The 72,089-nt window shown below is 32.9% G+C and overlaps 1 protein-coding gene across 3 annotated transcripts; it reads left to right on the forward strand.

Annotated features, from left to right (window-relative positions):
- Nucleotides 1-26,597: 26,597 nt before the first annotated feature.
- LOC143237443 (divergent protein kinase domain 2B-like) lies at nucleotides 26,598-48,343 on the forward strand. Of its 3 annotated transcripts, none has more exons than XM_076476708.1 (7): nucleotides 26,598-26,827; nucleotides 32,544-33,195; nucleotides 34,245-34,386; nucleotides 34,728-34,898; nucleotides 36,710-36,842; nucleotides 39,376-39,615; nucleotides 46,345-48,343. In XM_076476708.1, exons 2-7 carry the CDS (start codon nucleotides 32,609-32,611, stop codon nucleotides 46,554-46,556), a joined length of 1,485 nt encoding a protein of 494 aa, XP_076332823.1. In that variant the 5' UTR covers nucleotides 26,598-26,827; nucleotides 32,544-32,608; the 3' UTR covers nucleotides 46,557-48,343. The 3 variants fall into 3 exon arrangements, with proteins under 3 accessions (XP_076332823.1, XP_076332813.1, XP_076332805.1); XM_076476698.1 differs by having other exon boundaries at nucleotides 26,599-26,827; nucleotides 39,379-39,615; XM_076476690.1 differs by having other exon boundaries at nucleotides 26,599-26,767.
- Nucleotides 48,344-72,089: the final 23,746 nt, after the last annotated feature.

Here is a 72,089-nt window from a genome sequence, read left to right on the forward strand (position 1 = left end):
TGAAAGGGTCAGCATGTTTGGTGCGACGGGGATTCGAACCCGCAACCCTTGGATTACGACTCGAACGCCGTAACCCACCTGGCAATGCCGGGCCTTTTTTCGAACAAAGTGTTCCTGACCAATCAAAACTTTAGACTCGTTTGACATTTTCTTACCGATTGAATAAAAATGAATCACAGCGTAAACTGTACCAATATATAACTATTATCTTCAGTGATTCTCTTTCACAGTTTAAAGGGTTGCATTTCTGTAGTATTTGTCATTTATAACCTTTAAAACTCAATGTCTCTATACTTACTTCCAACACTATATCTTGAGTAAGTAGTTGAACGTACATCACCATTTCTTAGAATTTAATAATTTATTAGTAAACCTCTAACGTGTATGCGTATGTTTAACAAAAGTGATTAGAATTTCTATAAGTACATTTAAATACGTTTTTATAATAGCAGCAAAGACAGTTGAAATGGAAATTATTGTAAATAATATAATGGCGCTGATGTAATGCATGGTAAATAAATATATAAAAGTATAAAACTCTATCCAAACGCACCCTATCGGGAATTAGGTGAAAAAAAACACTTGGACCTAATAAAGTTAATTTAATTTTAGTGAAAGTTCGTTCTTTCTAAAGGTAATTATACACTTTTCAGACAACATAATATCTGATAAAGGGTTTCTTTATACATCAGACATTCTGAAATATAACATCCGGTCCATCAGATGCCCAGTAACAGTTAATTATATGTGACAGATGTCTTTTAACGTATGCTCAGCTATCCAACACTAATGACAAATTTGTTATACGTAGATAAATAAATGGAATTCTATATATATATATGTTTCTACCCCTGATTATCTGTATTTATAATTTAAATTAACGTTTACAAAGCCTTCATTCACACTCAAATCAAAACTGTTTTTTTACGATTTATTTGCATATCAGTTCATGTACATTAATTAATTCCACTGAAGCTGTTTTTGTATAAAGGAAAGTAATAACCAGCTGCACTTCTTGATAAATGAAAGCTCTTAAAATTGAAACTCAAACCAACTACGAATCATTAAACTAACCCTAACCTTCTAAGTCTCAGCAAGTGAAACTACAATGACAGACGAGGTTCTAAGCCTAAAGTGACGTCTCCACGGAAAACTCAACAGGAAATATAAATTTTCGGAGATCTCAGGAAAACAATTGACACCAGTGTCGCGCAAATCAGTTATGAGATTTTGTTACAGACATAAAGTGCTGTCTTTTCTGGCACACTCACAAATATGCTAATGAGACAAGGTTCTCTTTGAGAGAAGATGAAAGAATCCAGATCTATCACACAACCATTTGATTTTTTTAAGCAAGACAATTTAATAAAGTGCAAGTGCTTGCAGTAGATTAAAATGTTTGTTTCACTCTTAATAAAGGAGAAAAAAGACCGAAACTATATCTGTGATAAAGTTGTGTGACAGGCCTAACTAAGTCCTTTAACTTATGCCTAATCAAAAATGATAAGAAATAAACAAACAGCAGAATTTTGGTGAAGTACAAAAGCTCTATGATAAAGTTTAAACAACACTTCTGTTTATTTCACTTGTCATTGAATTAAAATTTGTTTCTTTCGGCCGCAGCCAACTCCAGAGATATTCTCATCTGACGGAACACTGAAATTTGACTGTCACTCCTATAACGTACCCCTCCAATTCTTTAAAGATTGTAACATATGTAAAAGGGGTTTAATATTACACTATCGTTGCGTTTGTGTGCTTTTCTTATAGAAAAACCACATCGGGTTAGCTGCTGTATCCACAGAGGAGAATTGATACCCTGATTGTTGGGTTGTAAATCCGAAGATTTACCACTGTCCCAGCGGGGAACCGTTGCGTTTGTGAGTGTCCTTGAGCTTATTTTAGAAATGGCGGTACGGTAAACGAAAGGTATGTCGAAGTTCCTGCTAGGGATCAGCCCGTGCGATGACGTTATAACACACCAGAGCAAGTGGAGCCTTTCCCTTCGTGTTATAAGATTCATTTTGGTCCCAGGTTGAAAGCCGTCTTCGTTACGGTCGGCAAAGTTTGTTTTAATTCTAGTACACTGAGGTTCACGAACAGATTTTCGTAACACAAATAACAAGTGACCAATAATATAATATGATGTCAAACACCCCTAAGTAGTCTTATACTGCATAAGAAAGTACAAAAATAAAGTCACTGACGGATAGAACCACAAACTACCATTCAAGGAGAAATAGAACCACAAACTACCATTCACCGAGAGATAGAACCAAAAACTACCATTCACCGAGGGATAGAACCACAAACTACCATTCACCAAGATAGAACCACAAACTACCATTCACCAAGAGATAGAACCACAAACTACCATTCATCGAGAGATTGAACCACAAACTACCATTCAGCGATGGATAGAACCACAAACTACCATTCAGCGAGAGACAGAACCACAAACTACCATTCATCGATGGATAGAATCACAAAGTATCATTCCCCGAGGGATAGAACCACAAACTATCATTCATCGATGGATAGAACCACAAACTACCATTCACCGAGAGACAGAACCACAAACTACCATTCACCGAGGGATAGAACCACAAACTACCATTCACCGAAGGATAGAACCAGAAGTTTCTTCTTTAAAATATGAAGTATTTAAATGAGACTGAAACACAAGAACCAAAACTGAAAATTATTAATACGAGACAACTGGAAGCAGAAAGTTAACCATTCTATGATTTGTTTGTTTTTCAAGAACGCTGTGACGCAGATATGTGGCTAATTTGCCCAAAACAACCAACCGAAACCGAAAGGTGCTACATAAGGCTTAAGAAAAAATTGAAAACCAACAGCAATCAAATGACCTTACGACCGACCATAAGTGGTTTATGTACGTCTTTAATCTTGATGTTGTGTTTCAGACAAAGACAGAATAACTGTTTGTCTTTCATCTTGATGTTGTGTTTCAAACAAAGACAGAATAACTGATTGTCTTTAATCTTGATGTTGTGTTTCAAACAAAGACAGAATAACTGATTGTCTTTAATCTTGATGTTGTGTTTCAAACAAAGACAGAATAACTGATTGTCTTTAATCTTGATGTTATGTTTCAGACAAAGACAGAATAACAGATTGTCTTTAATCTTGATGTCGTGTTTCACACAAAGACGGAATAACTGATTGTCTTTAATCTTGATGTTGTGTTTCAAACAAAGACAGAATAACTGATTGTCTTTAATCTTGATGTTATGTTTCAGACAAAGACAGAATAACAGATTGTCTTTAATCTTGATGTCGTGTTTCAGACAAAGACAGAATAACTAATTGTCTTTAATCTTGATGTTGTGTTTCAAACAAAGACGGAATAACTGATTGTCTTTAATCTTGATGTTGTGTTTCAAACAAAGACAGAATAACTGATTGTCTTTAATCTTGATGTTGTGTTTCAGACAAAGACAAAATAACTTATTGTCTTTAATCTTGATGTTGTGTTTCAGACAAAGACAGAATAACTGATTGTCTTTAATCTTGATGTTGTGTTTCAGACAAAGACAGAATAACTGATTGTCTTTAATCTTGATGTTGTGTTTCAGACAAAGACAGAATAACTGATTGTCTTTAATCTTGATGTTGTGTTTCAAACAAAGACAGAATAACTGATTGTCTTTAATCTTGATGTTGTGTTTCAAACAAAGACAGAATAACTGATTGTCTTTAATCTTGATGTTGTGTTTCAGACAAAGACAGAATAACTGATTGTCTTTAATCTTGATGTTGTGTTTCAGACAAAGACAGAATAACTGATTGTCTTTAATCTTGATGTTGTGTTTCACACAAAGACAGAATAACTGATGTAAACAGTGAAAGTAGCAAACCTGGTATTGGAGAATTTAAAGGCTTATAACAGTAAAAATCGGGTTTTTATTCCCGCAATGGGCAGATCATAGATAGCCCATGTATTTTCTGTGCTTATAAACAAATAAATAAAGCAACCCTTTAACCAATTGAAATATTTTACTTGCATTTAAGATTCTTTCATTCAGTATTCAGAAAAACCAAAAAAGAACAGCTTTTCACTTACATTTTTAAAGGATGCATGACAGTTTTTTACACAACATGAAGCGCTTTTGTGACGTAATATCATAACATAATAAACAATAATTTGGCACTGCTGGCACCCAGAATGTGTATCACATTAGCTCTGATGCTCATCGCTTTCAAAGGCCGTTAAGCGCGTTACGTATTTTATCAGACAAAAATATTACAAGAATTGGGTGTCGGAAGTGGGATTACTAGCTGTCTTCCCTTGAACTCAAAAGTTCAAATTTAGATACAGATGTGCGCAGACAGCCCTATATATAATTATCTCGCTTCTGCACGAAAATTGTAAAACTAGCATCAAAGAAAATCAGGATGGTTTTATAAATAAATATGGTTGTTAGACTTAGAAATATAAAAACACAGCTCAATAATCTACGAATAATTTTGATAAATTCAAAACAAACATTTTATCAATTAATTATTGCAGGAATATTTTAATAACAGTAAAGAAATATAAAATTAAAAAAACAAAAATAAAATGATTAGTTTTGTATATTGTAGCCCTAAGTGGCTCAGCGGCTAGTCAGTGGGCTTACGACGTTAAAAGTAGGGATTCGATACCCGTCGATGGCAGAGCGAGGACAGCCCATTTTGTAACTTTGCGCTTATCAGCAACCAACCAACTAACAACCTACATGACCCTAGTGGCATAGCAGACTTACAAACTAGAAAGAGATTTTCGATACCTGTGGTGGGCAAAGCTGATTGCCCAACTTTGTGTTTAATTCCAAAATAAAAAACCTACGTATATTTATGTCAATAATATCTGCATAAATATATGTTAATTTGATATATCATCCTCTAACTGTGAATGTTAAGTGCTATTTACAAAGATAATTAAAAATTAAGAAACTGCAATTATTTTTTAAAGTTTACGTCTCACAAACATCACCTAGACTACTTCAGCTAGCTTTCTTAAAAACCAGTTTATTAGGTGCAGTTTACGTCTCACAAACATCACCTAGACTACTTCAGCTGGCTTTCTTAAAAACCAGTTCATTAGGTGCAGTTTAGTGCTAGCTGTCGTGGATTTTTCCTGACAGTTTGTTTTTCATTTCGTGCAAAGCTACCTGAGCGCTATCTGCGCTAGCTGTCCTTCATGTAGCAGTATCAGACTATAGGAAAGGCAGCTGGTCAGCGCCACCTACCACCAACTCTTGGGCTACTCTTTTACCAACGAATAGTGGGATTAATGGCAACATTATAACGCCCTCACTGCTGAAAGGGCGAGCATGTTTGGTTGTGACAGGGATTCGAACACGCAACCATCAGATTACGAGTCGAGCGCCCTAACCACCTGGCCATGAAAAACCTGACAATTTGAAAATGATTTTGATCGTCGAATTAGACTAGGTCCAAATGCTTCATTACCTTGAACATTTAGAGTGGTTACAGTAAAAGTACTTATCCTGTTCAAGCTTGGGCTTGGTTTTACGAAACTCGTTATACTCGAAACAAGTTATAGTTAATAACAAGTTAAAACGAAATTTTTTAAATAATAGAAATTGTTCAGGATTATGAAAGTGACTCTTTGGTGAACTAATATATATATATATATATAAAGATATTTCATTTTGCAAATGGTTAATGTGAGATTATCTCAAAAGTAGTTGACATAGAAACCCGGGTTTCATCAGACACCAAACAATCATTGATTGAAAGGTCTTTCTTTTACATTGTAGCAACGCTTAATATCTACATTGTTTGTTCACATGTCGAGAGGATAGATAATGGAAGGGTTGATTTACTTTAATTTCATAACTAATTCCTTCCAACATATTCGCTCTTGGTTGGTACAGGCACTATTTGCGTATGTCTTAATATGATGTATTACGATAAACGTTATATGCGCCGTTTATGGATTTACAAAGCTAAAATCCGAGGTTCGATTTTCCCGTAGTGGAGAAAACAGGTAGTTCAATGTGTCTATGCTATAGAACAAACTTAAACGTTACTTGGGACAGTAGTAAGTTTATGAACTTACAATGTTAAAATTCAGAGTTCGATTCCCACCGATGGTCACAGCATGTAGCTTAAACGTGACTTTGGTCCTAAAATAAACCAATAAACTTAAACATTACTTGTATTATCGAAACTTGGTTAAGATACGTTCAGTTAAGTCGACATGACAATCAAGAACACGGTGTCAACATTTAGAGTTTCGTTTATTTTATAATTAAACACAATGGACTATCTGTGCTCTGCCCACCATGGGTATCGAAACCCAGTTTGTGGCGTTGTAAGTCCGCAGACATACTTCCGTGCAACTGAGGGGAGTAACGTCCAGAGAAGAATGTTCTCTTTTGTTTTACCCACCAAAAATCTGACTTCCCCCCCATTGGGATTTGCGAAATTGCTTCAAGTAGACGAAAACGCCACCCTATGGGAAAAATGTTCGGATTGTGCTAATATAAATTATAATATTCTGTAGGTTACAAGTGGTATCGTTTATTGGAGAAATAACACTATTTTTGAAGAACCCCCTTATTCCAAGCTGGTACAGCGGTACGTCTACGGATTTACAGGGGTTCGATTCCCCTCGGTGGACTCAGCAGATACCCCGATGCGGCTTTGCCATAAGAAATCATGTTTCATGTATTTTTGTTTCTGGTCCCATTCAACAGATGGTGCTACATTGTATTCATTATTTCTGTTACATACATAGATACATATATAAACGCTACACCCATTATAATGAGATGCTGAATATAAAAAAATACTTGAAAATTACTGAACGAGTACGTGTTGCACGTGCTCAGATCTGTACTTTTGTTTCCCTGTTTCACAAAGCTTTTATTTTGCACCGATTACGTCAGTAATACGTAATACTTTCAAGGTTCAAATTGTGTATTTTACCTCCGTGAAATTCCATTTCACAGTATACGCCATTTAATAGTTCACAGATTGGCAAGAAATTCTACATTAAGTGAAAGGCTTCCTGCGCAATGGTCGTGGCAGTCTCTAGAGCGCAAATCTCAAATTTTAGGGTTTCAAATCCTCAAACTTACCGCTAGGCCACCGGAGGGGGGGACATGAATAAAGAGAAGGAACAAATGAATCCACCACTTACATCTTCTTCACCCATAAAATGGGTGAATGCACCCTTAAAAGTAAAAAACTTCCAATAAGATGGGACTTTCGTGTCTTATTACGTGAGTTTAGAAATGACAACATTTGAAGACGCTAACAAATTATTACAGTAAGACGGTACATCCAATAAATAGAGACATCACGATTATTTGAAAATAAACCAAAACATACAAACACACGTAAACCCCACAACTTTTATTGAGTCCAAAGGTATACTGACAAGTAATTTACACAATATCTCTTAAGCCTAAAGGTTTCTTTGTTTTGAATTTCGCACAAAGCTACACGAGGGCACTCTGCATTAGCCATCCCTAATTTAGCAGTGTAAGACTAGAGAGAAGGTAGCTAGTCATCACCACCCATTGCAAATTCTTGGACTACTCTTAACGAATAGTGGGATTAATCGTCACATAATAACGCTCTCAAGGCTAAAAGGGTGAGTAATGAGAAATAGGGACTCGAACCCGCGATCATCAGATTACGAGTCGAGTGTCTTATCCACCTTGCCATGCCGGACCGTGCCTAAAGGTATACAACAAGTGACTTTCAGCATATTTTTTAAATCTAAGGTTACGTGGTCATCACAACACTTATTTATTTGTTAATAAATTTGGTGGGAATATTTTAAGTCCTTCATCTTCCTGGATACCAGAAATGGATGGCATTTTCGCCTTCTGTACTGGAGCCTTCATGCAGCGCAAGGAAATTCCAACGTCAGTAATAACTAATTTGTCTTCATTATGCATAACTCTTTCACGGCCAGAGACACATATATGCTTCAAACTTCCCTAAGTCCACCAGTTTCAGATAAGTCATAAAATATTAAAATCTTAATTGGTTTTTGTTTTATTGTCTAAATAAACGGGCCTGAGACAGAGAAAGCTATTAATAAAATGTTTGTTTCTTCATACAACACAACTGCAATAACAAGAGAAGGACCACCTACTTTCCCAGGAGGCCCGCATAGCCAGATGGTTAAAGCACTCGTCTCATAATCCGAGGGTTGCGAGCTCGAATCCCCGACACACCAAATATACTCGCCCTTTCAGCCGTGGGGGCGTTATAATGTTATGGTCAATCCCACTATTCGTTGGTAAATTAGTAGCCAAAGAGTTGGCGGTGGGTGGTGATGACTAGCTGCATTCTCTCTAGAAATTAGAAAAAAACATTCCTGGCCGAACAATGATAAATAATATTCTACATAAGTCTACAAAGTCTCGTAAAAATCCAACCATTCTGACTGAGCTATAGAGCAATTTTAATGTGAATAATCGATCTCATGTTAAGAGAAAGAGATTTTTGGATTTTCGTGGTCTTGCTGTAACCTTGACTCTCGAGGAACTAATCACTTCTAAGTTGGACCATATTCCAAAAGTATACCAACTTTGGTTCAAATTGCCGTTTTTGATAAATCTTGCTGACAAACAAACACACACACACATGTATATATATACATTTACACGGTTGAAATATTAACCATTGATAACGGAGGTAATAAAACGTTAGCACTAAATATAGATTAAGTACTGTATAACTCATGTTAACTCCCAGAGCACCTTTTTAATGTTTCAAGTGTACACAAGTGTTTTATCACAATTTTTGTTTCTGTCTGTTTTCTTTCCTTTATGTGCAAAGCCATACAATTAACTTATCGCCCTGAATTTATTGACGCAAATCCAACCCAGAATTTTTCCGTAATGAGTTCACACAAGCTTGCTAAATATTCACCAAAAGACTTATCAGAATTTTCAAATAAGTTTAAAGTACTTTAAAGTGTGTTCCATCTCAAAAACATAAAATGTTTTCTGACACACGTTAATAACCGTTCACAATTTTCATCACTTTCACAATCGTGTAGAACGAACAGAAGACCGGATACATTTCAAACAAAACAACACGAAACGATATGTCCAAATGACATCCTTCAACAACATTTCAAACAAAACAACACAAAACGATATGTCCAAATGACATCCTTCAACAACATTTCAAACAAAACAACACAAAACGATATGTCCAAATGACATCCTTCAACAACATTTCAAACAAAACAACACGAAACGATATGTCCAAATGACATCCTTCAACACACAATTTTTAAGAGTACTCAGTGACACGAATAGTTTCAGCAACTCTCTGTTTATAACAATTAATATTCCCATTTTATCCGTACACTTTCGAGGGGTAAAGAGAGTGTACGCTTTGCATGCACGTGAAAATGGCGATTAAAGCGTTAAAATCCGGAGTTCGATTCCCCGCGATAAACGCATCGAATACCCTAATGTGGCTTTGTACTAAAACAAACAGATGTGGGGTAAATTATAAACGACTTTTTTTTTTTTTTCAAGTCAACTCTTTAAACATACATTTCTGGAAACTATATTTTTTACAAATATTTTCTCAAGTTTTACTAGAAGAAAAGGAGCATAAATTTATTTCTTAACTACAAATAATTAAAAATAATTAATGGTATTGAATCAAAAATTAAATGACATCTTGTTACATAAAAATGTTATAATGTGACGGTCTATTCCACTATTCGTTGGTAAAAGAGTAGCCCAAGAGTTGGCGGTGGGTGGTGATGACTATCTGCCTTCCCTCTAGTCTTACACTGCTAAATTAGGGACGGCTAGCGCAGATAGCCCTCGAGTAGCTTTGCGCGAAATTAAAAAAACAACTCGTGATTATGTATTTATCAGGTGGTTAGTTAACGGTTCAGTTCTGTACTAAACGGCTGTTTGTATGTTTGAAGTTAAAAACAAAGCTATACAATGGGCTATCTGTGCTCTGCCCACCACGTGTATCGAAACCCGATTTCTAACGTTGTAAGTCCGTAGACAAATCGCTGTGCCAGTGGGGGTTCATACTAAACAATCTGGAGTTCTAGTTGTGACGCCCCGACTGTTTTAATAGGGAGCAAGTTGTAAGACTGATAAATAATTCCATTATTCGATTTAAAGGACTTAAATCGATTGGTCGTTCTCGATTCCTGTCTTCCTTATCTGATCTGCAAGTTTAGCCCATAAGCGAATATAAAGTGCCAATCTAGGTTCGAAGTTTCAATTCCTCTAGTGAATAAAGTTTATATTATATAAATTATCCTATACCAAGTTATATCGTGTGTAATCTATTTCTTTGTTTATTATCCGCCAAACCACTACCACAGTTAAGCCAGCACAAGTAAACTTGTCAGATGGTCACGGAATGAGTGGGTGTCTATCAATATCCCGGATGGTCACTTAGACATGACGAACGTCTCGGAGGGAGTTTTCAGGGTCACCGAGCCTCATTCTAATTACGGATTTTGTTATTATCTCTTAATCTGGATTCTCAAAGCGCCATACTTAAAACTGTATTCATTCACAACCTTGTAAAACTAAACTTGACACGCAAGCGCAATTACTACAGGTGGGTGTCCTGCGAATTTTATTTTCAGGTAACTCCCCCTCTGAGTTGTTACTGAGGTGAAAGAGGATAATGAGGAAACTTTACCTCTGTAAATGATAACTGAGTCTGTGAAACCTGCAGAGTGATTGAAGAACATATGCTACTGTATGCTATAATTATCGAACTAATTAGTTGATGCAAATCATAAACGTTTATTATAAACACGGTTTTGCATTATTAGCCTAATATGAGCATTTGGTCCGGCATGGCCAGGTGGTTAAGATGCACGACTCGTAATCTTAAGGTTGCGGATTCGAATCCCTGTCACATCAAACATGCTCGCCCTTTCAGCCGTAAGAGTGTTATAATGTTTCATTCAATCCCACAATTCGTTGGTAAAATAGCCCAAGAGTTGGATGTGTGTGGTGATGCCTACCTGCCTTCCTTTTAGGCTTAATGGCCCGGCATGGCCAGGTGGGTTAAGGCGTGCGACTCGTAATCTGAGGTTTGCAGGTTCGCATCCCCTGTCGCACCAAACATGCTCGCCTTTTCAGCCGTAGGGGCGTTATAACGTAACGGTCAATCCTACAATTCGTTGGTAAAAGAGTAGCCCAAGAGTTGACGGTGGGTGGTGATGACTAGCTGCCTTCCCTCTCGTCTTACACTGCTAAATTAGGGACGGCTAGCGCAGATAGCTCTCGTGTAGTTTTGGGCGAAAAATCAAAATAAACAAATATGCGTACTTAGAACTTACCTACATTTCCTAGACTACCCTAAGTTCGGGATGTATTATTAGGATTACTGCCAAAAATTACTGGTAGTTATATTGTTGTATCATTAATAAACATGGTTCCTGTGGTAGGTATATTGTTGTATCATTAATAAACATGGTTCCTATGGTAGCTATATTGTTGTATCATTAATAAACATGGTTCCTGTGGTAGGTATATTGTTGTATCATTAATAAACATGGTTCCTATGGTAGCTATATTGTTGTATCATTAATAAACATGGTTCCTGTGGTAGTTATATTGTTGTGTAATTAATAAACAAGTTTTCTGTGGTAGTTATGTTGTTGTATCATTAATAAACGTGGTTCCTGTGGTAGTTATATTGTTGTGTAATTAATAAACAAGGTTTCTGTGGTAGCTATGTTGTTGTATCATTAATAAACGTGGTTCCTGTGGTAGTTATATTGCTGTATCATTAATAAACGTGATTCCTGTGGTAGCTATATTGTTGTATCATTAATAAACATGGTTCCTGTGGTAGTTATATTGTTGTATCATTAATAAACGTGGTTCCTGTGGTAGCTATATTGTTGAAAAATTAATAAACAAGGTTTCTGTGGTAGCTATATTGTTGTATAACTAATAAACAAGGTTTCTGTGGTAGTTATATTGTTGTATCATTAATAAACGTGGTTCTTGCGGTAGTTATGTTGTTGTATCATTAATAAACATAGTTTCTGTGGTAGTTATGTTGTTGTATCATTAATAAACGTGGTTCCTGTGGAAGCTATATTGTTGTATCATTAATAAAAATGGTTCCTGCGGTAGTTATATTGTTGTATCATTAATAAACGTGGTTCCTGTGGTAGTTATGTTGTTGTATCATTAATAAACATGGTTCCTGTGGTAGTTATATTGTTGTATCATTAATAAACGTGGTTCCTGTGGAAGCTATATTGTTGTATAATTAATAAACAAGGTTTCTGTGGTAGTTATATTGTTGTATCATTAATAAACATGGTTCCTGTGGTAGTTATATTGTTGTATCATTAATAAACGTGGTTCTTGCGGTAGTTATGTTGTTGTATCATTAATAAACATAGTTCCTCTGGTAGTTATATTGTTGTATCATTAATAAACATGGTTCCTGTGGTAGTTATGTTGTTGTATCATTAATAAACATGGTTCCTGTGGTAGTTATATTGTTGTATCATTAATAAACATGGTTCCTGTGGTAGTTATATTGTTGTATAATTAATAAACATGGTTCCTGTGGTAGTTATGTTGTTGTATCATTAATAAACATGGTTCCTGTGCTTACTATACTGTATCACCAACAAAGATGGTCATTGTGGTAAATTGTACTGACGTACAAGAGTATATACAGCCCTGGGCTAATTTAACAATTCTCAAGATACTTTTTGTCGTATTATTTCTTTGTACCTTCGTTCATTATTCGTATTTAAAAGTCACGATGTATTTTACTACTTTTAATGGTGTATTGTAAGTATCACCCTTCATATAAATACGCCGAAAAAGTAATTTAAAATAATGTTGTTGTTGTTGGGTTTTTTTAAGAAATATTTATATTGTATATATAAAGTACCATAATTGACTCTACCTTGTTTAACTTAGCTAAAAATTAAAGTGTGTTGGATATTATGATATCAAACTTCAGATACAGAAAACCTGGTCAAGTGCCAGTTATTACATTTATGTTTATATGTGTAGCAAGTTATGAAGAAGTCATAACGTTTAGAACAGTACCTGACAGTGCCATCAATTGATATCGGGTGGAACTTACAAAAAACATTGAGGTTACTCGTAAGCCTGCTTTTATTTATCAATATATCGATTAGATCCTTTTGTTTGTCCTAACCAAAAAGGTCACGACCTTCCCCTGTTTTCTCTCTCTCTCTCTTAAGCAGAAACAATCATCTGAAAAGGATACTAGATGTCCTATTATTTATTTATCTTTTGCGTTTAATGTATGTAAAACAAACATTTAACCTTCTGGCTTAGATTTAAAGTCCTGGTGGTAAAACCAATGAGGCCCCCAGTGGCTCCTCTTTAAGTAGGAAAGCCTGTAACGCTAAAAACCAGGTTTCCATACTAGTAATGGACAGACCGCTTTGCAAACAAAACGTACGTCAGAGTTATTAAGCTAAGTCTAGTGGTAAAACAAACACCAGAGTCAAGAAGCTAAGCCCAACGTTAAAACAAACGGTTGAGTTAATAAGCTAAGCCCAGTGGCTAAACAATTAGCAGAATTAATGGGCTAAAGTTGCATATATAAATGGGTATTCAATACTATAATGATACAAAACTAGTACACTGTTCGATATTTTTGTGGGAGTGCTGGGTTCTACAGTAAAAAAAAAAAAAAATCGAATATCCTTAGGGAGTAGAATGCTGTATATCATAACGGCTGGCGTTCAACGTAAGACTTTTATGTTGTAAATCAAACTTCATATTGAGCCAAAATGCCTGACAGCAGCGAGAGCAAAGACCTAGATGAAACGTTACTCTACAGTATACACGCTTCTTACTGAAAGTATGTACTGGGGCGAATTAAGTTATTACTAATCTTATTGTGACGCAATATCACACATATATTACACAGGTGTTCTTCAGTATTAACATAAAAGAGACTGGATTATAGTTTTAGCCAAATTGCCCTTTCTCTAAAAGAAATTAATTAACCACATTCAAATCAGTACATACTTTATTTCAATTCCCCATAACCGACTCTTTGATCAACCGCGGGGAAGGACGTGATCATCACACAAAATGCCCCACTGCTGAGTTTCCAGCACAGAGATCGATGTAGTAATCCAACATGTGTATCAACTCAAAAACTCTGTTCAAAAAATCAAAGTGAGATGTATTCGTTACTTTTTACCTAGAATATTTTTCTTGTAATTGTCACAACATGCCAGACGATATAACGCGTTGAATAATCACAAAGGCATATTTGTGTCTTAAACATACTGTATTTTGTTTCGTTTGGAACTACCGCAAAATGCTAATAAACCTGTTTGAATAGGAGCTGGGGAGTGGTTCCCTCCACCCCTAGTCAGATAACAACACATAAAGTCTACCTTTTCTCAATCTATCCTGCGTTATCAGGTTTCCTGTAACATTTAGGTTTACCCTGACAGGCCAAAGAAAACTCAAAAGTGGTTTGCTTCCTGTTAACAGAAAACACTTTACACGTGCTCTTTTAACAAGTTATTATGTTTATATTACCTTTGTTAGGAGAACGTTATTTTGTAAAGAACTCGGTTTTCGCGGTTTGGATTTCTTTTAATGCTATTAACAATAATTTCAAGCTTTTTCCTTCTTCTCTGAGCTTGGACGGTAAAAAAAATTTTGCTTCGTGATTGTTTGTTTTACTTTAGATTAGAAACCCACATGATATTTTCAGAGGCAGTCTAAACGTTACTCTGGACATTTTCTCCTAACAGCAACACATGAGGAGGTAATTCTACGTGATGTTAATGACTTCTCTTTAAAACAAAATTAAAAAAAAAGCTTAAGTTGAACATTAACAGCGTTCTTGCCATTTTGATTACTGGGAGCAACCAGCTTACTGTAAATCTACCCGACAACGGAGACTTACAATCACAATAAAAATATCTCCGGTTTTCATCTGACAAAGTTACCCCTCTTCCGTCTACACGAGTTGCTTCCAGCCCTCACACCATGTGGCCAAATCGTACGTCCAGAATGGTCAGCCTACCACAATGACCAGCTATCTTTGAAGGACGTACGTTGGTCAGTTCTTGAAACATGTTCTTGAGTAGCCATATATGTGCTTCCAATCGGAGGTGATACAAGCTGACCTACGATATTGTTATTGAACAAGTCCATTGCAAAATACACTATAAAGTGGTAAAAGCTATAACGTGCTAATAAAGAAAGCAGACTTTGAGTTATAACTTCCAATATTGTACAACAGCAATTGTGGGAAATTGTTCGTTTTCGAATTTCGCGCAAAGCTACACAAGAGCTATCTGCGTTAGCTGTCCCTACGTTTGTAATGCAATACTAGAGAGAAGGCAGCTAGTCATCACCTCACATCGCCAACTCTTTGGCTACTCTTTTACTAACGAATAGTGGGGTTGACCGTCACATTAGAATGACTCCATTGACATGAGCATGTTTAGTGCGACGGGGATTCGAATCCGTGACCCTCAGATTACGAGTCAAGCGCCTTAACCACCTGGCTATGCCTGGCCTGTGTGGGAAATCTTCAAACTACACGAATAGCCAACGCATAACACTCATCTCCCACTACTCAAGTAAGTATGTATGTATTCAAGTACTTTAGTAAATCTTCAAACCGAACTGCAGAGAAACTTAAATAATAATAAAACAAAATTCATCCCCAGTACTAAATATATTTCGATTCTGAGCTGTGTACGTTATCGTCTGCGGAGACGCTTCAAGAAATAATGTTTACTTCTAACAGATGGTGCTTTTATTTCTATGATTTACCGGTTCTTCGAAGTTAACATGTATCGCCTTGAAACGAAAGATTTGACGATGTTTGTCTTATTCGTGTTAAAATGAATATACAAACACCTTTCGACAAAGTTGAACAATAAAACACATGACTATATGAAAGCAAAACCCACTGCTCTATTCTTTATCCATAAAAATATGTATAACACTCAAAACTGTAACTGCACTGACGTTCACTTTCATTTTATAAATTACTTTTGGTGCACTAACCCTAACCTATCCTATATTTATAATTTGGTAAGTAGAGCAAAACATAGGTAGGTAAATACAACATAAAGAAGTATGCAATTGACATTTAGAGCACCTTTTAGTGGTTCAGTAATAAGTCTGAAGGTTTAACACCAAAAATAGGGTTTTGATACTCGTGTTCAGCATGTTCGATAGCCCATTGTGTAGCCTTGTCTTCTAATAGCCTAGAATTTATCACGAAACCCTAACTTCTATACATTCTTAGAACGCCGAAGTTCTTTTAATTTTTAAACAATTAATGATTATTAGAATAACGGGACATAGAATATAATCTATACAACGATAAATGTTTCGTAAAATGTTTTGGTTCGTTAGTAGGCTGACATTACAACAGCGCGAACCATGGGTAGAAACCCGTGCCAAGTTTCTTCTTTCGGCCGAGCCCAAGCTCTCGCAAACGCTAACTTGAGACAAGTCTCTCTAACCAGCCCACCAACGCATGAAACAGCCGCCTTCGAGCTTTCAAGAACACGTACATTCCCCGAGCTCTGGGGCTTTTATTTGCAACTTACGCACAATGAAGACCTGGAAACAAAACATTCTTAAAAGATAACGGTGTATCCAAGAATATTCAAACTGGATGAAACTTCTGAAGCACATTCTTAGTTTACTTTCTTTTTTAACGCACGTTTTGTGCACGTGACGTTTTAGAGTCGTTTGAAATGAGTAAATATCTATATTATAGTACACTTCACCGTGGAAGTTAACTGTATTTTTTTTTTTTGTGGATGAAGTTATATTTGGTTGTTTGTTTTGAGTTTTCGCCCAAAGCTACATGAGGGCTATATGAACTATTCTACTCTAATTTAGTAGTTTAAGGCTAGACGGAAGATAGCTAGTTATCACCACCTACCGCCAACTCTTAAGACTCTTTTACCAAAGAATTGTGGGATTGACTGTAACGTTATAACGCATCCAAGGCTGAAAGGGGGAGTGTATTTAGTGTGACGGGGATTCGAACCCACGACCCTCATATTTCGAGTCGAGAGCCCTAACCAGCTGGCCCTACCGGGCCTAAGTTATTTCTGTCATTGCCACATATGAAACACACTTGCTAACACTGAATAACAGATACCTTTCACGGCCAGCTGTGAACCACAGCTTTTGAACAACATTAGCTCTCACCGGAAAATGATGACACGAAAGCTGTTGTAGTTCGAAGTGTAGTTCTCAGCTGGTCATGATATCATATCCATTATCCAATATTAGAAATCACATGTTACACTGTAGTCCCTATGCGTGAAGAAACTGGAATGCTAATTATACATGAGAAAAAGACAGAGGTAAGCATTTTATTGAATTACTACATCAACAAACCCCTCAATGTTTCGATGTTATCAGTACTGTATCTCTCATTCAGCATGATAGTGATATACAGTGTACAATTGACATTCTAAGTTATCTTTTTATCTAAAACTTTAGAGGCCTTGATAGCAAAATATTTTTTATTCTTTTGTTCTTGTCTACAAGTTTAAAGTGATGTCCAGAACATTTTCCCATGGATTTTAAATCAATTGTCTACATTTTAACCCACTTTAAAATTCATACAGAGTTTAACCAAATCGTCTACGTGTATGTGTCTATAAAACAAACTAGTTTGTATGCATTTTTTTATGTAAGTTATGATTCATTATTTTTAATGTAAGTTTGATTGACATTAGTGATTCAACTCTTTAAATTATAAATATTTATTTTATTTATTTTTTATGTTATGAGAATTATTTAGCGTTGTTAATTTAACATTTACTTTCAGAACTAGCCTAAACTGCCTATGCTACTGAACCTCTTTAGATATTATTGGGATTAGGGCCGAAAATATCGCTAACAGCGAAGGTTTCCAACTAATGAATCAATGCATTCTAATTATCAAAACTAAAAACGGTTTATGAAATTCATTATATCCGTTACAGGCTTACTGTTTAGTTCTGATCTTATGTACATAACTTGCTTTAATTAGAAGTTCATAAAAAGAATAATAGGATTTCAAACACATCTTCCACCCAATCCAAACAAATTACTGTGTTTTCAAGTACTTGATATATATTTAATTAAACACGTAGCTTCAAATCCGGAATAATGGTAAACATATTTAGAAAATATATTATCAATAACTCTATCAATAAGAACTAAAAAAAAGTTATTGTTCATTATTAAGCACAAAACTGCACAAAGGGCCATCTGTGTTCATCCCACCACGAGCATCGCAACCCGGGTTCTAGTGGCACAAGTCCACTGGGGACACTAAAACAAATAGCTCATAAATTAATGAAACTAATTCTATTTTAACAAATTAACTAGAAGACACAATGCCGTAAATCAAAATAAAACTAAAAATCTAATAACGTATTAAACATCGCTACTAAAGGTTTGGTATTTAGTATTTTGTACTTTCATTTATTTGAAACAGTTTTCTAAGATTTATTGATTTTTATGTGTTAAATATTAGTTTTCTTCTTCATAATATCAATATTCCTATTGATATTCTACAGGAAATAACTCGTGTACAAAAAGAAAAAAGATATCACAATTTGTAAAACTAAGGATTTTATATTCAAAGTGCTCCGTGGTTCATTAACCACCTTTAAACATTATTATAGAAGCGCCTTGAGCGCCAACCTCACACTCACCAATCCGCCTGTTTTTGTGTCTAATATTTATTTTACTTACCTAGAACAATTACAGACAGTCCTGCCAACATTAAACTCACGAGTATCTCCCTTCTTGTTTTGCCCTCCTTTTCGGACTGGGAGGCCATTTTTTTTTAGGTAGAAAGTTCTTCAAGTACGAACATACCGTAGATAATAACTAAATACATTTTTGATTAGTTTCACAAAAATCAGTTCAGTGGAAAGTAATCGCATATCCTAAGCCTACGTCTGGAACTTCGTCAGTCCTAACGTCACATGGTCGAGGCTGATAGCTCGCCTTGAACAGCGCTGCATCTGAACAGTCACGTACGAAAGCAACGTTTGGCATGTCTTAGATATACAGGTTCAGCATATACGTTTGCCTCTGAGCTAATCACAGCCCAAGGAACTAGGAGACCGAAGTAGATTGGGCTAAAACCGTGCCCGCTCCTGGCAGCGTGAACGCGCGAACACTGACTTCCAGACATACAGACCATCAGCTACTCGAGTTATATTTATAGAATATTGGAGCAACAAATTACTAATACCAAAAATAAGTAATTCATTATTTAGTTTCATTTCGTAATTATTTAGGCATTTTGAAGTATTTAAAGAAACCTGATTTTTCATGCGCTTCAAAATGGTAGACCAATATTCATTAGGGTTAATTAAAACTGTGTTCAAGTTACCAAGTGTCTTGTTGAAAACATTAGGATTGAAGCATCGTATTTCGATTTCGTATTTAGGTGTCATTTACCTGCTGTGATTATGATTTAGTCTTACTTTAATAACATCAAAATAATATCAACGATGCTTGTAACAACAACGGTCTTTAATGTTCACCATTTCTTTAAAGTAAATTTACAGAACTAATTTATATTTGGAAAACAAAACGTATAACAGATGTTGACAGAGATAACGGTGGTTAGGCTTAGCTCAATCTGTTGTCAGGTGTTCTAACAGGTTGAGAATTCAATGTTTTCGTGCTGAGATATTTCTAATACGATCTCTTTGTAAAATTTGTGAACGATGATGTAAAAATATATTTGTTTTGATAATATTTTGTGTTTTAGAAACTTAATTTAAAGATAAAATATTCAAACAACCGGACCACCATTGGCAAAGGGGTATGTGAGCAGAATTCTAGGACTAGAAACTGGGTTTTGATACCTATGGTGGGCAGCGCACGGACAGCACTCTATGCTTAGTAACAAACAACAACGATATAGTGTCAGCTAAGAGATTTACAAGAGTTAAAGAAAGTTTTAAAATCAAAATCTGCGTTTGCTTTCCTTTCAATGAATGTTTTCCTTCACTATAGTTTCTTTAAAACATCTAGGTTTTTGAAAGTACTTGAAAGCAATTGTCAATAGCATTTCAAAAACACGTTCAAAAATAAATGTTAATGAACTTCTTAGCATAATACCAAGACATCCTACAAGTTAACATAATAAATATTAGCTGTTATTGTTTTTCTCAATTTCTTTGTAATCTTTTTTGTTTTTATATTTTTTTTATGTAACCGTTGTTTTTTTCAGTTTATAAACTGAATTTCACTCCTATTCTCCCAACGGCAAAGTGACATGTTTGCGGACTTACATCTCTAGAAACTGGGTTTCATATCCCTCGTGGACAGAGCACAGATAACCTATTGTGTAACCCTATACTTATTAACTTAATCAAAACAACAATACTGCATTTCCAAAAAAGTATAATATTCATCACGTGTTTTATCATTATATTTAGAAATAGCCACATATATTTTTGCTTAAATTAATTATCTCGTTAACGATATTTTTAAATGTGTGTTTTTCTTAGGGCAAAGCCACATCGGGCTATCTGCTGAGCCCACCAAGGGGAATCGAAATCCGCTGTACTGGGGGGGGGCTATATTTTAAAGACATGTTATTATATTTAATTTCCGTCTCTTTTATTAAAGACAAAGCAGGGGAATTCAGTTCCCACTTTTAGTATTTTATTTGTTCGTAGATTAGCTAAGAACAAAGCTATACAATGGAGTGCCTATGATGTGTCCATCACAGGTATCTAAACCTGGTTTGTGTCTCTATAAGTCCTCAGATTTACCACTGTACCGCTGGAAAGGTGATAGGAGAGGATATGATGTGTCCATCACAGGTATCTAAACCTGGTTTGTGTCTCTATAAGTCCTCAGATTTACCACTGTACCGCTGGAGAGGTGACAGGAGAGGATATGATGTGTCCATCACAGGTATCTAAACCTGGTTTGTGTCTCTATAAGTCCTCAGATTTACCACTGTACCGCTGGAGAGGTGATATGAGAGGACTACACTAATCAACTGTGATAAACACTACAAATAGTTCCAGTTATTAGAAAATAATTCCAGGACTAGCATTATGTTTAGATTATACATGGCCAGGTGGTTAAAGCATTAAACTCGCAATATGCTGGTTGTGGGTTCGAATCCCCGTCACCAAACATGCTCGCCCTTTCAGCCATATGGACGTTATAATGTGTCGATCAATCCCACTACTCGTTTGCAAAAGGGTATCCTTAGAGTGGGTGGTGGGTGGTGTTGAATAGCTGCCTTCCCTCTAGTCTTGCTCTGCTAAACTAGGGACGCCTAGCGCAGATAGCCAACGTGTAGCTTTGCGCGAAATTGAATAACATACAAACAAATACATTATACAAAAAGAACAATTAAAGCATGCTTATTAGAACCGCGCGTTTGTGAATATTTAAATCTAAATTAAAATTCTTCAATTTACATATTTAATGTTTTTTCGATAAGTTTGTTTGTTTGTTTTGAATTTCGCGCAAAGATACACAAGGGCTGTCTTTGTTAGCTGTCAAACTGTAGAAAGAACATTAACAAAAACAAAAATCTAAATAATCCTAAGTTATCACATATGTTAATAATATTTGTTTATCGCGGGACCGGTTAATAATAGCAAAGAGGAAAAACTCGAAACAATTAACACTTTAGAAATTTTACGAGACGTGTTATTTTGATAAAAATAGCCAATGGCTCAAAGGCAAGTCTCTGGACTAACAGCGCTGTTGTTTTGGAATTTCGCACAAAGCTACTCGAGGGCTATCTGTGCTAGCCGTCCCTAATTTTGCAGTGTAAGACTAGAGGGAAGGCGGCTAGTCATCACCACCCACCGCCAACTCTTGGGCTACTCTTTTACCAACGAATAGTGGGATTGACCGTCACATTATACACCCCCACGGCTGAGAGGGCGAGCATGTTTAAGCGCGACGTGGGCGCGAACCCGCGACCCTCGGATTACGAGTCTCACGCCTTACGCGCTTGGCCATGCCAGGCCACTAACAGCGCTAAACCTCTCTTGTTTCGATACCCGTTGCGGGCACTACCCATATAATCTATCATGTAGATTTGCTCTTTTAACAACAACAAATAAAATTTTGATATAATAACTGCTCTATCCTAGTATACGTGTAGTATATAATTTTTGAAATAATTATTTAACAAACTAATGTAACAACAGATAAAATATTGCTGTTCAGTTGTATACATTTTAAGAAGTAGCAGAAACATTGTAAAGATATTAAAATCAATAAATAATTTTATAATTCATTAACTGTAAAAAAGATTTTGCTATGAACATTTTCGATGTCGTTACGTACGCATTTGAAGTTCACTGAGACGTAAGTAAAAACTTAAGTAGCCAATTAAAGTTTTAGTTTTTGAATTGAAACAAACTAAAGTTCTTGATGTAGTAAATATCTGGTCTGAGGACAGGAACAAATGTGTTCTTTCGTCGTAATATGTTTTTTTTCCTTTCTTATAAGACTGATGATTCACTCCACATAAATGATATCAAAGAAATTGTCTTAAAATTAATAGCCATAAAACTTTTATGTTATTATATTAATATTATTGGACAGCTGTAATATAAGAAATATCATACATTGATTATTCTGCTGTCCATCAAATCATTTTTATTCTACACCCTTGTGCATCTGATGTTTGCAGAATTTTTCAGTCAGTAAGGGGAAGGGGTGAAAGCAAAGTTAACGACATCTCTGACTACTGCTGTCTAAAGTAGATCAATATCCAGAGAGACAGGCGCATGCGTTGTACCCCTTATTGTTACAATTGTAAGTGAGGCCTGACGACATCATTACAGCTTGTCTTATAAAAGTTAGATGTTTATAGTATCTCTACAGACGTTTGATATTATCTAATTTGCATAAGTTGTCGTTTTATATATACAAGGACACCTCTATTAAATTTTACGTAAAAAAATCATGTCGTTTTCTGTGTCAAAATCACATAACCATGATTCTTATGCTGACTCTGTTATTTTAAAATTATTCGTAGCCCCCCAACCCATAGTAGTGGGTGTTTAGATCAACAGTGCATTACCAAGTATTACCTTCATATCAACATGATTGTCATAGAAACATCGGAAGTGAGATCTAGTTAATTTCATATTTCTTGTCATGGATGTACTTAAACATTCCTTGCAGTCTGGGATTCTGTATTATTGTCATGGTTCATTCGTCACCAACTGTACGTATACGTTTGATCGCATATATTAATCAGCGTTTTTATTTCATATGTATTAATTACTTCACATTAAAATAATTTTCAAACTAACAAAAAAACAACAACATTGATTTAGCTGTTTATCCGGAAAAATATACACGAGAAAACCTCGCATCTTATGCTAGATGTATAAAGAAATGTTTTAAGAAGAACAAAAACGTGGAAGATGGGGAATTTGACCATTCTTCGAATTTCATTATTTACGTATATCATACCCTCGTTATCACACAGATGTTTAAAACTTAAAAAATCAATATTAATCTTTATTATAACTCAACAAGGAACCATCTGAGTCCACAATACTTCCTTACACACTCACACACAATACGTCCTTACACACTCACACACAATACGTCCTTACACACTCACACACATACGTCCTTACACACTCACACACAATACGTCCTTATACACTCACACACATACGTCCTTACACACTCACACACAATACGTCCTTACACACTCACACACATACGTCCTTACACACTCACACACAATACGTCCTTATACACTCACACACATACGTCCTTACACACTCACACACAATACGTCCTTATACACTCACACACATACGTTCTTACACACTCTCACACAATACGTCCTTACACACTCACACACAATACGTTCTTACACACTCACACTTGTAAAAATTAGATATTTAACTTACCTCTCTCCCCTCTCCTATTTTTCAGGAAATCATCGATTTTCTTCTTAAACTTCTTTAAAGTGCATGCCTCCATTACTGCCGACAGCAACTTATCTCATAAGCCAATCAATCACCCAGTTGGAAAAATAAAACTCTCCTATCTTGAGTATAGCATATCTTTTCTAAATCGTTAACGCGTATCCTCTTGTTTTATTATCTTCAAAATGTTCAACAAAGAAATCAGAAAATTTATCGATACCCTGGATAATCCTGTAAGCTTAAATAAGATCATTTCTTATTCTTTTGCTCTCAAAAGAGGATAAATTAAGATGTCTTAACCTGCCTAAGTCCTTTCCAAAAAGTGAAAATTCTTTTTAGGATTAAAAAGAAAAAGGCCAACACTATGCACATTGTTCCAAGTGAGGTTTAACTAAGATGTTATATAGAAGTATAACTACTTCTTCTGACTTGTAATCAACATCTGTGTAAGTACACCCTAAAATTATATTGCTTTACTACATGTGCAATTTAGACTTTTGACTAAAATCCAGCTCTTTACTTTGTTTATATTACTATAGACATCTTTCGGATCCTTTTGGTCAGGCCTTATTCATTTCTTTCTAAATTATTTCTGAACTTGAATAACTTGCTTCAATTAATGTTTTCGATAATCTATTCGCAATGATGATTCAGGAACAATTTCCTAATTTTAATAAAGTTTTTGGTAAATGAGCAAAAGATATAAATAATTTAATAAAGTTCAATTTCAAAATATAGTTTTTGGTTAATAAATACGCAAAGAACCAGCGACATCTGCATTCACAGTTTCGGTTGTTCGAGTATAATAATAATTACTGGCTGAAAAATATTGTCTCGAAACTGGTTTCATAAACATTTTCTTTTACTTATCATAAATTAACAAACAAGGTATAATATCTCAACTCGAAGACTGGATCACCTGTTTTTTTCTTTTATTACATTTGGAACTAAATTTCTATTACGTATTTACCTATTTATTCTTTATTTATAACGTTTTCTTCATGTAGTTATATATTACGAATGAAAATATACTTGAACAGTTGAAAATGATCCATTTATCAATGTTTATTAGCAAAACGTAATCTGATATTTAATTGCTGGATTAAAAAAAATTGATGTATATGTCATAAAAATTCACTGATGTCCATACACCTACATATGTGTTTTTTAGTTAAGTTCAAAAAACTTTCATAGTTTATTTATGATTTGTTCCTCGTTCTTCCGTCATAATACTTTGAGTTTCTTTTTTGGACATATTACGCAAGAATCTTTACTAATGTAATGTTTTATGCCTAACTTTTTAAGCCCAACTGACGAGTTCTGGTCTAACGAAATACCTCTTGCGCAGTTACAAGTTGGAAACAAAATATAGATCTGAAAAGCTTTTTTATACGTTTGTGCTTTTGAACTCAAGCGAACAAATTAAGAAGAATATGAGAAAAACAAATCTTCGGTTTTCTGGTGTTATCGAAGTTTTTAGGCCTATTGGTCTTTTAATGCTTTGCCACCTGTGGGCGTTCAAATCGCAACTTTAGTGTAACGTTTTGATTAGATATGGAATGTCTAGTCACATATTTCACATTATTACGTAAAATTTTATTCGTGTTCGTTTTCATTTTTTTTTATTCTTCTCACCCCATACTTGAAATAATTGAGTCTTCTCTTTCTAATATATTCAAAAATTATTTTGGTGTGAAATCTGAGTCAGGAACGAGAAGAAAGTTAATTAGTTATTTTTATTACATATTCTACATAAACACAAATACTAGGATTTTTACAAATATGTTATTATATCAAATACTTGGTATATTCAAACTCAATACTCTTAATGTAAGAAAACAGAAATATTACCTCTTATATTGTGTCTGAATAATCTTAATCTTTGTCTAGAATAGTAAGAAGAATATATTCTAATTTTCTTCCAATATATATGAATTTAAAGCAATTTGATTATAAAATTAGACACTAGATGACACTACATAAAAAGCATAAAAGTTAATTTCATTTAACATGCGTGTTTGATTTACAGTTTTCTCTTAAAGGCATAATAAAGACTGTGTATAGCTTTATTAATTTTGACCTGTTACACAAGAGGGTAGGCAGTTAGCCAACAACACTTAGTGCAAAAGCATAGGCTACTTTTTCTAACCGAATAATGGAAGTTGACCTTACCCTGATAGCACACCCCCAGCCAAAAAGTTAAAAATACGTTTCTGAGCAGTGGGACGGAATAAAAAATCCTTGCATTTAAAGTCTAGGCAAGTTAAATACTAAATTGCCTAGTGATTAACAAAGATTTCAGAAAGTCTCGTAAATATGATTCTTTTATATATGTATGCATTTTTATATTTGTTATAATATAGTAACTTTTTTGTTAAGTGACTGTTAAATAATTAAAGAGAGTATTAACTTCTCACATGCTTCCAGTGGTTCAGCAGCGAGTATGTAGCCTTATAACCGATTTCTGTAGCCGTGATAAGCACAACCCAGATATTCCAAAGCTACAAACAATCATAAAATGCTGGCATATGAAAATTTGTGACAAGATTAAATTTATTGTTTATTGTAGCTTAGTTTATTTCATTCTCGTCGGAGGGCGCTTAATATTTCGCTGGCTAGTTTAAACCGGTCAACAAACAATATAGATTTGTTTATTCCATAACTGGCAAACTGCAAATGGATTGTAAAACTGAATGATAAAAGTGTAGTATATCGTACTAATTTAAGCCTAGTTTTAGGGGTGTTCAACATCGTGGCAAAAGCTATTTTTTTATTATCCATAATGAAGAAATGAAACTAATTGAAGTAATTTACTGAAACATTTGTGCATTTTATAAAATATTAGTACTACGTGCGCAAATTAAAGTAAGCGAAATATGTTATTTTTCAATTAACATAGTATGATAGTAGTACTAGTACTAAGCCTAAGTAGTTAAAAATTTGATGCGAGTTTGGAGTTTGGTGTTATAACTTAATTATAATATAAGTTCAAGTAATAATACGAAAATAGGCCAAAATTAATAAATCTATATAGTGTGACATACGGACGGCAAAAGAACATTTGGTCTTTCAGTTTCATAGCTGTCTTTGCACATTCGTATTTGGGAAATATAGAACTTTAAACTCGCCTTTTTTTATTAATACTTATTAAGAAATCATCGATTCTCATATTGTTCTTAAGTTTGAAGTTAAACATACGAAACAATAAATTGCCAGTCTTGACTACTGCTATTGGCAACTCATTCTGTTAGCTAATGGATGGCTGTTACTCAGTAACAGTGTTAGAAAAAATGAAACTGGTCTTTTTCTATATCATAACCATGTTTTTTCTAACCCAGAAGTTTCGTACAGCAAGTATTTGTTGTTTGTTGCAAGAGAAACAGAAAAAGTACTTTTGTTATCAATGGTGGGTTAGTAATATGATGGCTATTATCACTGACAGAAAAATAATGATAAAATTCATTGATTTGGTATTTCATACAGTTGGTAACAGTTACTGCCACCAATGTGAGTAGTTTGATATAATTTTCCTTATTAATCCTAACATATCACATGATTTGTCACAAGATGACATTAGTTGTCTTGAGCTGATAGTAGAGAAGAATACCATCATATAAGTGTAGATCAACTTAAAAGAATTTCATGATGAGAATTGTAGGCATAATGACTTCTCATATTGTAGTTTAATTTACTGTTGTCTTTATCAGAGAAGACTATCACAGAAGAATAATTACAAAACTGGTGGGTAAAAAGTGTTAGAACAAATTAATGATTCATCACATTTTGAATATATTTACCAAGGTGTGAACTGTGTACAGCATGGTTGTAGATGTACTAGTTAATAGCTTGCAGTTATAATAAATATTGGTTTTCATATATTGTAAAATATTTGTGTGATAATGTCTTACTACATTTGAAAAACACTGATTTATTTAGGGTGAACATGACACTATTTTTGCAAGGTGCTTTAGTTTGGACTTCCTGGCCTGTAGTTTAAACTGTTTAATGTTGTTGGTATTATTGCTGTTTTAATTGGCACTGTCTTATCACTATCGGTGGTCATTTCATTATGATAATTATACATAATAACAAGTGCGTTAATTTTTACTTTTCATATCACTGAATTTCTACTGTTGTTTTTACTTATGGTAGCCCACATTTGTAAGTATTTTCAACATATTTAATCCAGTGTTTATACATGGATGAATTTAGGATTGAAAGTATTTGAGTGGTGTAGGGTTGTGGTCCATTGGCATGACACTATTACCATCAGATTGTTGTTTTCAGAATGTAGAAAAAATAGAAGCTTTTCACATCATTGTATCAGTCTACTGTATAACATTGTAAACTTTGTAAGACCTTTCCTCAAGATAAAATAGATCTCAGCATTCTCGTAGTGTAAGGTAATTTGTTCTCTGTGAAGTTGTTCTAGTAACTGAATGTAATTATTATCCCAGGCTGTAAAACTGATGTTTAAATTCCTTTACTGCACACACACATAGAAGCTACACTTTGATTTCATGGGTTCATTGTGAGAGTGATGGCCCAAAACTTGTAGTATTTCTCTGTATAATTTCTAATAATTTCATGTTTTAGGTAAGAATACCAAAACTGTATATAGTATTCCAAGCGAAGCCTAGTTAGAGAATCATATACAATCACTTCTTTTGACCTGTAAAATTCTCCCTAACATCTGTACTAGCAATAGTCATTGCAGTCATGACTAAAGTGACTTGTCCGTCAATGTTACAAGGTCATTTTCTTTATTCATGTTATTAGCAAGTGGATTCCCATTTATAATAAACATGTCAATACCTGTGCAGTATCTACAACTATTGGGTATTTAACATATTGGTACAACTGGCCAATTGTTTCAAGTCATTCTGTAATACGTTAACATCATCTGTACGGCTAGAAATATTCAAGAATTCAATGGTTTTAATAAATTTCTAATTTATGGACAATATATACTATCATATACTTAGATCTTGTAGGATTAGACTCTATTCTATATAGTTCACTTTCTTAGGATTGTGCTCTCACCAGTAAAACTGTGGACAGGAATTAATATTTCAGTATTATTACATTAATAGTGTATTGTCCATAAATTAGAAATTTGTACCCAAACATTATGTTAACAGTAACATTCCAATACTTTCTGATCATGATGGGTTCTTGGGACAACATGGGACCTGTTGGTACATCTTGGTTGTTTCACACTGTAAATATACTTTAAACACTAAACTTAAAAACAGCCCTTATTATTCATACACATATCAAGATTTTTCTTAAACACGTTTAAATTTACTACTTCTATGACATCCAAAGGCCACCAATCTGTTAGAAAAATAAAACTATTTTAGCTGAAGGTGACTCCTACCTTGCCAAAATTTATATCTGTTCCCTAGTCCTTTTCAAATAATATCAAAACATTTGTAAGGCAAGACTTTCCCTTCTAATAGAAACAGTAGTGTTAATACATTACATTTCATGTAGGGGGGTACCTACAAACAGTCATCTGAAGTGCTCTTCAGTTTTTAAAATCTACAGCTGAATAGTTAGAATGTAAGGTATTGTCATAATTTTCTCTAAACATTATGGTACTTGGTATGTTCTTTCTTTTTGGACAGTAGTAAATGTTGAAATTTTACAGAATCAGTTTACCAAACGTCGTACTTTGCAGTAAAAATTTGCTCAAGTAACAATCCAGTAATTTACATTTTTCTTATTTAAAGTGAATAGTTGTTATTGTATTTTTCAATGTCTGAGATTAAAAGTTAATTGTGTCAAACATTAGACATAAAATAATTACTGTATATTAAAGAGAAAAGTGTTTTTTTGATAATGTTTTATGCTGACTTGCTTAAAATTATATTCAGCACAATTATTTTAAGTAGTTTTGCTTGTAGGTTGTTTAGCTTATTGGGCAGCATTTCTCTCTGGTGATGTTATACTGTTTAATCAGCCAATATATTAAACCAAAAATTAAACCTTTTCAGTTTTTATATGTGCTGTGTAATAAGACCAGAGACATATTCAACTATTCATTGAGAAAACATCAAATTTTGTTTATGGTGATATAGAATATAAGATATAATTCTGTTAAATTAATATCAAACTAAGTGTAACAATGTATTCTTGAGACTGCTGGTAGGGATATTAGGACTTTAATTAAAATAAAGTCCAGAACAATGTTTCGACCTTCTGAGGTTAACTTGAAGATGACCTAAGAAGGTCAAAACATTCTGTACTGTATTTTAATTAAAGTGCTAATACCCATACTAGCCATCTCGAGAATACATTACTTCAAGTGGGTTTTCATTATCACAAATCAAATATAACAATAAAACTTGTACAGTCCAGTGAACTTTCTTCTAAAGAAAACATATTAAGGCCAAAGTACCAGTTCAGTCTGTATTGTTTTGTATTTCTCTGACCAAAAACAAAAGTAGGAATTTGATCTTTCAGTTAACATTTTTATACTATGTTCATCACATGTGTGATAATTAACACAGGTTGGTAACAACATTCAGCTCTTGTATAACAATAACATGAAAAAATTCTTGAACTTGCCACATCAACGATATGGTTGAGTGTGTAGCAAAGCTTGAAATGGAATTAATAGGTTGAATATATAATGATCATAAAATTAATTACACCTGAGTAGTTTGTATGGAATACTGTGTGAAAACATTAACAAGTTTAAAATAACTTCTGATTGGAATATCTAAATGTAGTAAAACATAATGAATTTTAAAAAGTATTTAAAGATGCAGTAAATATTTAATCTTATTTAGAACATTATCCTAAATCTATGAGGAAGTGTACTGGATATCAACATGTTGAAGAATCATTATTTATTTATTTACAGACATGTTGTACCACTGGATTAAAATTTATAAAAATTATACAATGACACTAGGATTGGTGAAAGTTTTATTGCGTATATCAGTTGACCAGTTTTGATGACACAGTTGCCATCGTCAGGGCTGATAATAAATTAGGATGAACTACATACAGGTCTATAAATTAATGGTGGTGATTATTAGTGTGTTACCAAAACAAGTCCTATGAAACATCTCATAAATATTTCACCTTTTGCTGTGCCAACAAATTCTGTTCTTTAATCCCAGTATGGAAGAATTATTCCACTGCAAAAAGTTCCAGTGATTTGTTAATTCGTAAGATAGATGCATCGGGATGTGTTTGTTAGGTTATTGAGAAAGTGACAGAGAATTGGGGGTCTAATGGTTAGAGTGCTCAATACACAGTCTGTAAATCAAGGATTTTAATCTTCATTGCTGGACATAATTATCCCTATAGCTGTGGGAACATTATAATGTGATGCCCAATATCATTATTTATTGGTAAGAGTGGTCGTGTTGACTAGCTTTAACTGCTAAATTAGCGATTGTTACCTGTTCTGTCCAAGGATCACCAATGATACATAGTACCTAAGGTGCCTCATTCGTTGTAAGTTCCCTCAGATTTACAAAAAACAACATAGAATTTAATAAAAAAGTAACTTAGATGAGGTCACTAAGACATTTTTTGATGCTTTGTGTGCTTGTTTGGCCCAAATAGAAACAATTGATCCAGTTCTAGGGTCCATCTCAGAACACTTTGAACTTTGCAATGATGATTGCAAATACAAATAAAACTTTCAGACTTCATGTGTGGTTTATGAAATAAGGGAAACTCAAATGAATATATATTTTTATATATATGAATATATAGTTTTAAAGAAATTCAGTAATAGAGAGACATAACCTTTTACTTCTAATCTTGGACAAGATTTAGGTTTGAAAAACTGATTGGCTTTAAGAAGTAAAGACTGAAGAACTAGGACTTGTAGATTACCATGTTATGGGCTTTAAGAAGTAAAGACTGAAGAACTAGGACTTGTAGATTACCATGTTATGGGCTTTAAGAAGTAAAAACTGAAGAACTAGGACTTGTAGATTACCATGTTATGGGCTTTAAGAAGTAAAGACTGAAGAACTAGGACTTGTATATTACCATGTTATGGCCTTTAAGAAGTAAAGACTGAAGAACTAGGACTTGTAGATTACCATGTTATGGGCTTTAAGAAGTAAAGACTGAAAAACTAGGACTTGTAGTTTACCATGTTATGGGCTTTAAGAAGTAAAGACTGAAGAACTAGGACTTGTATATTACCATGTTATGGGCTTTAAGAAATAAATTCTGCATGTATGTCTGGTACATTTATAGATCCACAGTTTACTTCCAGACAAGAAAATGGTTGAAATAGTTCTCAGTGATACTCTGAGATATTTATTGTTTATAAAACAGTAAATTTGGTAAGTAAAACTACTTCCAAGAGACCATAAGTATCTGAATTTGCCTTTTAAAGTGGACAATGTACTTGTTTCTTATAAATTGTACAACTGTGAGACATCTTGTAATGTTTAAAACAGTGTATAAAAATGTGTTTTGTGTTAAATGTTTTGATGGAGAAACTGATGGTTCTGGAGGGCTTATTTTCTTGTATGAGTTAAACAACCACTGTACATTGTTAAGTCCAGGTTAACAGTTCTTGTTGGTTTTTGTCTCATTTTAGTGTGGTTCAGAGTTTTATAGAAGGCAGTCTGAAGAAGGCTATCACAGTCATATTATCAACTTGTTATGCAAACTTTGAAACACTTTGCTAAGATGCTGTTCCGACAGTGGTACAAAAAGTTAGTTCTGGCTGCTATTCTTGGCTTAGGTTTATACTGTAGCTTATATCTTTTGGACAACAGAAAGCAGAAATGGAAGTTTTCCAAGAACACACAAACAGTTCACCAGAAGTCTGAGAGTCAAGATGTAGTAGAAATAGATCCTGAGAGCCAGATTCAAGATAACCAAAATATGTATAAAGTACCCAGAGAAGACGTCCATCTTCACACGTGTCCAGCTTGTTTCGGTAGAGATCTGTGCACTGACCTCGAATCTGGTGCCCTTGAGCTTTATAAAAATTCAAAAACTGAATCACATAATCTTAGTTGGAGAGAAGCAGTCTTAAACAAAAATGACAAGGTTATTGTGTCTTCAGCTGCTGACTCTTCATGGAACAGATTTGATCAGTTCATCTGTAATAATGCTAGTAAGGGTTTTCCCTGTGATGTTTCTACAGGTATTAGAGCGAGTTATCTTGCATCCAACCAACTTATGACGGCTGATGGGCTAAGGAACTTGCACAAAGTATTGGATAAGTCAAAGAGTGAAGTTGTGTAAGTCAGTTCCTAAACATACAAATTATACTAGTATTATTCCATTAATATGACACAAAGAAAGTATGTACTGCCATACAAAACAATTTATTGTTTCCACACTCACACTGTTAATAAAATCAAATCATAATACATTGTAGAATATGTATTTGTTTAGATGTAGTATAGACATTGAAACAAGGTGTGTGTTATTAGTTTCATCCATAACAAATGGAATGTTTATGTTATGGTTAAAAATTTGAAATTAATCTTTTAAAAACATAGAGTTTCTGCTGTTCAAATATATGCTGTTTTGTTATATATAAGATTGAAGAATATATTTAAGTTTTTATATATTAACCAATGCATGGTGGTTTTGAGTATTATAACCACTAGTGTCCTGTTAAAATTATCCAAGGAATACAAAGTAAATTTTTCAGGAAATTTATGCAGTTTTGTACACTTATTGTGTGTGTCATATATAATCATTATAAAATACAATGTGTTAAGTCTACTGGTGTTTTTAACAAATTACATGAGTCTTTGTTTGTAACATAACAACCATTTTACAATCTAATAAGAACTTGTATCTCTATTTTTAAATCAGGGTTTTATTTGAAAGCCCCCCCCCTTTGTTATCCAACTGTTGTGCACAAAACTTTATTTTGCCTCATGACAATTACTACTTATATTATATTTCACTGTGTGTTTTGTTAAATGGTATATTTAACCAGACGTTCATGGCAGTAAAACATATTGAATACGTTTATGTAACTATTATTGTTTCTTGTTAATCATAGAAGCAGATTGTCATTAAACTGAGAGTAAATTAATACACATCAATTTAACATGATTGTACTTGTTTGAAACAAATACTAATATTTAGTTTGAAATGTAGTTGAAGATACTAAAGTGATATAAATATGAATTACCAAATTAGAAGAAATTTTGTTATAAATACACTCTCAGGTTACACCTGACTAGTTTGAACAAAAGCTGTTTCTGCACCAGTGATGAGGAAGAGACATTTTGTAAGTTGGAAGATGTCAGATGTGTTTTTTACCTTTCAGCTTACCTATCTGTGCTACTAACAAACTTGTGGATGAGTTGAAAGCAGCATTTGATGGTGATGGAGATGGCCAATTAAATGAAGAAGAACAAGCTGAGTTGATGACAGGTTTATTGTTACATCCAAGCTATGTTCTATTAAAGGTGTGGACACTATTGTTTGATTACATAATATATTGTACATTTATGTATGTGTTCACTTTTTTTGTTAAGAAAGACCTATTTGAATGTTTTTACTTCAAAGTGTTTCAAAACATTGTATCTTATTGCTAAAACTTTCAAACCTACATTACTGTTTGTTTTTGTTTTCCTTCTGTTGTTAATTGTCATTTATCAAGGTTTTTCTAGAACTGATGATGATGAAGAAAACAGCTGGTTAGAACCTTCTTCAAACAATGTTTTACATTCAGTAGTGTTTTTCATGGTGAATGATATATTTAAATGTGTAAGTTTGGCATATAAATATTAATAGATACATTCTTTAGTTCCAGGATACTGTAAACACCAATTTTCCTCTTCCTAATTACCAAGGAACCTGTGGAAGGCTGGCTGTTTGGGAAGGTGGTGTGACCCCTCTCAAGGATCACCTTCAGGAATCGTTTGAGGAGCGCGCTGGACTTGCATCTCAGATACTGCAACTGGTAGACGATTTCCAGGTGTGTTTAGTAAAGTAGTTACAAGCTTGAAAATAATTTCATTATGTGAAGTGTTAGGTAATGTAATAGGTATCATTTGGTAACAGTAATAAGTAATGTAATAGGTATCATTCAGTAACAGTAATATAAAAAGTAAACAGAGGGTTATAAGTTATATTTTGTAGAATTTGTTAGAATACTTCCACTTAAAGATTTATATAGTTTCTGTTAGGTTTCCTTTTTGTTTTTTACCTGTTTTATGTTTATTTTTTATTGTTGAAAAGGTATGTTTCATGTATGATAAACATTTACTGACTAACAAAGAGGTATGTAGCCAGAAAGGTTTTGGTAAACTTGAGTTTTTAATGTGTATTGTAGCTTTATTTCAATAATTGTGAGTTAGAAGTAACTTCCAAGTGTAACATAGAGTAGCAGAAAGGGTTGTTTATTGTGGCCGTGAACATAGGAAGTGTTATTTTTACACACAGATTGTAAACCAGTGAACAGTGAACTTTATCTACTTCATTTTAAAGTGTCAAGACTGTTTGTCAGCTGTAATGTAGTTATTTTGAAGTGACCTTCAAGCATTGTCATATTTTTAACTACAGTTCTCTCATGTTTATAAACCTAAACTTTTACCATGGTAATTTTAATTTTTTGTTCCTGGGTGTGCACATATTTTTTTCATATTTCTGTAAATGTATTCTGACTTTCTTTTTCTCATAATTTTTCCTCTGTTTGTTATCTAACAAATTAACCTATTAATTGTGAAATCTTACTTGTTTTTTAACTTTCATTACGTTTGGTTCATGTTACATCATATGTAGTAAATATATTTTTTTTAACAGTGCAACACCCAGTGCAAGGAACCATATAAAAACTGTTTATATCAGAAAAGACGAACGAGTTGGTTTTGTTACTTCTGGGTTTCAAAAGGTCTTGCACTGCTTTATTTTGTTTTATTTGTATTTATGTTATGTTGTAGAATTATTTTTCTTGAAGGTGAAAAATTTTTTAATAGCGAAAATATATTTTTTTAAAGAATTGTATTTTATTTCAACAATGCATGTTTAATCAGTCCATTTCACTGTGTGACTGATCTGCTGTTCTGTATATTGTATCTGACTATTTCTGATTTGGCTGTGGTTTATTGTTCTTGTTTTTCAAAATGTAAAAGAGAAACAAAAAGACAAGGATATTATCGTATATTTATGTAACAAGGAAATACACTATAAAATCAGATCTAACAATTTGTTCGTGTAGCAACTTGTTTTATTCAATTTTTCTTTGTACAAATATAAACACAATACAAACAAGCAGATCTATGAGCAGAAATATTTACTTAGATTTTAATCCTAATGTTGGTAACTGTGTTGCTGAAACTTGTCTCATGTAAATAGTAATAAACATTTTATCTTTCTAAAAAATATTGATTTTTGTGTTTTTTATTCTTAAGCTTATGTCTTGTTTAAATTGTAATCATTTCACACGTTTTGAATCAGCTCACAAACCCTTTTGGAATCCTAGTTAATTTCTTTTAATGCAACTAAAGTAGATCTGTATCTATAGAATATATTATTAACATCTTACAGCTTTGTTGGGATAAAATTCATTCATCAAAACTTTCTTTCCATCTTTATTTATCATCCTGTTGTTTACAAGTTTGTTCTATTTACACAACAACAACAAAAACGGAAAGGTTGAAAATACCCTAGAATATCAAGATACTTTCAGATCTGTTTGTTCATGTTATGTTGCCATCCGTTTTTATTGTTATGTCATAATTGGAGAACAGTCTGCATTATAGACAAAAAATATATTTTCCTGTATAGAATGAAGACCCCAATTGGTATTTTCTATATACAGAGTTCTCATATAACAGTTTATCAGTTACCAAGGAAGGGGAGATTTTACTCACAGACCTACAGGATGTGACAATTATTGACAAAACTCTCTTTCCCCCAAGTAAGTACTTTTTTATTTTAATACTGGATAGAAACTGTATTCATATACATTTATAAAATATTATAACATCTGTTTTGTTCATTAAGGATAATACTAAGCACTTTTATTGTATGTTTTTGTGAGAATTAGGGATATAAATCATATTGAATTTTTAATAAAGGGAAACATCTGTAAAAATTTGCTAAATATTTTCCATAACTACAGTTTTTAAAGTTCTTACATCCAAAGTTTTTTCTCAGCTCAAATGAACAAATAATTAAAATAAAAAAATGTTTTTAATAAATAATTTGAATGTGAATATTAATGCTTAAAATATGATAAATACATCAAAATATAGGCTTGTATCACCCAAAAACTGGTAGAACTTAAAATATGAGAAATACATCAAATTGTAGGTTTGTATTACCCAAAAACTGGTAGAACTTAAAATATGAGAAATACATCAAAATGTAGGTTTGTATTACCCAAAAACTGGTAGAACTTAAAATATGAGAAATACATCAAAATGTAGGCTTGTATTACCCAAAAACTGGTAGAACTTAAAATATGAGAAATACATCAAAATGTAGGCTTGTATTACCCAAAAACTGGTAGAACATAAAATATGAGAAATATATCAAAATATACGTTTGTATTACCCAAAAACTGGTAGAACTTAAAATATGAGAAATACATCAAAATGTAGGCTTGTATTACCCAAAAACTGGTAGAACTTAAAATATGAGAAATACATCAAAATGTAGGTTTGTATTACCCAAAAACTGGTAGAACTTAAAATATGAGAAATACATCAAAATGTAGGTTTGTATTACCCAAAAACTGGTAGAACTTAAAATGTGAGAAATACATCAAAATGTAGGCTTGTATTACCCAAAAACTGGTAGAACTTAAAATATGAAATACATAAATGTAGGTTTGTATCACCCAAAAACTGGTAGAACTTAAAATATGAGAAATACATAAAATGTAGGTTTGTGTCACCCAAAAACTGGTAGAACTTAAAATATGAGAAATACATCAAAATGTAGGCTTGTATTACCCAAAAACTGGTAGAACATAAAATGTGAGAAATACATCAAAATGTAGGTTTGTATTACCCAAAAACTGGTAGAACTTAAAATATGAGAAATACCTCAAAATGTAGGCTCGTGTTACCCAAAAACTGGTAGAACTTAAAATATGAGAAATACATCAAAATGTAGGTTTGTATTAACCAAAAACTGGTAGAACTTAAAATATGAAAAATACATCAAAATGTAGGCTCGTATTACCCAAAAACTGGTAGAACTTTAAATATGAGAAATACATCAAAATGGAGGCTTGTATTACCCAAAAACTGGTAGAACTTAAAACATGAGAAATACATCAAAATGTAGGTTTGTATTACCCAAAAACTGGTAGAACTTAAAATATGAGAATACATCAAAATGTAGGCTTGTATTACCCAAAAACTGGTAGAACTTAAAATATGAGAAATACATCAAAATGTAGGCTTGTGTTACTCAGAAACTGGTAGAACTTAAAATATGAGAAATACATCAAAATGTAGGCTTGTTTTACTCAAAAACTGGTAGAACTTAAAATATGAAAAATACATGAAAATGTAGGCTTGTATTACCCAAAAACTGGTAGAACTTAGAATATGAGAAATACATCAAAATGTAGGCTCGTATTACCCAGAACCTGGTAGAACTTAAGATATGAGAAATACATGAAAATGTAGTCTTGTGTTACTTAAAAACTGGTAGAACTTAAAATATGAGAAATACATCAAAATGTAGGCTTGTATTACCCAAAAACTGTTAGAACTTAAAATATAAGAAATACATCAAAATGTAGGCTTGTATTACCCGGAAACTGGTAGAACTTAAAATATGAGAAATACATCAAAATGTAGGTTTGTGTTACCCAAAAACTGGTAGAACTTAAAATATGATAAATACATCAAAATGTAGGCTTGTATTACCCAAAAACTGGTAGAACTTAGAATACGAGAAATACATCAAAATGTAGGCTCGTATTACCCAAAACCTGGTAGAACTTAAAATATGAGAAATACATCAAAATGGAGGCTCGTATTACCCAAAAACTGGTAGATCTTAAAATATGATAAATACATCAAAATGTAGGCTTGTATTACCCAAAAACTGGTAGAACTTAGAATATGAGAAATACATCAAAATGTAGGCTCGTATTACCCAGAACCTGGTAGAACTTAAAATATGAGAAATACATCAAAATGGAGGCTTGTATTACCCAAAAACTGATAGAACTTAAAATTTGAGAAATACATCAAAATGTAGGCTTGTGTTACCCAAAAACTGGTAGAACTTAAAATATGAGAAATACATGAAAATGGAGGCTTGTATTATCCAGAAACTGGTAGAAATTTTACTTCTGGGCATTAATCTAGTTGAAAAGCAACTTAATTTATTTCCGAGGAAACAAATTAAAGTATAAAAATTTAATACACAGAAACTTAATATTCGTTTTAACTTTATAGAAACAGATAAACTCAAACTGTTTTTTTTAGCAGAGGACCTGGTTTCAGGGACCAATGAGCGATTATGCAATGAAATTTGCTTCCAGAAGTTTACTAGTGACATCTTGACAAGCCCGAATGTTACTGATGTCTGTTCTCAGCTGAGACACTATGGACAGTTGATGTATGCTATTGTATGTAAAGAGATTCTTTCAGACCTTGAGGAGCACAAGATGGAGGGTTTATTGAATTACGAGAAAAACAAAGACCAACAGAAATCTAGATACTCTGGTGAGTGAATGTTAAAACCAAAGTTTTTATTTTTCTTGAGCTGCTTCAGTGTTAATAACTGGTCCAATCTCCCATTTACTCAAAGAAGTAATCAAGTATAACTTAACAGGAAGTCATTATTAGGCACAAGAGATATACCTCTGCTGCAGTTGTCTATGGTAAAGATTTCTGTGGGGAATCTTGTTTGTAAGTTGTTCAGAAACAAAGACTCCATGAACAGTCCAAATCTGGGGCATTAATACAGGAGTTACATCAATCTCTAGAACCATTACACTGGGACAACCAATGGCATTTCTAGAATGTGTGTTTTATTGGTTTTTAAGGGGGCAAAGAAGTAGCTTGGGGGGGTTGTCAGTGGGAGTCACAATATAAATCTATTATCAGTATCCTTGTTTTAGACTTGTAGTCAGAGGGATCAAATCCATCAAAATGTAGGTCAGAACTAAGTGTTTAATAACTTTAGCTTTGGCATCTTTTGTAGAAGCTCTATTGGTACTCTGGACTAATGTTTCCAATGCCAGTAGATGGTACTTTGGGCTAATGTTTCCAATACCAGTAGATGGTACTCTGGACTAATGTTTCCAATGCCAGTAGATGGTACTCTGGACTAATGTTTCCAATGCCAGTAGATGGTACTCTGGACTAATGTTTCCAATGCCAGTAGATGGTACTCTGGACTAATGTTTCCAATACCAGTAGATGGTACTCTGGACTAATGTTTCCAATGCCAGTAGATGGTACTCTGGACTAATGTTTACAATGTCAGTAGATGGTACTCTGGACTAATGTTTTCAATGCCAGTAGATGGTACTCTGGACTAATGTTTCCAATGCCAGTAGATGGTACTCTGGACTAATGTTTCCAGTGCCAGTAGATGGTACTCTGGACTAATGTTTACAGTGTCAGTAGATGGTACTCTGGACTAATGTTTACAGTGTCAGTAGATGGTACTCTGGACTAATGTTTCCAGTGCCAGTAGATGGTACACTGGACTAATGTTTCCAGTGCCAGTAGATAACCCAAGAGCATCATAGACACAAACCACCTTACCTCATGATACTGTTTCATTCTTATCTGTCCAAAGTACATTGGATCTGTTTTAGCTCATCACACCTCATGTTGCATTCACTGATGCTTGTTGTGTGTGTAATGCTAACTGATATGTTACTCAGTAAAATAGTTGTCAGTTAAGGACTTTCTCACTTTAGCTGGACTCCAGCAACATTTTGTTCCTATACTAATTGTTTTTATAATGTACACCTCAGTGGTCCTTAAATCTCAACAATAACTCCATGAACTTGTTCCCCCCAGGGCTTGAAAGGGGTGAAAAGAAAATTTCTTGTCAGATACAAATAAATTTTGATAATAAATAAAAGACATAGTCCAAATGGCTACTTGCGATAATCATGTTTGTGTTTGAAATAATAAAAAACATTTGTAGCTCTGATGTCTACCAATAGTTTGAGTGCTGTGCTTCTCCATACTGGATATGTGGGGAATCCATAGTTACGTCATCAGTGCTTGTCAGCCAATCAGCTCTCGCATAGATGGGTATTTCTCGTTTTCTAAGAGGCATAGAAACACCAATGCGATCGTTCACAAGATGGAAAAAAAGAGGCCTCGTTCACCAGATTGTCTTGTTTCTGGCAAATCTAAAAGGACTAAAACTGTGAATCAAAAATTTAGGAAAGAGTATAGTGCAAAATATCCGGTTATTGCATCAAAAGTCAGTGACAGTCATGTTTTGTACAGTTTGTCACATCGATTATTCTGTGGCACGTGGCGGGATAAACCATTGTTCCAGACACACAAAATCGGCATCTCACCAACAAAAGGCTGAGGGGAAGACAAAAATGATGCGGATACCGACATTTATGAGTAAGAATTCAGAATATGAAATCATAAATACAAAAGTGATGTTCACGTATTTCGTCATTGCTCATAATTTACCCCTAGTTGTAGCCGATTAAGAATTTTTTTAAATTTATTAAATACACAAAACACAGTCATAAATGAGCAATCTATAGCAGTAATAAATAATAATAGTTATAATAATAATATAATAATAAACAGCTTAGAGACATTGGTCAGGCCTAGGGCTCTATCTACAATCATTATGATCAGTCATTTGAAATAATTGGCATCTCTGAAGTACGTGTTTTTGGATTGTCTTCAGTAGTCTTGGCAAACACAATGATTTCACCACTGACCCAAGTATAAGAGCTTTCAACGTACATGTGTGTGTATGTGTGTATATAAATTCTCTATAGTTTTAAAACTATCATTTGTTGATTCACTTATCAAACTCATTAACTTTGTGTTAGTCTTCTTGGACTGGTACCCAGCATTCAAATCACTTAGAGCCATATCCATATACATCTAATAATTTCAGCAAGGAAATATACATCATAATTAAAGTCTTTGCTTTGGCAGTATGTTTCCCAAAGAAGTCAGTTGTAGGTTTATTAACTTCCATTGCTAAAATTTAGGATTCATTTCACCATAGTGTAAATAGTCTGTTGTATAGCTTTGTGCTCATGCAGTCACAACTAGAGGTATTGCTAGGTGCTGGCACATGGGTCTCTTGCCCTGTTTCTATTAGAAAGTGCATCAAATATCCAGTGGGTGTCTTGAAAAACCAAACAGAAAGCTATGATTGATGTTATACTGATGCACTAAAATTACCATGCCTATGGCCCCAAGCCTCAAACCTTTAAAGTACCTAATGACTCCTCCGACAATGTCCTCATGTTGTCTTTACATCTTCATGAACTTCTATCATCGTCTCAACAACTGCATCTCCCTTCTCACGAATTGGTTTGCCTGCTGATATCATCATAGTATCTTTTAGTTTGGGTGACATTTAAATGTATTGACCCTGAAACTATAGCAACCTGAATCAGAAATGACAGGATTTGAAAAGTTGAGCTAATTAGCTATGTTTAGTCATGGTATAACCACTCACAGAATGGCTCCAAGTTTTTTTAGCTCATAGCTCTGTCATCTCTTGACCAATTTGAGATCTAATTACAGATTTGGACCCAGGAGGCCAAACTCTTTGATTAATATATTTAACTGTGTCCAAGGTCTCATTGATTAATATATTTAACTGTGTCCAAGGTCTCATTGATTGATATATTTAACTGTGTCCAAGGTCTCATTGATTAATGTATTTAACTGTGTCCAAGGTCTCATTGATTAATATATTTAACTGTGCCCAAGGTCTCATTGATTAACATATTTAACTGTGCCCAAGGTCTCATTGATTAATATATTTAACTGTGCCCAAGGTCTCATTGATTAATATATTTAACTGTGTCCAAGGTCTCATTGATTAATATATTTAACTGTGTCCAAGTTCTCATTGATTAATATATTTAACTGTGTCCAAGGTCTCATTGATTAATATATTTAACTGTGTCCAAGGTCTCATTGATTAATATATTTAACTGTGCTCAAGGTCTCATTGATTAATGTATTTAACTGTGTCCAAGGTCTCATTGATTAATGTATTTAACTGTGTCCAAGGTCTCATTGATTAATGTATTTAACTGTGCCCAAGGTCTCATTGATTAATATATTTAACTGTGTCCAAGGTCTCATTGATTAATATATTTAACTGTCTCCAAAGACTCATTGATTAATATATTTAACTGTGTCCAAAGTCTCATTGATTAATATATTTAACTGTGCCCAAGGTCTCATTGATTAATATATTTAACTGTGTCCAAGGTCTCATTGATTAATATATTTAACTGTGTCCAAGGTCTCATTGATTACTGTATTTAACTGTGTTCAAGGTCTCATTGATTAATGTATTTAACTGTGTCCAAGGTCTCATTGATTAGTGTATTTAACTGTGTCCAAGGTCTCATTGATTAGTGTATTTAACTGTGTCCAAGGTCTCATTGATTAATGTATTTAACTGTGTGCAAGGTCTCATTGATTAATGTATTTAACTGTGCCCAAGGTCTCATTGATTAATATATTTAACTGTGTCCAAGTTCTCATTGATTAATATATTTAACTGTGCCCAAGGTCTCATTGATTAATATATTTAACTGTGTCCAAGGTCTCATTGATTAATATATTTAACTGTGCCCAAAGTCTCATCGATTAATTTATTGTAATCTTGTCTAATATTATTTCAGGTTGAGAGTAGATTGGTAGAGATCCTGATCAGAGTAATGAAGTCAGTTCATGTATGCACACACTTGATATTACTGGTGCACAAAAACATGGTTAATAAAACAGGAAAAAAAAATCTCATAGACAAATCCTGCCTATAAGAATTTCAAGTGCCATGACTGCTGAGGGTTCCTTTTTGTTTCTGTCATTTCTTCTGAAAATTCTATTGGCAGGACCCCCCTTCTCTTTATCTGTGAATACTTTGCCCTGCATTCTTATCTGTACTGTTTATATAGTTGTCATTGCAACAGAATTCACCTGTGCTGGTTTTATCTTTGGTCTAAATTTATTAGTGAAATCGAGCATTTGTCTTCTTGCTATGGTAGGTTAGTAAACTTGGATATTGAGTGGTTCAAGAACTGTCTTTCACTTTCTTTCTCTGTCTGAGTTTGCCAACCTGTATGAATTAGTAAGTGAGGTCTTGAGTTATCTACTTTGTTGTGGAACACTAGTTGTACTGAAACCAGAATGTCATGAACATTCATATTAAAATAGGAAGTATTTGTTTGAAGGTTTCCTTTGGTGATATTATTATAGAAATATTGTGTTATTGTTTTTTAACTTCTCAGTGATGTAGGTTGTATACTACAAGTGTCCTGCATTTACTTTATATGTAGGCTTACAATAATGAGCCTTTATACAAAAAAATTGTTGTATACTTGGCTGTGATTGGAGTGACTAACATCTCTGTTGCTTGCCATGGAGGGAAGTTATGGTAAAGTGATAGACAAATGTTTTAGCCTTGTTTAGAACTTAGTAGGGTTCCATGGTAGTAGCTCTCTGATTGGTCACAAGTGAATTTATTGAACCCAGGTGTATTGTTTGTGAGAGAGATTTGTTTAGTTAAGTAAAAGCCTACTTGCGATAATATTCACATGACAGGTCAAAATGTCAGGCATGCCACTGAGTCCAGAATGTGCTGCTTTTGAACACATAACAGGTCAAAATGTCAGGCATGCCACTGAGTCCAGAATGTGCTGCTTTTAAACACATGACAAGTTAAAATGTCAGGCATGCCACTGAGTCGAGAATGTGCTGCTTTTAAACACATGACAGGTCATAATGTCAGGCATGCCACTGAGTCCAGAATGTGCCACTTTTGAAGCATTTGCTACTTATAAATGCTGGATTCCTGCAATCACGTGTTCCCAGTCCAACACTGTAATCCCTGTGGTTTGGAAAAGTTAACACAAGATTATGCAGGCTTCCAGGACATGAAATATTGCATTTTTTTAGGCTGACTAAGATGTTTGTTTGCGCATTCATCTGTCTCCCATTAGAAAAGCTCCATACACGGATGAAGATTAACTTTTACTTGTTAGATTGAGAGAGATTAGAAATAAGTAATATAGATGCTAAATTTTATTTTGCAAACAGGAAAATTGTTAGAAATTAATTACACTATAATTCACATTTCAAAATTTGATACAGATTTGTGGTATGTTATTGTTGAAAGGCTTGTAGAATTGTGTGGTATGTTATTGTTGGAAGGCTTGTAGAATTGTGTGGTATGTTATTGTTGAAAGGCTTGTAGAATTGTGTGGTATGCTATTGTTGAAAGGCTTGTAGAATTGTGTGGTATGTTATTGTTGGAAGGCTTGTAGAATTGTGTGGTATGTTATTGTTGAAAGGCTTGTAGAATTGTGTGGTATGCTATTGTTGAAAGGCTTGTAGAATTGTGTGGTATGCTATTGTTGAAAGGCTTGTAGAATTGTGTGGTATGTTATTGTTGAAAGGCTTGTAGAATTGTGTGGTATGTTATTGTTGAAAGGCTTGTAGAATTGTGTGGTATGTTATTGTTGAAAGGCTTGTAGAATTGCTCCACAATTACTTTTAGTAGCGAGTGATATAACTAGCTCAGAGCTTTGGCCACGAGTGATATAAGTAGCTCAGAGCTTTGGCAGTGAGCGATATAAGTAGCTCAGAGCTTTGGCCACGAGCGATATAAGTAGCTCAGAGCTTTGGCCACGAGTGATATAAGTAGCTCAGAGCTTTGGCAGCGAGCGATATAAGTAGCTCAGAGCTTTGGCAGCGAGCAATATAAGTAGCTCAGAGCTTTGGCAGCGAGCAATATAAGTAGCTCAGAGCTTTGGCAGCAAGTGATATAAGTAGCTCAGAGCTTTGGCCACGAGTGATGTAAGTAGCTCAGAGCTTTGGCCACGAGTGATGTAAGTAGCTCAGAGCTTGGGCCACAAGTTATATAAGTAGCTCAGAGTTTTGGTAGCGAGTGATATAAGTAGCTCAGAGCTTTGGCTGCGAGTGAAACAGTTAACCACTTTCATCCCTATGAAATAATTTAAATTGATGGATTAATTTAAATCTGTACCATTACTAGGGACAGGTACTTTTAATTGTAATAGATAGATGGGACAGATTTCTAAAAGTATAGATTATTTGTATTTGCTATGTGAATGTTTAAAAAGGATCTTTTTGTACTTACTTTGTAGTTTGTTTTTTTTTCCTTTACATCTTGGCTAATTTCTTCAGCAATGACCACCACCACCAGACAGATTCTTGACTTATACAGTTCATATCTTATAGGTCTTCTTCATTCACCTCCTGAGAAAGATAAGGAAAATATTGAAGAGGTTCTACGAGAGTGTGTTCAGGAGACGTCAGCTGGAGGAAGGAACCAGGCTGTGGAAGACCTACAAGATATACTGGAGAATTACCTTTCTTATAATGATTTAGAACATGAAAATGATGATGGTTATGAAGAAGATAATAATGACAAAGAAAGTGAGAACTACTGAAAGTGAATGAGTGGAATACTTGGGTCTTACTTTTAACTGTGTTACTGAAAGGATTTCTAGGTCACCTAAGTTGCTGTGTCCACTCTGTTCAGATAAACTTGTTGTGCTTTCTGCAAGCTTGACACATGTTGTGTAGTTGTGGTAAGAATACCTCTCTTCTTACCATTGTGAGATTAAAGCTTGCTCCTTTGGGAGCTAATTGTATTCTCTTCATGTTTCTTTTCTCTTCACAGGTGTTGCGTAAAGCAACTGGTTTTGGTTCAAATCTGGATTCAAAAGTCGTGAACACATTCCACCTTTTGTCTCTAATCTTTAACCAATATCTAAATTTTGTGTTTTGGTTTCATTCTCTGATTTGCTCTGTAATGTTTATTCAGAATTTTCTGTGCTTGACGTGTAGATGAATGAGTGCTGTTTGCTGTGTTATTTTAACTTTGATGCTGTTATGTTGGAGAATCTATAGGTTTAGGACACAGTTTAAATGTCTCATTATTTTATTTATGCTGTTCTGAAAATAACATCGCCAATAACAAAGTTTCGTTAACTGGAAAAGTTTACTGCAGTGCACATGTTTTATATGACATTTGAAAACTTTGTCAGTGTTTTAGTCTTCACCACGTTGTACAGTTGTGGTAACTTGTAACTGTGGTTCTTCTGTAATGACAAAACAGTTACCTGGAATAGAGAGATTGGTTTGTTTTAGGGACTTGAATATGTACATACATATATGTGTGGGTACACATCGTAGTTCTGATATAGGTAATTGTTTTTTTAAAGATGTGTATTTAAAACAATGGTAAATTTTGTACAACTCTCCTGTGAAAATACCGGAAGTATTTTTTTTAAAAAAACATTTGATAGTTGTAACTTTGAGTGCCAAAAGTATCATAGAGAATGATAATTGGAGCTGAAAACAAAGCATAATTTCTATTGTTTTCTGCTATAATAGAATATCTGAAGCTAAGGGAAATGTTTTTCTACTTGCACTTTCAATTTATTAAGTATCGAGGCCAGAAGGACTACTGGTATTTATGAATTATTACATGAATCAAGGTTCTATAACAAACAAAAGTAAAATGTTGTATATTAGTGGTAAGTTATGCTAATAACTGGAATTATGAACAAAAATTAGAGATTTCTGCCTTACAAGGAGTTTCTGTGATAGTTGTTTTTCATTAACATGTCATTTTAAATCAGAAACACACACACATATATATATATATATGCTCTATAATGCTTCTGTAAGCTTAACTAATTTTCCAATTTCAATAAGTTTGTTTATAGAGACAGATGCTTATAGTCTTCATATTTCTTAGTTATTGGGAAGATATCTGTATCAAACCACTTGAATGTATTGTGTCTTTAGTATTTTATAATAGTATAACAGTTTTTATTTATTGTTCAAATGTAATTGTTAGCAGATTATTTTTTACAATCTATCATTTTTTAGTTTTATCATTCTGATTTTACTCTTACAGCATTCAAGTATTTGTGCTAAGGTTCGAATATTTCCTGAACTTTTGCACACTTTTCGTGTTTTGCTATAATTTTATTTTTTAAGATCTGTTAATGCAGCCCATGTAATCTAATTAATTTAATGAATTCATATTTAACTGTTTTTTCAGTGACTTTAATCTAACTCTGCATTTTCTGACTGGAGATTTTATATTGCAAGCCTTGAAACAGCCCAATAACAAAAAATTCTAGCTCTCTTGGGGCAGTGAACTAAATTCTTTATACAAGAACATATTTTATGGAATAATAAAAAGTTTATAAGGTGCTATGACAATACTTTGGGAGTTTTTTACAACCCAAATCGTAGTTAATATAGTATTTTAACTGTAAGTTTCTTAGTTTAGAACCCAGAGGGCTGGGGAAGACATCACATGGCATCTGTAACACAAACGTTCAATTTTGTAGTTCATCTAAACCACATAAGATAAAGCGTATGTTGTATTGTGGTTACCATAAGTCACAGTTTGGTTCTCCATATTCAGCATATAGTGTATTGTGGTTACCATAAGTCACAGTTTGGTTCTCCATATTCTTAATTTTCTCCTGTGTTTCGCCCATAGAAATCTTATGCAGTAAGAAATAGTTGCATCTCTTACGCGTTGTGATTGGTCAGTAATGTGAAGTGTTTGTTAATTTCCTGTTGTGATTGGTCAGTAATGTGAAGTGTTTGTTAATTTCCTGTTGTGATTGGTCAGTAATGTGAAGTGTTTTTTAATTTCCTGTTGTGATTGGTCAGTAATGTGGAATGTTTGTTAATTTCCTGTTGTGATTGGTCAGTAATGTGGAATGTTTGTTAATTTCCTGTTGTGATTGGTTAGTAATGTGAAGTGTTTGTTAATTTCCTGTTGTGATTGGTCAGTAATGTGAAGTGTTTGTTAATTTCCTGTTGTGATTGGTCAGTAGTGTGAAGTGTTTGTTAATTTCCAGTTGTGATTGGTCAGTAATGTGGAATGTTTGTTAATTTCCTGTTGTGATTGGTCAGTAATGTGAAGTGTTTATTAATTTCCTTTCATTTTTATTACATCCATATATATCATTAGTATGTGTTTAAAAACTTAACGTGTTAAGACTACAAACAGTTTTTCATCAAATACCAGAAAACGTTATGGAGAACTATTGTAGTTTCTCTTCATTAGTTTGAACTTTACAAGCAAAACATTAACCTTGAAAACAGGTTATTGTATTGTATTTAAAGCTGTAATTGAATCGTGAGTCACCTGATGAAATGATAACTTTTATTGTTTTATGTGATTATATTAAAATATTAAAAGTTATGTTAATTTTGTAGTGAAAGTTTCAGCTATTCCAGAGAAGCTGAAATATAAACATAAACTCAAAATAATACTTCACTGATCTATGTAAATAATAACTAAGTAACAGTAGGATCAGAAACTGTTACGTGCAGTTTTTCCAGTCCTCCTTAATAGTAAAATATTAATATTAAAAAATAACGGATCCAGAGCCTGTTTGTTACACGTGGCTTTTCCAAGCTTACTTGATATCACTAAATAAAAATAACAGATCCAGAACCAACTTGCTGCACAAGGCTTTCCCAATCCTCGTTCATATCGCGAAATAAAAAATAGCAGATCCAGAACCGACTTGTTGCACAAGGCTTTCCCCATCCTCCTTCATATCACTAAATAAAAAATAACGGATCCAGAACTGATTTGTTGCACAAGGATTTTCCCATCCTCGTTCATATCACTAAATAAAAAATAACAGATCCAGAACCAACTTGTTGCACAAGGCTTTCCCAATCCTCGTTCATATCACTAAATAAAAAATAACAGATCCAGAACCAACTTGCTGCACAAGGCTTTCCCAATCCTCGTTCATATCACTAAATAAAAATGACAGATCCAGAACCAACTTGCTGCACAAGGCTTTCCCAATCCTCGTTCATATCACTAAATAAAAATAACAGATCTAGAACGAATTTGCTGCACAAGGCTTTCCCAATCCTCGTTCATATCACTAAATAAAAACAGATCCAGAACCAACTTGCTGCACAAGGCTTTCCCAATCCTCGTTCATATCACTAAATAAAAATAACAGATCCAGAACTGACTTGTTGCACAAGGCTTTCCCAATCCTCGTTCATATCACTAATTAAAACATAACAGATCCAGAACCAACTTGTTGCACAAGACTTTCCCCATCCTCATTCATATCACGAAATAAAAAATAACGGATCCAGAACTGATTTGTTGCAGAAGGATTTCCCCATCCTCGTTCATATCACTAAATAAAAAATAACAGATCCAGAACTTATTTGTTGCACAAGGCTTTCCCAATCTTCCTTCATATCACTAAATAAGAAATAATGGATCCAGATCCAACTTATTGCATAAGGCTTTATCTAAATCACTAAACAAACAGTATAATACATTAAAAGCCTGTACTTAGCAGCGTTAAGTAAGTTGTAATAAAAAGTTAACACACAAGATAACACATTGAAGGTACAATGAATCAAAAACAAATTTTTGAAGAGCTGGTTATTCTTCATCAAGAAAATACAGAATAATTTATTCTTGTGAAATAGAATAACCAATTATTTCAAAAAGCTGAAGTCATTTTGTTTTTTAACTCTTTGTACTAACTAAAACTCGTGGATTCGGTTTTTTTTTATTATTCACAGCTTCTTGGTTGTTAAATGTAAATAATGTATGACGGTAGTGATCACGCACAGTTGGAGTGACTGTTTTGAACGATGTCACAGCTAACACTTGTTATTGGTATAATCATAATTCCTATTGTAGTTTACAGTCTGCCCCAGCAACCAAATCCGAGCGTACTGTATACAGCATACGACTTTCATGATGACGAGAAACCAAATTGAAGTAAAGATGTATTCTACGTACAGCTAGTATGGATATTAAAATTTTAATTGAAATAAAGTACAAAACATCATTTTAATTCCCTTAGGCCGTTAATTTAACGACTTAAGTTAACCTGAGAAGGTCTGAATGTTCTTCTGTGCTTTACTTTAATTAAAGTTTTAATACTGATACCAGTTGCTTTGAATGAACAACTTTCAATCATCCTGTGCTTATACAGAACAAGTGCAGTCAGTAAGTTAAATATGGTGACGTGTTTGTTTTGTGGTGACCCTCTGAAAGCAGTTATCTTCCACATATAGCGTATCCTAGTTAGATCTGATTTCCTTTTCAAAAGTTTTCGATGACTTCAACATGTTAAAAATGCATGCAGTTTTGTGATGGTTTTGCCAATGGTGTTCTACATTTTTCACAATAACATTCAGTGACGAAAGTCAAAGTAGTATGAATAGTTATGTTTAGTTTCGCAGCTCAATTTGTTTTGCTCCTAGCATCGAAGTAAGTGTGGTTCAACCTAGTGTAATGAGTGAGCAGAATATCGAGTGGTTCAACCTCGTTTAATAAGTGAGTAGAATATCGAGTGGTTCAACGTAGTGTAATAAGTGAGCAGAATATCGAGTGGTTCAACCTAGTGTAATGAGTGAGCAGAATATCGAGTGGTTCAACCTAGTGTAATGAGTGAGCAGAATATCGAGTGGTTTAACCTAGTGTAATGAGTGAGCAGAATATCGAGTGGTTCAACCCAGTGTAATGAGTGAGCAGAATATCGAGTGGTTCAACCCAGTGTAATAAGTGAGCAGAATATCGAGTGGTTCAACCTAATGTAATGAGTGAGCAGAATATCCAGTGGTTCAACCTAGTGTAATGAGTGAGCAGAATATCGAGTGGTTCAACCTGGTGTAATGAGTGAGCAGAATATCGAGTTGTTCAACCTGGTGTAATGAGTGAGCAGAATATCGAGTGGTTCAACCTAGTGTAATGAGTGAGCAGAATATCGAGTTTTTCAACCTAGTGTAATAAGTGAGCAGAATATCGAGTAGTTCAACTCAAGGTAATGAGTGAACAGAATATCGAGTGGTTCAACCTGGTGTAATGAGTGAGCAGAATATCGAGTGGTTCAACCTAATGTAATGAGTGAGCAGAAGATCGAGTGGTTCAACCTAGTGTAATGAGTGAGCAGAATATCCAGTGGTTCAACCTAGTGTAATGAGTGAGCAGAATATCGAGTGGTTCAACCTGGTGTAATGAGTGAGCAGAATATTGAGTGGTTCAACCTAGTGTAATGAGTGAGCAGAATATCGAGTGGTTCAACCCAGTGTAATGAGTGAGCAGAATATCGAGTGGTTCAACCCAGTGTAATAAGTGAGCAGAATATCGAGTGGTTCAACCTAATGTAATGAGTGAGCAGAATATCCAGTGGTTCAACCTAATGTAATGAGTGAGCAGAATATCCAGTGGTTCAACCTAGTGTAATGAGTGAGCAGAATATCCAGTGGTTCAACCTAGTGTAATGAGTGAGCAGAAAGTGGTTCAACCTGGTGTAATGAGTGAGCAGAATATCGAGTGGTTCAACCTGGTGTAATGAGTGAGCAGAATATCGAGTTGTTCAACCTGGTGTAATGAGTGAGCAGAATAACGAGTGGTTCAACCTAGTGTAATGAGTGAGCAGAATATCGAGTAGTTCAACTCAAGGTAATGAGTGAACAGAATATCGAGTGGTTCAACCTGGTGTAATGAGTGAGCAGAATATCGAGTGGTTCAACCTAATGTAATGAGTGAGCAGAAGATCGAGTGGTTCAACCTAGTGTAATGAGTGAGCAGAATATCCAGTGGTTCAACCTAGTGTAATGAGTGAGCAGAATATCGAGTGGTTCAACCTGGTGTAATGAGTGAGCAGAATATTGAGTGGTTCAACCTGGTGTAATGAGTGAGCAGAATATCGAGTGGTTCAACCTAGTGTAATGAGTGAGCAGAATATCGAGTGGTTCAACCCAGTGTAATGAGTGAGCAGAATATCGAGTGGTTCAACCCAGTGTAATAAGTGAGCAGAATATCGAGTGGTTCAACCTAATGTAATGAGTGAGCAGAATATCCAGTGGTTCAACCTAGTGTAATGAGTGAGCAGAATATCGAGTGGTTCAACCTGGTGTAATGAGTGAGCAGAATATCGAGTTGTTCAACCTGGTGTAATGAGTGAGCAGAATATCGAGTGGTTCAACCTAGTGTAATGAGTGAGCAGAATATCGAGTTTTTCAACCTAGTGTAATAAGTGAGCAGAATATCGAGTAGTTCAACTCAAGGTAATGAGTGAACAGAATATCGAGTGGTTCAACCTGGTGTAATGAGTGAGCAAAATATCGAGTGGTTCAACCTAATGTAATGAGTGAGCAGAAGATCGAGTGGTTCAACCTAGTGTAATGAGTGAGCAGAATATCCAGTGGTTCAACCTAGTGTAATGAGTGAGCAGAATATCGAGTGGTTCAACCTGGTGTAATGAGTGAGCAGAATATCGAGTGGTTCAACCTGGTGTAATGAGTGAGCAGAATATCGAGTGGTTCAACCTAGTGTAATGAGTGAGCAGAAGATCGAGTGGTTCAACCTAGTGTAATGAGTGAGCAGAATATCCAGTGGTTCAACCTAGTGTAATGAGTGAGCAGAATATCGAGTGGTTCAACCTGGTGTAATGAGTGAGCAGAATATCGAGTGGTTCAACCTGGTGTAATGAGTGAGCAGAATATCGAGTAGTTCAACCCAAGGTAATAGGTGAACAGAAGATCGAGTGGTTCAACCTAGTGTAATGAGTGAGCAGAATATGCAGTGGTTCAACCTGGTGTAATGAGTGAGCAGAATATCGAGTGCTTCAACCTAGTGTAATGACTGAGCAGAATATCGAGTGCTTCAACCTAGTGTAATGACTGAGCAGAATATCGAGTGGTTCAACCCAGTGTAATGAGTGAGCAGAATATCGAATGGTTCAACCTAATGTAATGAGTGAGCAGAAGATCGAGTGGTTCAACCTAGTGTAATGAGTGAGCAGAATATGCAGTGGTTCAACCTGGTGTAATGAGTGAGCAGAATATTGAGTGGTTCAACCTGGTGTAATGAGTGAGCAGAATATCGAGTGGTTCAACCTGGTGTAATGAGTGAGCAGAATATCGAGTGGTTCAACCTGGTGTAATGAGTGAGCAGAATATCGAGTGGTTTAACCTAGTGTAATGACTGAGCAGAATATCGAGTGGTTCAACCTCGTTTAATAAGTGAGCAGAATATCGAGTGGTCCAACGTAGTGTAATAAGTGAGCAGAATATCGAGTGGTTCAACCTAGTGTAATGACTGAGCAGAATATCGAGTGGTTCAACCTAGTGTAATGAGTGAGCAGAATATCGAGTGGTTCAACCTAGTGTAATGAGTGAACAGAATATCGAGTGGTTCAACCTAGTGTAATGAGTGAGCAGAATATCGAGTGGTTCAACATAGTGTAATCAGTGAGCAGAATATCGAGTGGTTCAACCTAGTGTAATGAGTGAGCAGAATATCGAGTGGTTCAACCCAGTGTAATGAGTGAGCAGAATATCGAGTGGTTCAACCTAATGTAATGAGTGAGCAGAAGATCGAGTGGTGCAACCTAGTGTAATGAGTGAACAGAATATCGAGTGGTTCAACCTTGTGTAATGAGTGAGCATATGTGTATATTTTGTTTTCAAGCTAAGCAAGATGACTGTAAAGCCTGTTTTATGGCAACAAGTGAACAAAAGTTTAAAAAATTCAGTTCATTAGTCACACACAAAACATTAACAAAAACCAACTTCTCGTATATTCATTAGTAACACAAAACATTAACAAAAACCAACTTCTCGTGTATTCATTAGTAACACAAAACATTATCAAAAACCAACTTCTCGTGTATTCATTAGTAACACAAAACACTGACAAAAACCAACGTCTCGTGTATTCATTAGTAATACACAAAACATTAACAAAAACCAACTTCTCATATATTCATGAGTAACACAAAACATTAACAAAAACCAACTTCTCGTGTATTCATAAGTAACACAAAACACCAACAAAAACCAACTTCTCGTGTATTCATATGTCACACAAAACATTAACAAAACCAACTTCTCGTGTATTGATTAGTTACACAAAACATTAACAAAAACCAACTTGTTGTGTATTCATAGGTCACACAACACATTAACAAAAACCAACTTCTTGTGTATTCATTAGTAACACACAAAACATTAACAAAAACCAATTTCTCATATATTTATTAGTTACACACAATACATCAACAAAAATCAACTTTTCGTGTATTCATAAGTAACACAAAACATTAACAAAAACTATTTTTTTTGTTTTCATAAATCACACAAAACATAAACAAAAACCAACTAATAGTGTATTCATTAGTAACACAAAACATTAACAAAAACCAACTTCTCGTCTATTTATCAGAAACACAAAACATTAACAAAAACGAACTTGTTCTGTATTCATTAGTAACACAAAACATTAACAAAAACCAAGTTGTTGTGTATTCATTCGTCACACACAAAACATTAACAAATACCAACTTCTCGTGTATTTATTCCTGACTCAAAAATTAACAAAACCAACTTCTTGTGTATTCATTAGTAACACAAAACATTAACAAAAACCAACTTCTCGTATATTTATTAGTAATACACAAAACATTAACAAAAACCAACTTCTCATATATTCATTAGTAACACAAAACACCAACAAAAACCAACTTCTCGTGTATTCATGTGTCACACAAAACATTAACAAAACCAACTTCTCGTGTATTGATTAGTTACACAAAACATTAACAAAAACCAACTTCTTCTGTATTCATTAGTAACACACAAAACATTAACAAAAACCAATTTCTCATATATTTATTAGTTACACACAATACATCAACAAAAATCAACTTCTCGTGTATTCATAAGTCACACAAAACATTAACAAAAACCAACTAATAGTGTATTCATTAGTAACACAAAACATTAACAAAAACCAACTTCTCGTCTATTTATCAGAAACACAAAACATTAACAAAAACCAACTTGTTCTGTATTCATTAGTAACACAAAACATTAACAAAAACCAAGTTGTTGTGTATTCATTCGTCACACACAAAACATTAACAAAAACCAACTTCTTGTGCATTCATTAGTAATACACAAAACATTAACAAATACCAACTTCTCGTGTATTTATTCCTGACTCAAAAATTAACAAAAACCAACTTCTTGTGTATTCATTAGTAACACACAAAACATTAACAAAAACCAGCATCTTCTGTATTTATTAATGACAAAAAACATTAACAAAAACTACCTTCTTGTGTATTCATTAGTCACACACAAAACATTAACAAAAACCAACTTTTCGTGTATTCATTAGTAACACACAAAACATTAACAAAAACCAACTTCTCGTGTATTCATTAGTAACACACAAAACATTAACAAAAACCAACTTCTCGTGTATTCATTAGTCACACAAAACATTGACAAAAACCAATTTCTTGTGTATTCATTAGTAACAGAAAACATTAACAAAAACCAACTTCTCGTGTATTCATCAGTAACACACAAAACATTTACAAAAACCAACTTCTCGTGTATTCATTAGTAACACAAAACACTGACAAAAACCAACGTCTCGTGTATTCATTAGTAATACACAAAACATTAACAAAAACCAACTTCTCATATATTCATGAGTAACACAAAACATTAACAAAAACCAACTTCTCGTGTATTCATTAGTAACACAAAACACCAACAAAAACCAACTTCTCGTGTATTCATATGTCACACAAAACATTAACAAAACCAACTTCTCGTGTATTGATTAGTTACACAAAACATTAACAAAAACCAACATGTTGTGTATTCATAGGTCACACAACACATTAACAAAAACCAACTTCTTGTGTATTCATTAGTAACACACAAAACATTAACAAAAACCAATTTCTCATATATTCATTAGTTACACACAATACCTCAACAAAAATCAACTTCTCGTGTATTCATAAGTCACACAACACATTAACAAAAACTATTTTTTTTTGTTTTCATAAATCACACAAAACATAAACAAAAACCAATTTCTCGTCTATTTATCAGAAACACAAAACATTAACAAAAACGAACTTGTTCTGTATTCATTAGTAACACAAAACATTAACAAAAACCAAGTTGTTGTGTATTCATTCGTCACACACAAAACATTAACAAAAACCAACTTCTCGTGTATTCATTAGTAATACACAAAACATTAACAAATACCAACTTCTCGTGTATTTATTCCTGACTCAAAAATTAACAAAACCAACTTCTTGTGTATTCATTAGTAACACAAAACATTAACAAAAACCAACTTCTCGTGTATTCATTAGTAACACAAAACATTAACAAAAACCAACTTCTCGTGTATTCATTAGTAACACAAAACATTATCAAAAACCAACTTCTCGTGTATTCATTAGTAGCACAAAACACTGACAAAAACCAACGTCTCGTGTATTCATTAGTAATACACAAAACATTAACAAAAACCAACTTCTCGTGTATTCATTAGTAACACAAAACACCAACAAAAACCAACTTCTCGTGTATTCATATGTCACACAAAACATTAACAAAACCAACTTCTCGTGTATTGATTAGTTACACAAAACATTAACAAAAACCAACTTCTTGTGTATTCATTAGTAACACACAAAACATTAACAAAAACCAATTTCTCATATATTTATTAGTTACACACAATACATCAACAAAAATCAACTTCTCGTGTATTCATAAGTCACACAAAACATTAACAAAAACTTTTTTTTTTTTTTCATAAATCACACAAAACATAAACAAAAACCAACTAATAGTGTATTCATTAGTAACACAAAACATTAACAAAAACCAACTTCTCGTCTATTTATCAGAAACACAAAACATTAACAAAAACGAACTTGTTCTGTATTCATTAGTAACACAAAACATTAACAAAAACCAAGTTGTTGTGTATTCATTCGTCACACACAAAACATTAACAAATACCAACTTCTCGTGTATTTATTCCTGACTCAAAAATTAACAAAACCAACTTCTTGTGTATTCATTAGTAACACAAAACATTAACAAAAACCAACTTCTCGTATATTTATTAGTAATACACAAAACATTAACAAAAACCAACTTCTCATATATTCATGAGTAACACAAAACATTAACAAAAACCAACTTCTCGTGTATTCATTAGTAACACAAAACACCAACAAAAACCAACTTCTCGTGTATTCATGTGTCACACAAAACATTAACAAAACCAACTTCTCGTGTATTGATTAGTTACACAAAACATTAACAAAAACCAACTTCTTCTGTATTCATTAGTAACACACAAAACATTAACAAAAACCAATTTCTCATATATTTATTAGTTACACACAATACATCAACAAAAATCAACTTCTCGTGTATTCATAAGTCACACAAAACATTAACAAAAACCAACTAATAGTGTATTCATTAGTAACACAAAACATTAACAAAAACCAACTTCTCGTCTATTTATCAGAAACACAAAACATTAACAAAAACCAACTTGTTCTGTATTCATTAGTAACACAAAACATTAACAAAAACCAAGTTGTTGTGTATTCATTCGTCACACACAAAACATTAACAAAAACCAACTTCTTGTGTATTCATTAGTAATACACAAAACATTAACAAATACCAACTTCTCGTGTATTTATTCCTGACTCAAAATTAACAAAACCAACTTCTTGTGTATTCATTAGTAACACACAAAACATTAACAAAACCAGCATCTTCTGTATTTATTAATGACAAAAAACATTAACAAAAACTACCTTCTTGTGTATTCATTAGTCACACACAAAACATTAACAAAAACCAACTTTTCGTGTATTCATTAGTAACACACAAAACATTAACAAAAACCAACTTCTCGTGTATTCATTAGTAACACACAAAACATTAACAAAAACCAACTTCTCGTGTATTCATTAGTCACACAAAACATTGACAAAAACCAATTTCTTGTGTATTCATTAGTAACAGAAAACATTAACAAAAACCAACTTCTCGTGTATTCATCAGTAACACACAAAACATTTACAAAAACCAACTTCTCGTGTATTCATTAGTAACACAAAACACTGACAAAAACCAACGTCTCGTGTATTCATTAGTAATACACAAAACATTAACAAAAACCAACTTCTCATATATTCATGAGTAACACAAAACATTAACAAAAACCAACTTCTCGTGTATTCATTAGTAACACAAAACACCAACAAAAACCAACTTCTCGTGTATTCATATGTCACACAAAACATTAACAAAACCAACTTCTCGTGTATTGATTAGTTACACAAAACATTAACAAAAACCAACATGTTGTGTATTCATAGGTCACACAACACATTAACAAAAACCAACTTCTTGTGTATTCATTAGTAACACAAAACATTAACAAAAACCAATTTCTCATATATTCATTAGTTACACACAATACCTCAACAAAAATCAACTTCTCGTGTATTCATAAGTCACACAACACATTAACAAAAACTATTTTTTTTTGTTTTCATAAATCACACAAAACATAAACAAAAACCAATTTCTCGTCTATTTATCAGAAACACAAAACATTAACAAAAACGAACTTGTTCTGTATTCATTAGTAACACAAAACATTAACAAAAATCAAGTTGTTGTGTATTCATTCGTCACACACAAAACATTAACAAAAACCAACTTCTCGTGTATTCATTAGTAATACACAAAACATTAACAAATACCAACTTCTCGTGTATTTATTCCTGACTCAAAAATTAACAAAACCAACTTCTTGTGTATTCATTAGTAACACAAAACATTAACAAAAACCAACTTCTCGTGTATTCATTAGTAACACAAAACATTAACAAAAACCAACTTCTCGTGTATTCATTAGTAACACAAAACATTATCAAAAACCAACTTCTCGTGTATTCATTAGTAGCACAAAACACTGACAAAAACCAACGTCTCGTGTATTCATTAGTAATACACAAAACATTAACAAAAACCAACTTCTCGTGTATTCATTAGTAACACAAAACACCAACAAAAACCAACTTCTCGTGTATTCATATGTCACACAAAACATTAACAAAACCAACTTCTCGTGTATTGATTAGTTACACAAAACATTAACAAAAACCAACTTCTTGTGTATTCATTAGTAACACACAAAACATTAACAAAAACCAATTTCTCATATATTTATTAGTTACACACAATACATCAACAAAAATCAACTTCTCGTGTATTCATAAGTCACACAAAACATTAACAAAAACTATTTTTTTTTTCATAAATCACACAAAACATAAACAAAAACCAACTAATAGTGTATTCATTAGTAACACAAAACATTAACAAAAACCAACTTCTCGTCTATTTATCAGAAACACAAAACATTAACAAAAACGAACTTGTTCTGTATTCATTAGTAACACAAAACATTAACAAAAACCAAGTTGTTGTGTATTCATTCGTCACACACAAAACATTAACAAATACCAACTTCTCGTGTATTTATTCCTGACTCAAAAATTAACAAAACCAACTTCTTGTGTATTCATTAGTAACACAAAACATTAACAAAAACCAACTTCTCGTATATTTATTAGTAATACACAAAACATTAACAAAAACCAACTTCTCATATATTCATGAGTAACACAAAACATTAACAAAAACCAACTTCTCGTGTATTCATTAGTAACACAAAACACCAACAAAAACCAACTTCTCGTGTATTCATCAGTAACACACAAAACATTTACAAAAACCAGCATCTTCTGTATTTATTAATGACAAAAAACATTAACAAAAACTACCTTCTTGTGTATTCATTAGTCACACACAAAACATTAACAAAAACCAACTTTTCGTGTATTCATTAGTAACACACAAAACATTAACAAAAACCAACTTTTCGTGTATTCATTAGTAACACACAAAACATTAACAAAAACCAACTTCTCGTGTATTCATTAGTCACACAAAACATTAACAAAAACCAATTTCTTGTGTATTCATTAGTAACAGAAAACATTAACAAAAACCAACTTCTCGTGTATTCATCAGTAACACACAAAACATTTACAAAAACCGACTTCTCGTGTATTCATTAGTAACACAAAACACTGACAAAAACCAACGTCTCGTGTATTCATTAGTAATACACAAAACATTAACAAAAACCAACTTCTCATATATTCATGAGTAACACAAAACATTAACAAAAACCAACTTCTCGTGTATTCATTAGTAACACAAAACACCAACAAAAACCAACTTCTCGTGTATTCATATGTCACACAAAACATTAACAAAACCAACTTCTCGTGTATTGATTAGTTACACAAAACATTAACAAAAACCAACATGTTGTGTATTCATAGGTCACACAACACATTAACAAAAACCAACTTCTTGTGTATTCATTAGTAACACACAAAACATTAACAAAAACCAATTTCTCATATATTCATTAGTTACACACAATACCTCAACAAAAATCAACTTCTCGTGTATTCATAAGTCACACAAAACATTAACAAAAACTATTTTTTTTTGTTTTCATAAATCACACAAAACATAAACAAAAACCAATTTCTCGTCTATTTATCAGAAACACAAAACATTAACAAAAACGAACTTGTTCTGTATTCATTAGTAACACAAAACATTAACAAAAACCAAGTTGTTGTGTATTCATTCGTCACACACAAAACATTAACAAAAACCAACTTCTCGTGTATTCATTAGTAATACACAAAACATTAACAAATACCAACTTCTCGTGTATTTATTCCTGACTCAAAAATTAACAAAAACCAACTTCTTGTGTATTCATTAGTAACACACAAAACATTAACAAAAACCAGCATCTTCTGTATTTATTAATGACAAAAAACATTAACAAAAACTACCTTCTTGTGTATTCATTAGTCACACACAAAACATTAACAAAAACCAACTTTTCGTGTATTCATTAGTAACACACAAAACATTAACAAAAACCAACTTCTCGTCTATTTATCAGAAACACAAAACATTAACAAAAACGAACTTGTTCTGTATTCATTAGTAATACACAACATTAACAAAAACCAAGTTGTTGTGTATTCATTCGTCACACACAAAACATTAACAAAAACCAACTTCTCGTGTATTCATTAGTAATACACAAAACATTAACAAATACCAATTTCTCGTGTATTTATTCCTGACTCAAAAATTAACAAAAACCAACTTCTTGTGTATTCATTAGTAACACACAAAACATTAACAAAAACCAGCATCTTCTGTATTTATTAATGACAAAAAACATTAACAAAAACTACCTTCTTGTGTATTCATTAGTCACACACAAAACATTAACAAAAACCAACTTTTCGTGTATTCATTAGTAATACACAAAACATTAAGAAATACCAACTTCTCGTGTATTTATTCCTGACTCAAAAATTAACAAAACCAACTTCTTGTGTATTCATTAGTAACACAAAACATTAACAAAAACCAACTTCTCGTGTATTCATTAGTAACACAAAACATTAACAAAAACCAACTTCTCGTGTATTCATTAGTAACACAAAACATTATCAAAAACCAACTTCTCGTGTATTCATTAGTAACACAAAACACTGACAAAAACCAACGTCTCGTGTATTCATTAGTAATACACAAAACATTAACAAAAACCAACTTCTCATATATTCATGAGTAACACAAAACATTAACAAAAACCAACTTCTCGTGTATTCATTAGTAACACAAAACACCAACAAAAACCAACTTCTCGTGTATTCATATGTCACACAAAACATTAACAAAACCAACTTCTCGTGTATTGATTAGTTACACAAAACATTAACAAAAACCAACTTCTTGTGTATTCATTAGTAACACACAAAACATTAACAAAAACCAATTTCTCATATATTTATTAGTTACACACAATACATCAACAAAAATCAACTTCTCGTGTATTCATAAGTCACACAAAACATTAACAAAAACTATTTTTTTTGTTTTCATAAATCACACAAAACATAAACAAAAACCAAATAATAGTGTATTCAATAGTAACACAAAACATTAACAAAAACCAACTTCTCGTCTATTTATCAGAAACACAAAACATTAACAAAAACGAACTTGTTCTGTATTCATTAGTAACACAAAACATTAACAAAAACCAAGTTGTTGTGTATTCATTCGTCACACACAAAACATTAACAAAAACCAACTTCTTGTGTATTCATTAGTAACACACAAAACATTAACAAAAACCAGCATCTTCTGTATTTATTAATGACAAAAAACATTAACAAAAACTACCTTCTTGTGTATTCATTAGTCACACACAAAACATTAACAAAAACCAACTTTTCGTGTATTCATTAGTAACACACAAAACATTAACAAAAACCAACTTCTCGTGTATTCATTAGTCACACAAAACATTAACAAAAACCAATTTCTTGTGTATTCATTAGTAACAGAAAACATTAACAAAAACCAACTTCTCGTGTATTCATCAGTAACACACAAAACATTTACAAAAACCAACTTCTCGTGTATTCATTAGTAACACAAAACACTGACAAAAACCAACGTCTCGTGTATTCATTAGTAATACACAAAACATTAACAAAAACCAACTTCTCATATATTCATGAGTAACACAAAACATTAACAAAAACCAACTTCTCGTGTATTCATTAGTAACACAAAACACCAACAAAAACCAACTTCTCGTGTATTCATATGTCACACAAAACATTAACAAAACCAACTTCTCGTGTATTGATTAGTTACACAAAACATTAACAAAAACCAACATGTTGTGTATTCATAGGTCACACAACACATTAACAAAAACCAACTTCTTGTGTATTCATTAGTAACACACAAAACATTAACAAAAACCAATTTCTCATATATTCATTAGTTACACACAATACCTCAACAAAAATCAACTTCTCGTGTATTCATAAGTCACACAAAACATTAACAAAACTATTTTTTTTGTTTTCATAAATCACACAAAACATAAACAAAAACCAATTTCTCGTCTATTTATCAGAAACACAAAACATTAACAAAAACGAACTTGTTCTGTATTCATTAGTAACACAAAACATTAACAAAAACCAAGTTGTTGTGTATTCATTCGTCACACACAAAACATTAACAAAAACCAACTTCTCGTGTATTCATTAGTAATACACAAAACATTAACAAATACCAACTTCTCGTGTATTTATTCCTGACTCAAAAATTAACAAAAACCAACTTCTTGTGTATTCATTAGTAACACACAAAACATTAACAAAAACCAGCATCTTCTGTATTTATTAATGACAAAAAACATTAACAAAAACTACCTTCTTGTGTATTCATTAGTCACACACAAAACATTAACAAAAACCAACTTTTCGTGTATTCATTAGTAACACACAAAACATTAACAAAAACCAACTTCTCGTCTATTTATCAGAAACACAAAACATTAACAAAAACGAACTTGTTCTGTATTCATTAGTAACACAAAACATTAACAAAAACCAAGTTGTTGTGTATTCATTCGTCACACACAAAACATTAACAAAAACCAACTTCTCGTGTATTCATTAGTAATACACAAAACATTAACAAATACCAATTTCTCGTGTATTTATTCCTGACTCAAAAATTAACAAAAACCAACTTCTTGTGTATTCATTAGTAACACACAAAACATTAACAAAAACCAGCATCTTCTGTATTTATTAATGACAAAAAACATTAACAAAAACTACCTTCTTGTGTATTCATTAGTCACACACAAAACATTAACAAAAACCAACTTTTCGTGTATTCATTAATAACACACAAAACATTTACAAAAACCAACTTCTCGTGTATTCATTAGTAACACAAAAAACACTGACAAAAACCAACGTCTCGTGTATTCATTAGTAATACACAAAACATTAACAAAAACCAACTTCTCGTGTATTGATTAGTTACACAAAACATTAACAAAAACCAACATGTTGTGTATTCATAGGTCACACAACACATTAACAAAACCAACTTCTTGTGTATTCATTAGTAACACACAAAACATTAACAAAACCAACTTCTCATATATTCATTAGTTACACACAAAACATTAACAAAACCAACTTCTCGTGTATTCATAAGTCACACAAAACATTAACAAAAACTATTTTTTTTGTTTTCATAAATCACACAAAACATAAACAAAAACTAACTAATAGTGTATTCATTAGTAACACAAAACATTAACAAAAACCAACTTCTCGTGTATTTATCAGAAACACAAAACATTAACAAAACCAACTTGTTCTGTATTCATTAGTAACACAAAACATTAACAAAACCAAGTTGTTGTGTATTCATTAGTAACACACAAAACATTAACAAAACCAACTTCTCGTGTATTCATTAGTAACACACAAAACATTAACAAAACCAACTTGTTGTGTATTCATTAGTCACACAAAACATTAACAAAACCAACTTCTCGTGTATTCATTAGTAACACACAAAACATTAACAAAACCAACTTGTTGTGTATTCATTAGTTACACACAAAACATTAACAAAACAAACTTCTCGTGTATTTATTAGTAACACACAAAACATTAACAAAACCAACTTCTCGTGTATTCATTAGTCACACAAAACATTAACAAAACCAACTTCTCGTGTATTCATTAGAAACACACAAAACACTAACAAAATCCAACTTCTTGTGTATTCATTAGTAACAGAAAACCTTGACAAAAACCAACTTCTCGTGTATTCATTAGTAACACAAAACATTAACAAAAACCAACTTCTCGTGTATTCATTAGTAACACAAAACATTAACAAAAACCAACTTCTTGTGTATTCATTAGTAACACAAAACATTAACAAAAACCAACGTCTCGTGTATTCATTAGTAATACACAAAACATTAACAAAAACCAACTTCTCATATATTCATGAGTAACACAAAACATTAACAAAAACCAACTTCTCGTGTATTCATTAGTAACACAAAACACCAACAAAAACCAACTTCTCGTGTATTCATATGTCACACAAAACATTAACAAAACCAACTTCTCGTGTATTGACTAGTTACACAAAACATTAACAAAAACCAACTTGTTGTGTATTCATAGGTCACACACACACATTAACAAAAACCAACTTCTTGTGTATTCATTAGTAACACACAAAACATTAACAAAAACCAATTTCTCATATATTTATTAGTTACACACAATACCTCAACAAAAATCAACTTCTCGTGTATTCATAAGTCACACAAAACATTAACAAAAACCAACTTCTCGTCTATTTATCAGAAACACAAAACATTAACAAAAAACGATTTTGTTCTGTATTCATTAGTAACACAAAACATTAACAAAAACCAAGTTGTTGTGTATTCATTCGTCACACACAAAACATTAACAAAAACCAACTTCTCGTGTATTCATTAGTAATACACAAAACATTAACAAATACCAACTTCTCGTGTATTTATTCCTGACTCAAAAATTAACAAAAACCAACTTCTTGTGTATTCATTAGTAACACACAAAACATTAACAAAAACCAGCATCTTCTGTATTTATTAATGACAAAAAACATTAACAAAAACTACCTTCTTGTGTATTCATTAGTCACACACAAAACATTAACAAAAACCAACTTTTCGTGTATTCATTAGTAACACACAAAACATTAACAAAAACCAACTTCTCGTGTATTCATTAGTAACACACAAAACATTAACAAAAACCAACTTCTCGTGTATTCATTAGTAACACAAAACATTAACAAAACCAACGTCTCGTGTATTCATTAGTAATACACAAAACATTAACAAAACCAACTTCTCGTGTATTCATTAGTAACACAAAACATTAACAAAAACCAACTTCTCGTGTATTCATTAGTAACACAAAACACCAACAAAAACCAACTTCTCGTGTATTCATATGTCACACAAAACATTAACAAAACCAACTTCTCGTGTATTGATTAGTTACACAAAACATTAACAAAAACCAACTTGTTGTGTATTCATAGGTCACACAACACATTAACAAAAACCAACTTCTTGTGTATTCATTAGTAACACACAAAACATTAACAAAAACCAATTTCTCATGTATTCATTAGTTACACACAATACCTCAACAAAAATCAACTTCTCGTGTATTCATAAGTCACACAAAACATTAACAAAAATATTGTTTTTTGTTTCCATAAATCAAACAAAACATAAACAAAAACCAACTTCTCGTCTATTTATCAGAAACACAAAACATTAACAAAAACGAACTTGTTCTGTATTCATTAGTAACACAAAACATTAACAAAAACCAAGTTGTTGTGTATTCATTCGTCACACACAAAACATTAACAAAAACCAACTTCTCGTGTATTCATTAGTAATACACAAAACATTAACAAATACCAACTTTTCGTGTATTTATTCCTGACTCAAAAATTAACAAAAACCAACTTCTTGTGTATTCATTAGTAACACAAAACATTAACAAAAACCAACTTCTCGTGTATTCATTAGTAACACAAAACATTAACAAAAACCAACTTCTCGTGTATTCATTAGTAACACAAAACATTAACAAAAACCAACTTCTCGTGTATTCATTAGTAACACAAAACACTATCAAAAACCAACTTCTCGTGTATTCATTAGTAACACAAAACACCAACAAAAACCAACTTCTCGTGTATTCATTAGTAATACACAAAATATTAACAAAAACCAACTTCTCATATATTCATGAGTAACACAAAACATTAACAAAAACCAATTTCTCGTGTATTCATTAGTAACACAAAACACCAACAAAAACCAACTTCTCGTGTATTCATATGTCACACAAAACATTAACAAAACCAACTTCTCGTGTATTGATTAGTTACACAAAACATTAACAAAAACCAACTTGTTGTGTATTCATAGGTCACACAACACATTAACAAAAACCAACTTCTTGTGTATTCATTAGTAACACACAAAACATTAACAAAAACCAATTTCTCATATATTTATTAGTTACACACAATACCTCAACAAAAATCAACTTCTCGTGTATTCATAAGTCACACAAAACATTAACAAAAACTATTTTTTTTGTTTTCATAAATCACACAAAACATAAACAAAAACCAACTAATAGTGTATTCATTAGTAACACAAAACATTAACAAAAACCAACTTCTCGTCTATTTATCAGAAACACAAAACATTAACAAAAACGAACTTGTTCTGTATTCATTAGTAACACAAAACATTAACAAAAACCAAGTTGTTGTGTGTTCAATAGTAACACACAAAACATTAACAAAAATCAACTTCTCGTGTGTTCATTAGTAACACACAAAACAATAACAAAAACCAACTTGTTGTGTATTCATTAGTCTCACACAAAACATTAACAAAAACCAACTTCTCGTCTATTCGTTAGTAACACACAAAACATTAACAGAAACCAACTTGTTGTGTAATCATTAGTTACACACAAAACATTAACAAAACCAACTTCTCGTGTATTCATTCGTAACACACAAAACATTACCAAAAACCAACTTCTCGTGTATTCGTTAGTCACACAAAGCGTTAACAGAAACCAACTTCTCGTGTTTTCATTAGAAACACACAAAACACTAACAAAATCCAACTTCTCGTATATTCATTAGTAACACAAAACATTAACAAAAACCAACTTCTCGTGTATTCATTAGTAACACAAAACATTAACAAAAACCAACTTCTCGTGTATTCATTAGTAACACAAAACATTAACAAAAACCAACTTCTCGTGTATTCATTAGTAACACAAAACACTGACAAAAACCAACGTCTCGTGTATTCATTAGTAATACACAAAACATTAACAAAAACCAACTTCTCATATATTTATTAGTTACACACAATACATCAAGAAAAATCAACTTCTCGTGTATTCATAAGTCACACAAAACATTAACAAAAACCAACTTCTCGTCTATTTATCAGAAACACAAAACATTAACAAAAACGAACTTGTTCTGTATTCATTAGTAACACAAAACATTAACAAAAACCAACTTCTCGTGTATTCATTAGTAATACACAAAACATTAACAAATACCAACTTCTCGTGTATTTATTCCTGACTCAAAAATTAACAAAAACCAACTTCTTGTGTATTCATTAGTAACACACAAAACATTAACAAAAACCAGCATCTTCTGTATTTATTAATGACAAAAAACATTAACAAAACTACCTTTTTGTGTATTCATTAGTCACACACAAAACATTAACAAAAACCAACTTTTCGTGTATTCATTAGTAACACAGAAAACATTAACAAAAACCAACTTCTCGTGTATTCATTAGTAACACACAAAACATTAACAAAAACCAACTTCTCGTGTATTCATTAGTCACACAAAACATTGACAAAAACCAATTTCTTGTGTATTCATTAGTAACAGAAAACATTAACAAAAACCAACTTCTCGTGTATTCATCAGTAACACACAAAACATTTACAAAAACCAACTTCTCGTGTATTCATTAGTAATACACAAAACATTAACAAAAACCAACTTCTCATATATTCATGAGTAACACAAAACATTAACAAAAACCAACTTCTCGTGTATTCATTAGTAACACAAAACACCAACAAAAACCAACTTCTCGTGTATTCATATGTCACACAAAACATTAACAAAACCAACTTATCGTATATTGATTAGTTACATAACACATTAACAAAAACCAACTTCTCGTGTATTCATATGTCACACAAAACATTAACAAAACCAACTTCTCGTGTATTGATTAGTTACACAAAACATTAACAAAAACCAACATGTTGTGTATTCATAGGTCACACAACACATTAACAAAAACCAACTTCTTGTGTATTCATTAGTAACACACAAAACATTAACAAAAACCAATTTCTCATATATTCATTAGTTACACACAATACCTCAACAAAAATCAACTTCTCGTGTATTCATAAGTCACACAAAACATTAACAAAAACTATTGTTTTTTGTTTTCATAAATCACACAAAACATAAACAAAAACCAACTTCTCGTCTATTTATCAGAAACACAAAACATTAACAAAAACGAACTTGTTCTGTATTCATTAGTAACACAAAACATTAACAAAAACCAAGTTGTTGTGTATTCATTCGTCACACACAAAACATTAACAAAAACCAACTTCTCGTGTATTCATTAGTAACACAAAACATTAACAAAAACCAACTTCTCGTGTATTCATTAGTAACACAAAACATTAACAAAAACCAACTTCTCGTGTATTCATTAGTAACACAAAACACTGACAAAAACCAACTTCTCGTGTATTCATTAGTAATACACAAAACATTAACAAAACCAACTTCTCGTGTATTCATTAGTAACACAAAACATTAACAAAACCAACTTCTCGTGTATTCATTAGTAACACAAAACACCAACAAAAACCAACATCTCGTGTATTCATATGTCACACAAAACATTAACAAAACCAACTTCTCGTGTATTGATTAGTTACACAAAACATTAACAAAAACCAACTTGTTGTGTATTCATAGGTCACACAACACATTAACAAAAACCAACTTCTTGTGTATTCATTAGTAACACACAAAACATTAACAAAAACCAATTTCTCATATATTGATTAGTTACACACAATACATCAAGAAAAATCAACTTCTCGTGTATTCATAAGTCACACAAAACATTAACAAAAACTATTTTTTTTTGTTTTCATAAATCACAAAACATAAACAAATACCAATTTCTCGTCTATTTATCAGAAACACAAAACATTAACAAAAACCAAGTTGTTGTGTATTCATTCGTCACACACAAAACATTAACAAAAACCAACTTCTCGTGTATTCATTAGTAATACACAAAACATTAACAAATACCAACTTCTCGTGTATTTATTCCTGACTCAAAAATTAACAAAAACCAACTTCTTGTGTATTCATTAGTAACACACAAAACATTAACAAAAACCAGCATCTTCTGTATTTATTAATGACAAAAAACATTAACAAAAACCAACTTCTTGTGTATTCATTAGTAACACAAAACATTAAAAAAAACCAACTTCTCGTGTATTCATTAGTAACACAAAACATTAACAAAAACCAACTTCTCGTGTATTCATTAGTAACACAAAACATTAACAAAAACCAACTTCTCGTGTATTCATTAGTAACACAAAACACTAACAAAAACCAACTTCTCGTGTATTCATTAGTAACACAAAACACCAACAAAAACCAACTTCTCGTGTATTCATTAGTAATACACAAAATATTAACAAAAACCAACTTCTCATATATTCATGAGTAACACAAAACATTAACAAAAACCAATTTCTCGTGTATTCATTAGTAACACAAAACACCAACAAAAACCAACTTCTCGTGTATTCATATGTCACACAAAACATTAACAAAACCAACTTCTCGTGTATTGATTAGTTACACAAAACATTAACAAAAACCAACTTGTTGTGTATTCATAGGTCACACAACACATTAACAAAAACCAACTTCTTGTGTATTCATTAGTAACACACAAAACATTAACAAAAACCAATTTCTCATATATTTATTAGTTACACACAATACCTCAACAAAAATCAACTTCTCGTGTATTCATAAGTCACACAAAACATTAACAAAAACTATTTTTTTTTGTTTTCATAAATCACACAAAACATAAACAAAAACCAACTAATAGTGTATTCATTAGTAACACAAAACATTAACAAAAACCAACTTCTCGTCTATTTATCAGAAACACAAAACATTAACAAAAACGAACTTGTTCTGTATTCATTAGTAACACAAAACATTAACAAAAACCAAGTTGTTGTGTGTTCAATAGTAACACACAAAACATTAACAAAAATCAACTTCTCGTGTGTTCATTAGTAACACACAAAACAATAACAAAAACCAACTTGTTGTGTATTCATTAGTCTCAC

This window comes from Tachypleus tridentatus, chromosome 2, assembly GCF_004210375.1.
Source record: "Tachypleus tridentatus isolate NWPU-2018 chromosome 2, ASM421037v1, whole genome shotgun sequence".
Classification (NCBI taxonomy): domain Eukaryota; kingdom Metazoa; phylum Arthropoda; class Merostomata; order Xiphosura; family Limulidae; genus Tachypleus; species Tachypleus tridentatus.

Bases quoted from the DNA above. Each gene is read 5' to 3' on its own strand.
- LOC143237443 (XM_076476708.1), top strand. From the start codon at position 32,609: ATGCAAACTTTGAAACACTTTGCTAAGATGCTGTTCCGACAGTGGTAC. The intron at 33,196-34,244 runs GTAAGTCAGTTC...TTTACCTTTCAG, and splicing joins AAGTCAAAGAGTGAAGTTGT to CTTACCTATCTGTGCTACTA. The intron at 34,899-36,709 runs GTGTGTTTAGTA...TTTCCTGTATAG, and splicing joins AACTGGTAGACGATTTCCAG to AATGAAGACCCCAATTGGTA.